Here is a 72,089-nt window from a genome sequence, read left to right as displayed (position 1 = left end):
TTTGGTTTATGGAAAGGAGGCGCTTTTGCCCATTGAAGTGAAGTTAACAAGTCTTCGAATATTGGGTAGCCAGGTAGGCTCTCAAAAGGAGAAAGTACATCAAAGGATCATGGATCTAGAGAGGCTGCAATTGGATCGTGAAGAAGCCATCAACCACTATTCTCAAGAAGCAGAGAAGCGTAGAGAAAAGTTCAACAAAAAGCTAGCATCCAAAGACATCAAAAAGGGATCTCTGGTGCTTCGATATGACAATCGCTTCGACACTCGTAAGGATGGAAAGTTTCTTTTCCGATGGGAAGGCCCGTTCTTGGTCACCAAAAAGTTCAAAAATGGCTCTTACAGACTTCAAGACATTGATGGTAAAGTGCACAAGACCAGGACAAATGGATGGCGTCTAAAGCCTTATCACATCAGGATAAGGTCAGCTCAAGATCAAAGAAAGTAGGCTAGAGGCATAAATACCCCTAGCCAGGTTTGGGGGGGCTATGATCCGAGCCTATCACAAATTTTTGTTTATCATATTTTGTTGGTTTTCCTTGCTTCTAGAGGTTTACAATAAAAGAAAGAGTGAGAACAACCTCTTGGAAAAATTTAAAAAAAATGATTTTTTCTTGACTAGTTCACCGGAGGTGAAAGGTAGAGGGAGAACCTAGTGGTAAAGGGAAGGGAAAATATGTAAATGTGAAAAGAAAAGATATGATGTGGTTGTGGAGCCATGCACCCATGATTCAAGAGTCATGAGTGGCTCATATCATCATGGCTTTGGAGCCATATGATGATTCAAACAAATGGGACCCAAGTGGAAGACTTGGTAAAGGAAGAAACCAGGCACATGATTTTGTTGAATTTTTAAAAAATACTTCCACTCCGATCCAAGGAAAGTTGTCTTCATCAAAGTTGTAACTGACGAGCTGAAGATTCTGGCCATATTTTTTTTATAATTTTTGCAACTACGGTTTAGGAGATATGGCCAAAATGGTGGACGCCAGTTTTTCAAGTGTGGTGGAGACCACCCCCCTACCTTTTACACACACACACCCTTCCTTTTCCACATTGAGACCTTCTTGAAAATCAGCCATTAGTCTTCTCACCCTCCTCTCCTTCCTCCTCTCTCTCAAGCTCAAAAACCCATCAAAGTTCCTCTTCTTATCACCTCTCAAGTCATACTTAATCTTGTTGTAATTCATAAGTTCTCATTCAACCCCTTTCTATTATTACTAGATATGTATTGATTTTATGTAGATTCTTTACATTTTAAAATAAGGAAGCTCTTGGACTCAAGCTATGGAGGAAGGAGTGAAGACAACACAAGTGATGATGGAGCTAATTGGTCAACAAATCACTTGGAAGGAGCTTCTTCATTGGTTGAATGTCCCTAATCAAGCTTCATTTGTACAAATTACACTTGGATCTTAACCTCACTCCTAATCACTCTCTTTCCTATATAAAGAGGCCTTCCCCTTTGTAATTTCAAGCCTCCCTCAGCCCATTGAGCCTTTGTAATTTCAAGCCTCCCTCAGCCCATTGAGCCTTTGTATCACTCACCATGAGTCCATAAGCTCATTCATTCACTCTATTCTTGCACATCCTAGAAGTGCAAATTGTTTCATGCTAGTAACCTCTCCTCCTCTTACTTATGTTAATTAAGAGAAATGTTTTATATGCGTGTGAGAGTGCTTGATGTGATCTTGGCTAATCCTTGGGTGATTGTTTGGTAATCTATATGCTATTTGTGTTGGGAGTGTTTGAAGTCATCCATTCCTTGTACACACACCACGGTTAATGCTTCATTCATAGTGATCTCTCTCTCTCTCTCTCTCTCTCTCTCTCTCTCTCTTTGTGTAGCGGTCCTAGTCCACGCTTCCAAGACTAGGTGGTGCCCTCATCTCATTTCCCTTGTGGCGCAATGGAGTTTGTTTTGGTGTAGAGGCCGCCATTCCAAATTTCCTTCGTCAATGTCTTCTCCTAGATAATGCACGACTACTCTCTTAAAGTTGTTGAAAATCAAATCACATCTATGGGGAGAAGTGGGCAAAAACTTTAAGAAGATGGATTGAAAATTACCCTTCAAGACATCCCCTTAGATGAAAAACATAGGTAAACTCACACAATACAAACGTAAGGTGAAACCAGTACCTGTAAACAAGGTAGGTGATTACTGTGATGAAAAGGAAGAGGGAAATACCACCTTTTCCACTAGAAGGCAAAGGGATAAAAAAGATTGCCATACTTGATAGCAGGGTTGGAGTATCCATAGCCTCCAAAGAAATTTAGGAAAAATGGAAAAAGTCAGCTCTTCAAAAAACCAGAATGAAGTTGCAACCTGTAGATGGTTATGTTGAGAGACCGATGTGTAGTTGGAGCATATTATAGTAACATCTTGTGGGATAGAGTATGAACATACCTTTGTAGTAGTGGATTTTGATAAGAGAAACTTTTTTAATGTCATTCTAGGGAGACCAGTTATGCATCAACTTAAAATGGTACAAGATTGGGGTTATGACCCTTAAAATGGTACAAGATTGGGGTTATGACCATGTCTACTTGAGGCACAAAGAAGTTATGGCAAGGATTAGCGTGAAAGACCATAGCTCCTAAGACATTAGCCGAAAACCTATAGAGGAATTTGACTCAACAATAGTCCACAAAAATCAAGTACCTACATGGTTGCATAACACACCATATGTTTGGATGTGTGGAGCATTCAAATGTGAGAGCTTGATTAGAGAAGATTACATTCTAGAAAGATCAGTGAAGAATAAAGATTACTTCTGAGAACCATTTCCTACGGATTCATTTGAGCCTTTTGGATGGGACCAAATCTTGACTACTCTAGATGTGTGCGTAAATGAAACAATGCCTACAAAGTTTTGTGATGAGGAAGGCTATTACATAGCAAGATGTTGAAGGAAGCTAATAAAAATTATGAGTATGAAAACAAAAAAGATGAAAACAAATAGTATGAAAACAAATTATGAGTATGAAAACAAAAAAGATGCGACAAATAGTGTCATGAAGCATGGTGAAAAAGCACAAACAAAGGAAGGAGATCAACCACAAGAATATTTCGTCATTGACATACCTGAAGAGTCAACAATAGTTGTTTCAAAGAAGTCGATTCCATAAAACGCAAAACTGAGAGCAAATGAAGAAGCAATGTTTCCAAGTTCTACATCTGAGATGTTACACAAGTTCTAAAACACCAATTCCTAAATTTAGTGTGGCAAAAGCTATACTCAAGCTGAGTACCGGTGAATTCAAAGACACCTTCTACTCAACTCCCATCACATCAAACAGGGTTTGGTTTTGACAAAAAGCTAGATGAATATCTTCTTTTGACAACAAGACAAATCTTCAAAAACAACAATCATAGTCCAAAAAACATCTCAAATCCATTCTAAAAAGAAACAACCAACCATCACAGAAAAAGTTAAAGCTAAAGAAAACACTAAAGCAGATCAACCTCACAAGTCAATTTTACCTTCATTGAGTCTCCATCAAACCTCCTACACAACCTCTACATCAAAAGCTAAACAATCAACAATGCAATGGAAACCTAAGCAAAAAGTTTATCAACCAAATTTTCCATCACAAAAATGCCTCTAGAAGAAGCCAAAGAGAATCAACCAAATGTTAGTATCCAAAGAGTACATTAAAGTCAAAGATCTAGTTTGAATACACCAATGAAAATTTCAGCCTCAACAACCAAAGGTAATAGGGTGGGTGGCATTAAATGACTCAATCACTATTCAAGGCTACTTTCAAGGGAACACTAATATTTGGGACAAAAAGCCTAGGGTAATATATTGGACCTACTCACCTCAAGAAAAAAGTCCTACAAAGAGAAATCCAAGCTATCAATGGAAGACAAACACCTCAATCAGGAGAATGGACAACCATAGAAGGAAAATGAACAAACCTTGCAACGCCACAAGTATGGTGCCAAAGTCAGACTTCTACCAATCTACCCAAAGACATGTGAAGCTGTGGATGATTCTAGTCAAGCTACTTGAAGCACAAGATTTTATGAAGGTAACTCTCAAATATGGTTACTAAAATTAGTAGCTTAACCTAGAACAACTAAGATTAGTCCTGTAGCACAAGGCTCTATCCAAAGGCAAGCAATCACAACTAAGAGCCAACAAGAGCCAATCACAGCCAAGGGTGATACAACTTCTAGATGGATACCACATGTTCTACTACAAAAGCAAGGCTTTTACAACGATAATAGTCATATATGGATACCAAAGCCAAGTGTCCATCAAGTCATAGAGCAAAAGGGGTAGATGCAAAAGACGGTCACACGGAGACCACAAACGAGGTGGATTCCAAAGTTGCTGTTGGAAACTCAAACACAAGGCACCCACAAACAACAACAACCGCTTCTCAGGGGAGATAAAGAAAAGGCTCCATCAGTCCCTACCCCCCAACGTTTAGACCTTAATCTAGAAACAATCATCACTATCCTCTTCTATATAGGTGGATGCATGGTAGGGTGGACTAAAAAGCACTGTCTCGGACATAGGTTTCTAGAACTAAAAAACTACATTTTTTGGGAGAACATTTTCTTTAAAAATAATGGGTTAAAATTTTTTAGGAGTGTGTAATGACCTAGGATCATGGGTAGTCAACTGCAAAATGATTAGAGCCCATAGAGAAGCAACTTGTCTCCCTCTCCCTATGTGTGTGTGTGTAAGCACTCTCTTCTATGTGTAAGCACTCTCCCTATGTGTGTGTGTGTGTGTGTGTGTGTGTGTGTGTAAGCACTCTCTTGTTTGTGTAAGCACTCTCCCTATGTGTGAGTGTGTGTGTGTGTGTGTGTGTGTGTAAGCACTCTCCCTATGTGTGTCTGTTTGTGTAAGCACTCTCTTGTTTGTGTAAGCACTCTTTGTCTTCGTTTTGCTAGAGACAGTGAGCAAAAAGGGCGCAAGATGTGAAATGAAGTGGCGCATTGTTTTGATACGTTCACGAGGGGTCTAAAATCAACAATCAGAAAAGAAGTGTTTGATCAACTCCTCCTACATCCATCTTTCAAGGAAATTATAGGTTCAAGGGAGGTGCAAGCTATTCAAGCAGTGCTTGTCTCAAATATTCAAAACACCCCGACATTTGTGAAGCAACCAAGATCCTCAGATGATCTTTTCTTGAAAAGATCAGCTATGTTGATGCTAGTGAACAAAAATGGGTCTTTTGAATCAAAGGAGCTAAACAGTGCAAGAGCTTCTAGAGTTTAGGGAGTCCATGAGAGGAATTTCTAATCAACTGAACATCGTATGAGGAGGTTGGAAGAAGAGGATGGCTCATTGCCATTGGCAACATGCCGAAGATAGCAGCATAGGAGCACCCTTACCCATGAAGTGAAAGACATTGTTTTTTACTATTGGACTACTAAAACAAGGGTCTCTCTTTGCAAAAAAGATGTTTTCCGTAAGCGGGTAGGAAGAAACACTTACGTCAAACGATCTACTCATCTATTGGACATACCACATGTTTAGAAGATTACCCACTCTCTTTAATACAATTTATAACATTACTGTCTTAGTGTTGGCTGTCTTGCACACCACTATGGTGTTGATCTACTGATGTGGTTCTTTCATACCTTGCTTAATTGTATATAGTATGGCTCAACTTTGTTCTAACATTGTTCGCGGATTTGTATAAGTGCAAGATTAGTTCTTAGTATTATAACTATAAACCACTTTTCTTGCAATTTGATTGGTTTGTATTCTAGCACTGAATAGATGTTTCTTAGTAATGTCTCTAGTAATGATTCCAATCACCAAATCTTTGGAGGTTTCTAGCTTTTCTTGTCAGGTTTCTAGCAATCCTCTAGTGCTTTGTAGCACTGTTGTGCTTTGGTGATTGGACTACCGGGATTCTAGCCCTAGGTAGGTGTTTCTCAGTAATCCTTGACAGGCTTGTATGAGTGTCTTTTGGTAGTGCTTGACTTGTTTCTGGTTTCTAGCACTAAGTAGGGGCTTTCTAGCAGTTATTGGGAGGTTTGTACTACTTGTTGATAGGTTTCTAGCTACGACTATGTGGTTTGTTGCACTGCATAGATGATTGGCAGTTCTATGACAAGGTGTTTTCTAGCAATGTGACATATGGATTCTAGCTTTGATTAGATGGTTTCAAGTAGCAATTAAATGGTTATCAATAGTGCTTGGGTGGTCTCTAGCAGTAGATTCTTATTTTCTAGCACTGCTTGGAAGGTTATTAGCAGTTCTTGAGAGGTTTCTAGCTTTTCTCGTCATGTTTTTAGCAGTTCTCTAGTGCTTTGTACTACTATTGTGATTGGGTGATTGGACTACCAGGTTTCTAGCTCTGAGTAGGTGTTAATCCTTGACATGCTTGTACGAGTGTTATTTGGTAGTGCTCGACTTGTTTCTTGTTTCTAGCACTAAGTAGGTGCTTTCTAGTAGTTATTGGGAGGTTTGTACTGCTTGATAGGTTTCTAGCTGTGAATATGTGGTCTTTTGTAATGAGTAGATTATTGGTAGTTCTATGACAAGGTGGTTTCTAGCAATGTGACATATGGTTTCTAGCTTTGACTAGGTGGTTTGAAGTAGCACTTCAATGGTTATCAATAGTGCTTGGGAGGTTTCTAGCAATAGATTCTAGTTTTCCAGCACTACTTGGAAGGTTATTAGTAGTTCTTGAGAGGTTTCTAGCTTTTCTTGTCAGGTTTCTAGCAGTTTTGTAGTGCTTTGGTGATTGGACTACCATGTTTCTAGCATTGAGTAAGTGTTTCTCCATAATCCTTGATAGGTTTGGTGAGTGTTTGTTGGTAGTGCTTGACTTGTTTCTGGTTTCTAGCACTAAGTAGGGACTTTCTAGTAGTTATTGGGAGGTTTGTATTGCTTGTTGACAAATTTCTAGTTGCAACTATGTGGTTTGTTGCATTGAGTAGATGATTGGTAGGTCTATGACAAGGTGGTTTCTAGCAATGTGGCATATGGTTTATAGCTTTGATTACGTGGTTTCAAGTAGTAATTAAATGGTTATCAATAGTGCTTGGGAGGTTTCTAGCAGTAGATTCTTGTTTTCCAGCACCGCTTGGAAGGTTATTAGCAATTCTTGAGAGGTTTCTAGCTTTTCTTGTCAGGTTTCTAGCAGTTCTGTAGTGCCTTGTAGCACTGTTGTGCTTTGGTGATTGGACTGCTAGGTTTCTAGCACTGAGTAGGTGTTAATCCTTAACAGGCTTGTATGAGTGTTATTTGGTAGTGCTTGAGTTGTTTCTGGTTTCTAGCATAAGTAGGTGCTTTCTAGTAGTTATTGGGAGGTTTGTACTGCTTGTTGATAGGTTTCTAGCTGTGACTATGTGGTTTTTTGCACTGAGTAGATGATTGGTAGTTCTATGATGAGGCAGTTTCTAGAAATATGACATATGGTTTCTAGCTTCGACTAGGTGGTTTCAAGTAGCACTTTAATGGTTATCAATAGTGCTTGGATGGTCTCTAGCGGTAGATTCTTATTTTCTAGCACTATTTGGAAGGTTATTAGCAGTTCTTGAGAGGTTTGTAGCTTTCCTTGTCAGGTTTCTAGCAGTCCTCAGGAGGTTTCTAGCTCTAATTGGGAGGTCTTTTTTAGCACTAATTGGGAGGTTTCTAGAAGTTCTTGAGAGATTTCTAGCTATTTTTGGGAGGTTTCTAGCAGTTTTCTTGTGGTTTGTAGCAGTGTTGTGCTTTGGTGATCGGACTACCTAGTTTCTAGCTTTGATCATTGTGCTGTTTTTTAGGTGGAGCTATTTGAAAGGTTCAAGGATGCTTATTTAGACGTTCAAATTCAACAACAATGTTTTGGGTATTTGAAGCCATATTTTGTGCACAAGCTCAAGGAAAGAATTACATGTTGCTACATTCTGCATGTGCAAATGACATATTTAAGGGAAGCAATAAATCACATGCGACATAAGTGTTTTGGCCTACATGGAGTTGCATGTGATTGCACATGCTCAATGTGTGCCCATGACTTATACATTACTTCTTGCAATACTTCTAACCATGCATACAAGAGTACTACAACTTTTTGTGAGTTTGTTTTGTCCCCCAAGCCCACAGATTCAACTTTTCATAAGTACAATTGTTTAATGGGAAACTGTGATGGCACCAAAAAAATCGCCTTGTGTCCAATAGAGATTGCCGAGAAGGATTTGCAAGTTTTCGTTAAAGTTTTTGAGGATGTTAATGGCGTTACTGATAGCAATACAAAAGGGAGAAAAAATAAAAGGAAGGATCTTTTGCACAAGAAACTACCCTGCATTGTGCTTCTCCATATGTTTCATACGGACCTTTAGAAATTCATTAAACACAATTTCTTTTGCAGGTGGCAAGCTGAACAATTTAAGGAGTCTCTTCAAAGATTTTCGACCAATACTATTGTTTCCATCATTGACTTTGCCAAGAATTACACTTTTAAAGAGCAAAATGAAATCCGGTCTATGTATTAGCGCTCCTTCCAGGTCACAATTTTGGTGCATATAAACCACTTCCAGGTGAGCGGTGTGGTCATAAAGGTTGTTCATTTCTATATATCTGATGACAAAAATCATGGTACATTGTTTGTTCAACATTTCTTACTATTACATCACAAATGGCTGAAAGAACAAGGACTGGTACCAAAGTATCATTGGGTGTGGTTAGATGGAGCAGCATCCCAATTCAAGGCAAAGCGACCGTTTTACTTTGTTGCATGATACGAACAGCTCATAGGTAGTGAAATGATATGGAACTTCTTTTGCTCAGGTCATGACAAGGGTGAAGATTTGCGGCAACTAAGTCTCCCAAGCACCAAATGGATTAGTCATCCGTCTTGGAATGATGTCGTGGGGTAAAAGGGGGTTCTCTACCCACTAAGACAAATTGACTAATGACTATGGCTTTATCTCTTTTACCTCATAGTCGAGGACGATTATAATTTGAAGAGAGAGGTAATGTCATAAAATCTAATGTCTAACCAACCCAACGATTTTCTCATATTAAACTGATCATTTAATTTAAATCTCGCTCCATATCCTAACTATGTATCAACAAGTGTGAAAAAACTACCATTTGCAGCAGTAAGCACAATCTTTCTAGCTCCCTTGACCGGATAAGAGGCAATGTTGGTGCAGCTGACTGAATTCCCATAAGGGACATCCTCGAGAGAGGTAAACAAGTCACGATGAGAGGTAATGTTCTTTGTAGCACCACTATCAAATTACCACACTTGAGTATCTGCAGCAACTGACAAACATGCATCATGGACATTAGGATCATAATTGCACTCTACACTAGAAGCCCGTTCTGCACCAACATCAACATCACAGTCTCCTTTCACAAAAAAAGACTCAACAATAGCTGCATTTGTTGTGGAACCAGCATTTGCAGTGGAACCAGCCTCTTTCTTCTTAGCCTCTTTGGCCTTCAACTTAGGACATTGCTTGATCAAGTGATTATTATCTTTACAATAATGGCAACACATCATCTTTTTACCCTTATCACCACCAGCATTCCTAGACAAATTGCTGCTAGCAAAATCATCAGAAACATGTGAGTTACCACTCACAGAAGAACCATAGAAGTGGCTACATTGATGTACCACCTTTTCTTTGATCAATAATAAAGGCCTATTCAACTACGCATTATGTAGTCCTGTTTTTTTGGAAAGTAACCCTTGCAACAGCAATGTGCATAATGCATCAAACTTGACAACTTTAGGATTTCCTTGGGTCATAAGTCACTTTCTATTCCTATTTTTTCTGGAAAGTGACTCTTGCAACAACAATGTGCATAATGCTTCAAGCTTGACAACTTTAGGATTTCCTTGGGTCATAAGTCTCCAAGTACTAGAAAAAGTCTGGTAAGAATTTGGCAAAGCATCAAGACTCCACTCTGTACAAGGAAATGACTTCACCTGCATAAATAAGTTGCTCATTGATATCCTTGACACTAGTAAGGAAAGTGTCCATGTCATCTTCCTCATGCATAATCTTTGACTTCAACTCTTTATGCAGCAATGCAATTTTATCCTCATTGCGACTTGCATAAAGACCAACTAGAATATCCCAAGCCTGTTCTGCAGATTTCACTGAACAACTGTGAGGAGTAATAGTGCGCTTCACAAACAATGCAATCAATGCACGAGCCTGCACATCTTTTATATCCCAACAAGCTTGCTCAAGTGCATGCAAAATAGCTCTTGTAGCCACAACCCTGTCACCAAAACCTGCAACATCCTCAACATCGCCTACATCCTCAGAACCAAGACGTACATCAATGCCCTACATAAGGACATGTTGCATCATGTAAGCCCACATAGGGTAACCAAAACCTGCAACATCCTCAACATCGCCTACATCCTCAGAACCAAGACGTACATCAATGCCCTACACAAGGACATGTTGCATCATGTAAGCCCACATAGGGTAATTGTCCCCATCCAACCTATCCTCGACAACAAACATCTTGAACACATTTGTGTTGTTGTCAGCCATGGAAAATGCTGCACTTGATGTGAAAAATTCCCGAACAGAGGAGAAACAAAGTGGGCACAACACTTGCTATATAGCACAAACCATATTAGACTGTACGGGACCTGTTATGCAATAAATGACATTGACAAAAATTATGCACAAATTGCCGATAGCGTGTCCAGTACTGCATGTAGTGGAAATGGAGGCCAAAATGAGTCCAAATCAAAAATCTGAGAAGGCAAGTGTTGGAGCTGCTGGCGAACTAAGCCAGAGAGGACGCAACCCGCTCTGATACCAATTGTTGGAATTAGGGTTGTAGGAAAACACACACAATTTGGAGGAGACGAAGGAAGCTAAAGGCACACAACATACAAGGTGTGCAATGGAAAGATGAGATATCACGTAGAGTGATGGGCGTACATACAATGCACGGGGGGAAAAACCTGCTAGAGAGGGAAAAAATCATCCGGCGGTCCTAAGTGTGTTCACACACATCACTACTACATGTAAATGGTAAGAAAGCATACCTAGGTTCACCAATAGTGCTAGCATTTGCCCTTGAAATCTCGTTGGATCTATCTTCCCGACAATGGTTTGAGCACAACCCTTTTTTACAGCATTGGATTTAGTATGGCAACAACATTGCATAGAGCCATCCGTGTTTCTTGTTGTGGAGGTAATGTCCAATTGGAGCCCTTTGGCCCCAAGGTTTTAAGCCCTATTCCCAACTGAAAAGCATTGTGTGCTCCCTTTGCTTCAGAAGAGCTCTGAAAGTGGTTGAATTTCCTTGAGATCCAAAACCCCTTAATACATAATCCATGCAAATAAATGGAATTGGCTAAGTTCAATAACAGCTTTGCTATAACATCAATCAAGCCATGCTTGATACACTTCAACATATCCCTTGGGCGGAAATCATTGCACAAGTTGGAACTCACAACCCTAGACAACCTACATATGATTTCATGATCAATGTGAAACTGAAGCTAAATCTTAAACATAAGTACCTGGATGCTCGTTTCATGTACACCAATTTTCCTTGCAATATGCCAAAGGTTCTTCAATGATCGATACCAAATTTTGTTAAGAATCTTTGACTAAGACCTGCATATCGAGACTGGTCCATGTCAAAAGATATGGCTTGTCCATTCCATTGTCAAATTTTCTAAAAATTTATGTCACATTTGGAACATCTTTGGCTTGCGTAGGTGGACAGGCTTGCCAAAATACCTCCTTGCTTTGGCATGTTTAGAACCAAGCCTAAACAGCCGTGCCAAGAGTTTTTGACCAAATTCAATGGCCTTGTGTCGTCCTTGCTTAAGCCATGCTTACAACTCTTTCTCGAGTTTGCCAAGCTATGAATCATTACCATGGGTACGGCCCTTATGATGGTAGGGTGCCCAACTAAGGGCATCCATTTAAGTTGAAAAGAAGAAAAAAAAAAACGGGCAATGATGGTGGTAGCCCTTGCGTTGGTGACTTTCTAGACTATGGTGCACTGACAAGAAGTCACTGGCTCACCCTACGACCCCAAAGAGCCCACCCTTGTGCAATTTTTTTGTGGTCAACTTTTGATGACCCCTCGACACAAGAGGCCGTGTACATGGTTCTTTCCTCTTTGTCTTCCTCATGCTTATCAGCCTAGCTCTGTGGTTTGCATGCCCATGAAATGAATGCACAAAGCAGAAGGACTAGGCCCCTATTTTCCCAAAAAGACTCTGAGCTCTGATACCAGTTTAAGAACTTAGGGGACTAGCTTAGGAGATCCACCTCCCTAACACCCTACGTATAGACTATGTAGCACTTAGCCCTATCCTTATTGGATCCTGAATCCAAATCTAAGTTGTCCAAGGCCTTGGCCTAGGTATGTGACCCCTTGGGTTTCCCTTGGCCTTACACTAGAAAAGCATCTCGATTTTCCAATTTGATGTCCCTTTGCAACTACTTGTATCCAAGACTGGATGAATACAATAGTGTGTAGTCTCAATTTATAACTCACTTGAGTATGTTAAATTGGTTACTACAACTAAGAGGTGTCTAAATTCTCAATTAGGTTTTAGACTTTATGAAAGTATTGAAACAAGCAAGAATACCTCGTTGCAAATTTCCATGAAAGTAACATGCTTGCTTAGGTCATCATCATTGACCAAGTCCTTGGCTGTCATTTCTCAGTAATAGGCAACCTCATCAGAATTGGTGATTAAGGTTGAAAACCTGACAATAACATGCAAGGACTAAACCCGGTAGCCACATGCTTTGCATCATGATGAACAAACTTCAAATTGGAAAGGTAATCTTTGCCAGTTGGGTTGCTTCTCACTAACATATGCTCATAGCATATCCTTTAGCACTAGGTTGATACTTACCAATTGCCCATCTGTCTTTAGATGAGTGGTAGTATGTAGTTGTTTTCTTCCCACCCGTTTACAAACAATCCTCCAAAAATGACTGGTAAACATGGGTTCTCAATTACTCACAAAATTGTGATGAAATCCTTATAGCTATACACATTCAATAAACTAACTTGGCTAAAGAGTGGACTTGATTGAATAAACATATACAATTTAATCAACCTATTAGAAAACACCCATACCAATTGTGCACCTTGTATGGTAGTTGGTACATTCACACTAAATCTCATAGAAACATTGCCCCTGTGGTGAAATATGCTTCATAAGTTATCTTGTCCATGATTTTTCTTGCCATTCCAAACAAGCATGCGTTAAACACTAGGGCCCATAACACCTAGTGTGCATGCATTTAACACAAACCTATCCCAACCCGTATTATCATGCCTAGGATTTCCACGATAATTACATGAAAATATCACATCAAAATTTGGACCATAATAGAGTGTGAAAACTCAATCACATTTACGTACCAACAATGAAAAATTTTCATTAACTAACCATAATTTTTCTATATATGTAAACAACCATCTTTCAATGTTGTTTACATTACTTGTAACCTCAATAAGTCTCTACTTAGTACTTGGCAATTTTTGGCCATTGAAATTTCTCTTGATACTATGTGCTTAAAATAGTCTAATAAACGGATGTGACCATCACCTAGAGACTCTATTGCAACACATCATTAGAAAACAAGCGCCAATATCAATCCTAGAGACTCATATTCTCCACATGCAGAATATGTCTCATAAAATGATGTAAAAACCATTTGACATCCAGCAAGTACACGATGTACTTATGTGTGGAGGTAACTACAAACACTCACCAACATGAGCGAGAGGGTCCCTCATGAACCTCACTACACACTGGGTAATCCAAACTCCATGAGTTCTTGGACCGTGTTGCACACCTTGTGACCAACAACAAGTGCCAAACAAAATTGCCTATCACTACAAAGTACAAAAATTGCATGGTATAATACTTTTGCAAAGTGTTATGCTCCAATATGACCTTGTTATGTGTCTGTCAAGCAAAATGGAAGCAACATATACATCCCATTCTGGGAACACTTAATCAAAGCATATACAAACAGACAACCAAAGTACAAATTGAGATTAAGATAGAAACATACCATGGAGTACCAAATCCTTTCTTCAAGGGGCTTAGTATTGACAAAACCTGTCAATTAGAAACTAAAGAGAAATTAGTGAATAGACATAGATAGTTACCTGATGATTTTATTTCCCTCGTCCTGGCAATCTAAAACCCTTGGTAGATATTAAACGATACAACAATTACCCCTTGGTAGATATCTTTCCTTGAAGTACAAGTGTGAAGGTTCCAAGAACTGAGCATCAACACTTAGTGAGTGATTTAGTGCGTTCACCAGAAGCTGGTCATTGTTAGGTAGGGCCAGTCCTTGAATTTTCCCTTTCACAACGATTTCTTCAAGTAATGTACCCAGGGGATGGGATCTAATGGTGAACATTAGGGGGCAAGTGAGAAACCCTATTTAATAGATCTTTTGACCTCAAAGGTACCCACAATTCTCTCATTAAAGAGGAGCTCCGAATGGTGACCCTGCACCAAGGGTGCTGTCTAGGCGGCACATCCTCGTCTCAAAGCCTAATGACTTCATGAAATCTTCAATAACTGATCCTGTAATCCTGTGAGACGCTTTATCAAGATCCAACTGCAACAATATACAGTCTTGCTTATTGAAAGCAACATATTCAATGCCAACCATTGCTGTCAAAATGTTTTCGTAAATTTACCTCCCCTTGATAAATCCATGTTTGTGGGGAGTGAGTACTTTGTCGAGGAGGGGGAAGAGACCGAGGAATAAAATTTTGGTGATAATTTTATAGGCTAATGATATCATCAATATGGGGTGCCCATGCTTTAGTTGGGAGCATCATACTTGTTTGGGGATAGGCTTAATGAGGTCTCTTTTATTTCTTCCATCCATGACTCCATCAACCACGGCTTGGTTAGCCATTCTCATGATAGGAGACTTAAGATCCTCTCAAAATTCCTTGAAGAAAAAAGTTGTCAACCCATCCAAACTAGGGAACCTCTCTTTTCTCAGAGCTTGCAGTGCAAGAGAGCATTCATCCTCAGTGTGAACACCTTCTCTGATAGGGATAACGCTCCAAGAGAGTAGATCTAGAGTTTTCTAACACACAAGAACGGACCTCAGATTGGCCTATAAACTGTTGCAAGTGGTTAAGCATTGAATGAGCCATTTCATCTGGATTCTCTATGTCATTTCCATCCATATCAGTGAGAGAGTGAACTAGGCATGGATTTCTTTTGACTTTGAGGGCCCTAAAGAAGTGTGCATAGTTGGTCTCCTCTGATTGAAGAACGGTTTCTCTGAATAAGATTCCGGCCTTCCTCACCTCCTCTAGTTGGTGATCGATTAAATCCGCTTTAGCTTCTAGCCATCTTCTGTGCTTCGCCCAGAGGTGGATCCTTCCATTTTTTGGTGGTTAAGAACTCAACTTCTTAGCAAGCTAGTTCATTCGTTCCTCTTGGTTCTTCTTCCTCCTAGGGCGTGCATTTTTAATAGCTTTTTGTATATTCTTGGTGAAGGTATCCCAAGCCCTTTGCCTTTCCGAGTCCACATCTTTTTGAAGTTTACTCAAAGCTTTGAGGGCCAGGCTTTTGAAGAACGGATCTTTGAGGAGGTGGGCCCTTGGTGAGAGTAGCTTCTTAGATCCTTCACAAAAGTGATCACCTCCTTTTTTTTTTCTCAATTTTATGCTCAATGGCAGATGATTTGGCAGACATTGTGAGGTTACCACCTTCAAATCAAGCCATGAGGATAGCCAATTGTCTTGATGCGAGCAGTAGCAGTGGTTCAGACAAGACGTCAAACCGGCATATTGTAGGCTAGTGTATGTGAACCTTGGGGTGCCACCAATACCCATTTCTCGTAGAGGCTTAGGCATTTGGATCTTCCAGATCCAGGGAACCGCCGTCCTAGAAAGATTATGGAGCAAAACTGATGGTCTATATTATATCTTTGGGCCATGAACGATTAAATAGATATTTTTCAAGGTTTCAACCTCATGTATAATTTGCAGTATAAACTCCCTTTAGAAATTTCATTTCACAAAATCACCTGCGAAACCTCCATTGTTACCAAAAACCTATGAAAGTGTGCTTGTAGATTCCTTAGCTGCATTCGTATGAAGCATTTGTACCCAAATGACTACTGTGGATCAAAAAATCCAAACCAAGCATCAAGTATAAGGCAAATGTTGCAGAAATTAAAATTAAGAATTTTAAGATGCGATGTTTTGGGGAGTTGACAATTTTTACCAAATGTATGTTGCATAAACATCAAATGAAACCACCAAAATAATGTACATAAGATCATAAAATAATGTGAATGTCACATGAGCTATATGTTTGTCCTTGCTCTCTAATGGCATATTGAAACTACACAACATGATGTGTTTATTGCTAGTAAAAAAAGGGTTTTATTTCACATGAAACTTTCAAAAATGTAAAATGAAGCTTGGATTACCTCATCCTTCAGTTCATTTTTATATGAGACTAGGGAGTGACGTTTAGATCAGTTTGTGTACAAATATGAGTAAATATAATATATTTTAATTAGATACGTTGGCTAACATACTATAGGCATAGGCATGCAAGAAGAAATTTTGAGATTCTTTTAAGAATTTAAATAGCAATTTATGTGGATTAGAGAAAAAAGGACACTTAAATGTCTTGTTTTGGTACCAAACTAGTGTTGGCAGTTAATGTTACGACCTGGGCCTCCAAAGAAGAAGGCAACACCCCAATTTTTGGCCGAAGTATGTGATAGGGAATAGCAAGTGGGATTAGTAGTGCGATATTTCATTGAACCAGGGTCAGAGATGACAGAATAAGATGAATCCACAATTCCTAGGGAGCGCACATAAGATGCCTTTCCATATCCCTCACTTGCAAAGTGACCGCTTCCCATTTGAGTCGTTGTATGTAGGCCGTCAATGTCAAAATTTGTTATCTCTCCTCCCCATTGAGCATTTGATGCCTTTTCTTGTAGACCATCTCTGAACAAGATCGCTGGCCAATAACCGATGTTAGTGTTACCAACCCGTAGCCACCAATTTCCTGAGACTTTGTCCTACAAAAAGAAAGCATTTTCCATGTTACTCGGAGTATGACAAAATATGGAATGTAATTTCTAAGAAAAATATAGCTAATGATAATTCTAGTAGAGAAGCAGAGTCCTAGTTTTGATCAAAAGGGATGCTACAAAAATGGATCTAAAATCAGTATTTTCTTTTGGATATGTGCATGTGTATGCATATAATGTGTGTGTGTGTGAGTGATGACATGTCTCTATGTGTATATGCATGCTTGTCCATATGTGAGTGATTGAGTACTAAGTGTTCGTGCACGTGTGTGTGCACATTCCTCTAATGGAGATTGTTGTAAAAACTAGCAACCTCTTTTAGAACTAGGTATTACATGGATTTCTATGCAACCTTTTAAACACATCTTGTAATTAATTTTGTGATTGCACGGTGCTATTATAGGCATACTATTATATGCATGTAGATACCTTCCATACTAAGATTGGTTGCACTTCAAATTGTGGCCCTCCATAACTAGAAACTGGTGCAATGGTTCCTCCCAAAAGCATGTCATTGGAGACGTGATAGCCGTTTTTTCGGCTCTTTGTAATTACCACAGTGAGTTACCTCACCCTACCAAAATCACCCAAACACTGTGGCTATCCCTACCATTTCACTGTACATAGGCGTGCGTGAGTCACGGGACTTTTCCCATATCTTCTTAAAAAACCCTCAATTAGCTAGTCATTGGGCTAGTTGAGCCAAAAATAAAAAAATAAAAAAAATAAAAAAAATATAAGTATATTATGATCCATGCGTATGTAAATATTTCTTTATATATAGGGCCTAAATAAAAGATTTTTTCATAATTATTTTGGTATTTATTTAAATATTTCTACCTAGGTGTGTGTTATTTATGCTCTGTACATTGCCTCACCATTACCACAATTTTCTCTTACCATTTTTCATACTCTTTATTCCATATAGAAATATTTTCATGTAAGCTTCTCTTATATTTGGTGTAACTCCACCCCAACAAAATCCAAAAAAACTAGTTTTATTTATGTGTATATTTTTTCACTATTTTGATTTTTCCCTTCCTATATCTATTTTGTTTTTTCCTAAAAAATTAGAACACCAAAAATATTTATCTTTTTATGGTAGCCTCATAATGAGAGAGATTTCTTTTGACCCCTTTATATTTTTTCCACTTATATTATTTATATTTGACATGTACATATTTTTTAGACCCCTCAATATTTGATTTTCTTAGTTGTACTATTCACTTATATCCTAATCTCAACAATATCTTCAATTATAGACCTACCAAATAAGGTCAAGGGTAGGTGGCATGCATACATGCACTATGGAGGGCTCACTCTTGGAGGTATTCAAAAGAATCATCCAAAGAAGGACCCCACAAGGACCTTTGCAGTGGAAAAAAACGGTCGGTTTTGCTAAATTTTTAAAGTTCACTTGCTCTCCGAATTTGAAAAGGTGATACAAACAAAAGTTGTAGCTTGTGGGCTGAACTTTTGCCTCAAATGTTTTCATATTTTTTTGAGCTACGAGCTGTGAGCTATGATTTTTTTAGTGGACCCCAGTTTTCCCATGCTATGCAGTCACACTCTCTCTTCCACTTTATCATTTTCCTCTTTCACACACACTTCTCCACTCATCATCCCCATCTCTCTCACCACTCCTCTCTGCACACTACTCACCTTCTCCTCAACCTTGAAGAATAAGAGAAACCATGGTGAACTCATACCTCCCACACACAATTCCATTCCAAAATTGACCACCTAGTCTCATTTTTCCTCCTCCAATTTACCCCTATCTATCAAAAAAACCACAAAATTCAGCCTCTTCTCTTAAAAGACAGCATCATGGTGGTTGATTACTCAGCTTCAATTACCTTGTCTCTCAAGGAAGGTCAAGAATGGAGAAAAAATGTACCGTCAAAGCTAGTGGACCGTCAACAAGCGTCAAAATCGGCTCTACTCAAGACACTTGGAGCATCAACCTTGTAAGAAAGCCACCTTTTCTTACCTCTTAAGAGTTTTTTTCTTCCTTATTTGTATCCTACATGGATACTCCCATTGTAAATATCCAATTCCATTTGTAAATTAATACTAACTCTACTAACACTAACCCACTATGAAAAGTCCTATCACCTCCATTTCTCTCCTCTCTCTTTCCTCACCAACTTCTTGATAATTCCAAGCAAAAGAAATTAGATAAATTGCTGAAAATCTAACCCAACCATGGTTAGAGGAGTAACCCTAGCCTTCAAAATTGCTATAAAAGGAGGGTGTAGCTAGCACAAAAGGGGGGGAGCCATAAGCAAGAGCACTATGCTATAGCTTGAGAAGCCAAGCTCAACCTCTCTAGAAGGAGCTCTTGAGTGGAAGCTCATTGTCTTATGCATGTGCATGTGTTGTAATAGGAGATTAGCAAGGGAAATCTATGCCATCGTAAGAGAGAGAGTGATCATTCAATTGAGAGTAGGAAATCTATCATTTCTCCTACTAGTGTAAGCCCAACATTCGCTGAATCAAGGAGGGTGGATTTGGACTAAGCTTGGATACTTTGTCTCCCTTCCAACGTGAAGTAATGGACAACAATGATGTGTAAGTGTCTTGGTGTTTTTTTTTGTTAAGTTCTTGATAGCTTGTCTCTGGTGTTGTCATCAATCTAGCCATAAATCCCACATACTGTAAGAGGGCGACAGGGTGGAGAGGACTCCCCTGGCCTTAAGACAGTGATTGGGGTGGCTTTTCTTGTGATGTGTTGTGGTGAAATTTACGCAAGCTATGTTGAACAAGTACTAATCTCACTTTGATTTGTCATGACAGATTTGTAAGAAGGTATTAATGCAACAAGCACCCCCTCCCCCTTTCTCTCTCTTTCTTAAATATATAGTTGTGTTTGCTTGATCATTGCCGATACGTTTCAAAGCAGCCCGAGCACTATCTCTCTCTCTCTCTCGTGTTTTAGTGTGTGAGAGTATTCCATTGGTGTTAAGGTTAGTGTAAATTCCTTGCTTGTTTGTGGGTTGCTCTAACGATTCTCCTCTTTTGCGTCCTAGTTCGCTCTTAAACTAGGTGGTGCCCCTTGTGTAGTTGGGATTTGGCGGTGGGTTGGTTGTTTTGGTTTGTGTTGTGTTGTGCCCCAGCCCCATTGAGCAGCACGGGAGCCTTGAAGGGTGTCTAGAGGCCACTCTTCTTGTTGCCCGCCCCGGACCGCCTCAAATTGGTGCCCCCACGGAGGACAGGCTTGTGTATGTTTTGTGAAGGCTCAACCTTTAGCATAATCAAGTAGCTTGCATGAATCACGAGAATTTGTATGATCCCTTCATTCCCATTGCAAGGCAAAAGGTACACATAATTGTTAGTACTAAGTTGCAATTTCAGCGAGTAATTCGTAGAATTTTAGGTCCTCTTAGGTTAGCCGAGATAAACAGTTCGGTAAATCCTTTTATTTTGCCTCTCATTAGGTACGATATTAGCTTGGACGTCTATATTTTTGTGTTATTTTAAGCATTAGGACATGCATAGGCCATGGATAATGGCCCAGGAATAGAGGTTTTTCCCTTTCATTTTACTCCACACATTAGAATAAACGTTGCAATTAGTAGAAAGATCCATTTTCAACAACGAATGGTGTTCATGTTTGGTGCCCAAAGAGCAGGAGAAATTCTTGCATCACCAAACCCTGTCATTCTACCTCTTATCAACTACCACACTTCTTTTGATGTACATGTGTTCATTTTATTTTAAAATGAAGTGCAGCCCGGCAAAATAGTGTGTATGTTTGTTTTTTCTTTGTCCAAGTTGTTACAAGAAACAAAAAAACGATCATTTGTTCTAACTGGGAATGTGTGTGCAGTGAAAGTTCAATCCTTAGAGATCTAGCTCTATTACCAATTGAGTTGCAGGAGCAAGTAGTAAGGCGTCTCCCTCATAACAAGAGGGTGGTGAAGTTAAGACGGAAGGTCCTACGCGTGGATTCCATTTTCCTCTTGTTGTTGGGCACTAAGGAAGACCGCGCATTCATCCAACTAGTGTGTGCCCTAAGATTGGTAAATAGAGTGAAATTTGGCGTTTGGCGAGTGCATTTCACCATTGAGGAAGACTCTTCAGGAAACTTGCGGCCAGAGTTCACGCTTCATAAACTCACATTTGGTGAATTTTTCCCTCATTTGCGTCTTATTAATAGTCTTCCTTTCGCTTTCAACAAAGGAGATAGGGAGCTATTTAGAGCTTGTCTTAATAAAGAGAGCATAGAGAAGATTGCAAATTTGTATAAATTCTCATCCTTCTCTACTTTCTATGACGCTTTGTTCATAGAGACATTGTAAATCTCTTTATGCTTTTGAATGATTTAACCATAATCCTAAGGAGTTTTTGTCCAGGAATTTTGTAGCACAAGTGGAGTCTTTAAATCTTGCAAACTTGATTGGACTTGATGAGGATGTTCTTTATGAAATTGTGAGAAGGTTGCCTCACTCCGACTGTGTGGAACTCGAAGGAAAGGAGCTCCTAGTCAATTGCTACTTTCTCACGGCCTTCGACGAGCATGAAGATCTAGTTTTTATACAAACCGCTTGTGCGTTGGGAATTGTAGAGCAAGTGCAATTTATCACTTGGGACGTGGTTGCTCTTTTGGATCTAGAAAATGAAGTTCTAGAGATTTCTGTTTATCGCCTTAGCTTTGAAGAATTTCAACCCTTCTTAGAGCTCATCAATAGTCTACCTTTTTGTTTTGATCAAACAAATCGAGACCTTATTGAAGCTTGGATAGCTGAAGAAGAAAACCTAGAGTGGTATTTTCTCACTTCTTCATTTGCAGGCGAGTGGTTCTAAATCTCTATTGTATCCCTTATTGTAACTCGTGTTGTAATCTTTCATAATAATGGAGAGCCAACGCCAAATGTCTGGATATCCTCTTTACTTTGGAGAGCCTGGAGAGGATGCAGAATTATTTTTAGCAAATTTCAAGATGTCTTGCCGTATTAAGAGGATAGTAACCGATCAAGAACGTGTAGAAATGTTTGAGGTGGTCCTTAGGAAAGATGCTAGTACTTGGTTTGACTCTTTGCCTGAGGAAGTTAAGGGGAATTACACAGAAGTGTTGAATCGTTTTAAGAGATACTTCTTTGATCCCCAAAACACTCAAAAACTATGGCAAGACATTGTTTCTCATAAGCAAAAAGACTTAGATGACTACTACTTGTACAAGCAAGAGTTTCTACGTCTTTGGGCTCTATGGATACAAAATGTTGCTAACCCTGGTGATGGTGCAGAATTTTTAAAGAAGGAGAGGTTCATAGCCGGACTCTTTCCTGACCTTAAGGTAAAAGTTGAGGCGGGTGCACCTGCTACTTTTGATGCAGCGGAAACTAGGGCTGCTGAGAAGTATAGGAAACTCAAGTGCTTAAGGGGAGAGGTTCCAATAGAAGTTCTTAGACCCAAAGGTAAGTCACAAGCATCAACATCTAGGGAGCTTCCTGATGTAACGGCTGAAGTGATTGAGAAGCTAAATGAATCTTTAAGCAGCCTGTCAATTCACCTTGCACAAGCTGTAGGTCCAAAGGGACAAGCAAAGAAGTCAGAAGAGAGAGAGCCACGAACTAGGAGAGTCTTGCAATGTTGGAATTGCGGAGAGTCTGGACATGGGATGTATAATTGTCCTTGGCCCCGTGGAGAGCCAGGGAGACCTAACTTGAATTACCCAGTGATGAATGCAGGAGAAGGAACTGGTCAACAACCAAGGCTTCTACAAAGGCCAAATGGACCAAGACCACCTCCACAAGGGGTAGAAGGAGTTCCACCTTTGCCAGATCCAAATGTGCATGTGGTAGAGGTGACAAATTCAAATGAGGTTGACATGGAAGCCAATGGAATTAAGCGTGGCCGAGGAAAAGGTAAAGAGAAAGAAGGAGTCACATCACAGAGTGACCATGGACAAGGCAAGAAGGCAAAGGGAACCAAGGAAACCAAGAGGACTTGACGTCGTATCAACCTCCAAGACTTCCCTCTTGGACATGGTATGGCTCCGTACAACTTGTTGGAAGACATGAGAGGTAAGGGTCCTGATATTTCATGGCCTCAATTTCTTGCATTATGTCCACAAGTTAGGAGGGATTTAACAAGGGCAGTTAGCACTAGGAGAAAGGTAAAAGAGAGTGTGCCTGTTGTAAAAATTGCACAAGCTGAAATGAATGAGGACATTACACCGGTGCTAGACTGTTACATCAAAGGGAGATTGGTTAGGAAAGGTCTAGTGGATGGGGGTGCACAAATTTGCATCATGACAGAGGGACTCATGCAAAAACTAGGCATGCACATCCATGAGACACCTGAAATTAGGGTCAAGATGGCAAACAATAGCAAGGCTAGGTGCGTAGGCATTTGTAAAAATGTTTTTGTGGAGGCCTTTGGCATTAAGAAGGCAGTGGATTTCTATGTCATGTCTACCAAGGGAAATGGTTACCCATTTATCCTAGGAAGACCATGGCTAATGAAAATGCGAGCTTTGCAGGATTGGGAGAGTGGGAAATTAATTTGCAGGAATGACAATCATAAGAAGGTTGTCTTTGACATGAAGGAGCAACGCCAAGAGGAGCTCCATGAAGAATCATCTCAAAGTGAGACGGAAGAAGGTTGGACCGATAGCACTTCAGAAGAAGAAAGTAGCGGCAGCATTACTGAAGAGGAGTCTTCCATCGAAGTCATGGGGGTAAGGTTTAAGCCAAGCATCCAAGAGACCTCTTGTCAAGGCTTGGAGGAGGTAGGTCCTCAAGAGAACCAAAAGGTGGAAGATGAAGGAATGTTAGAAGGTATGTTGTCTACAACACTTACAAAGGATGAAAGAGAGGAGTTCAAATGTGTGCTAAGGAAATTTCCGAAGCTTTTTGCTAAAGACTACACCGATGTGCGTGGAGTAGATGTTGTTCAACACAAGATTGAGTTGAAGCCAGAGGCCACACCTAAGGCTCAAAAGCTACGAAGGCTAGGAGTCATTAAGGAGCAGGCTCTACTCAAGGAGGTAAGGAAGCTTCTAGCAGCAGGTTTCATTTATCCAGTGGAGAATTCAGAGTGGGTCTCTCCCATTGTTGTCACTCCTAAGAAAAACGGCAAGTGGAGGGTGTGTGTGGATTATCGTCCACTTAATGAGGCAACAAAAAGAGATCACTTTCCCCTCCCATTTCAGGATGAGATACTAAATGAAGTAGCTGGTCATGAGAAGTACACTGTGTGTGATGGCTACTCGGGTTACTTTCAAATAGGTATCGCATTGGAGGATCAATTGAAAACAACCTTTATCACTCCTTGGGGCTGTTATGCTTTTAGAGTCATGCCATTTGGCCTGACAAATGCTCCTGCAACTTTCCAACGCTTCATGAACATGGTGTTTCAAGCATTCTTTGGAAAGTCCATTAGGGTTTTTATTGATGATTTTTGCATTTATAGCTCAAAATCATTGCATCTACAAAGGGTAGAAGAAGGTTTAAAGAAGCTCTATGACATGGGAGGTCAACTCAACCCCGACAAGTGTCACATAGCTGAGGATGAAGTGATCTTGCTTGGTCACAAGGTTTCCTATAAAGGCATTGAGGTGGATCCTTCAAAGGCAAAGGCTCTTATTGAGCTACCATCACCCAAGAGTCTTAAGGAGGTCATCTCTTTCATTCAGAAGGTGAAGTATATGTCACGCTTCATTCACTTAGCCTCGGAGTTGCTTCATCCTTTGCAAAAGTTAACACAACAAGTAGAATTTGCATGGTCTGATGAGATTGAAGAGTATTTTTGTAACATTAAAGTCATTTTGTCAGAGCTACCAACACTCATGCCTCCTTGTTGGGAGTACACATTCTTTGTTAGCTCTAGTGTTGGAAGGGAAACAATTGGTGCTGTGTTGCTACAACAAGATCCCCACAGTACAAGGATGCGACCCATCTACTTTGCTAGTAGGGTCATGAATGCTTTGGAGAGAGACTACACAGAAGCAGAACTCATGATGCTTTCTCTCATGTTTGCGGTGAGAAAGTTTAGATCCTACCTGCTACCAAAACCTTTTGTAATTCTCACTGCAAAAAATTTGTTCCCTTGGGTGTCATCTCAAATGAATCTTAGTACTAGGATCTCAAAGTGGATTATGGAGTTGCAAGAGTTTCAATACTCTTTCAAGGTAGAAGATAGTGTGCGTGCACAATTGGCAGGGATTTTCACTCATAGGGTGCACGAAAAGGAGATTAAGGTGCCTGAAGTAAAGACCCTACCATTGCCACCACCAAAAAGTATTCCTAATGCTTTTACTTTGTTCTTTGATGGAGCTTTTCGTCGAGCCACAGGAAAAGCAGGGGGAGGGCTAGTGTTGCTCAACCCAAGTGGAGAGGTGGTCATGAAAGAGAAGTTCAATCTACCAAGTTCAGCTAGCAACAATGAAGCAGAATATGACACTCTACTTCATGGTTTGAAGATGTGCATTGGCCAAGGGATACAACGCCTCATGGTAAAGGGAGATGCACTTCTCATTGTTAAACAGATTTTAGGCATTTGGGCATGCAAGAATGAAGCTTACGGACAAAAGTTCATGCCATTCGTAGATTGTTTAATCAATTTGAAGAAGTGCAACTATATCATATTCCTAGGAAACAGAATGAAGATGCCGATTTACTTGCACAGCAAGTAGTTACATGTGTTGAGAAAGAAGTGCAGGTCATCATGGTGGCAGCAACTGTCAAGCAACCGAGATACCAGGGATTGGAGTCATTGACTCCCATTATTAGCTACATTTTGGAGGGCGAGTTTCCACAAGACTTCACGAAGGCTCAAAAGAGGAGACTCATGAAGAAGGCAAGCGCATATCTCTTCCTAGAAGGCTCCCTCTATCAAAGAGGGAAGGATAAAGTGTGCAGAAGAGTACCAACTATCGCGGAAATTCCAGCCATTCTAAAAGGTTTGCATGAAGAGGCATGTGGTGGTCATTTTTCCCAAGAATTAACTGTGAAGAAGATTTTGCTTGCGGGGTATGTTTGGCCAAGTCTGCATGTGGATGTCCAACATTGGTGTAAAAGTTGTCACAATTGTCAGGTAAATGGGAATAGAAGATTGATTTATGGTCCAAGGCAAATCGTTCTTGCAAATGGACCCTTTGAAAAGTGGGGCATTGATGCTATGGGTCCTCTGCCTAGGACAAAAAATGGTAAACTCTACATTCTAGTGGCTGTAGACTATATGACTAGGTGGGTGGAAGCACAAAGTGTGGCAAAGGTAAATGAGAGGACAATGAGCAAATTCGTCTACACTCACATTTGTTGTAGATTTGGCACACCTTTGGAGATTGTTTCTGATAATGGTCCAGGGTTTAGAAAGGGATTGCTCACAGAAGTCTGTGAAGAACTTCACATTCTACATCGTCACAATACACCCTACTATCCCCAATCAAATGGTTTGGTAGAAAAAGCTAATGGTGTCATTGCAGGCATCATTAGAAAGATGGTGAAAAACAAGACAAAGTTGTGGGATGACTTCTTGGATGGTGCCTTGTGGGCGTATCGAACCACATATAGGGAAGCCACGGAGTTCACACCATTTCACTTGGTCTATGGTCAAGAGGCTTTACAGCCAATTGAACTAAACATTCCAACAATGCGACTTCATGGCAAATCAGCACAAGATGATCAAGAAGCATGGATGGATCGACTTCTTACCTTAGCTGAGCTTGAGTGGAAAAGAGAAGCAGCATATGAGTGCTACAAGAGGAAAGCCACACAAGCAAAAGAAACGCACGACAAGAAACTGAAGGACAAAGGCATCAAGGAAGGAGAGCTTGTGCTAAGGTATGACAATCGACTTGACAATCGTTTTGATGCCAAGTTTGAAACTAGATGGCAAGGGCCATACATAGTCAAGAAGGCTTTCAATTCTAGTTACTATCAGCTTATGGACTTGAATGATAAAGAGCACTCCAGGAAGGTAAACGGGTATCGCTTGAAGCCCTATTTGAGTCGCCTTCTACCAAAGGATCTACCAAAGATCTGTCCAAAGGCCGCTCCCTCATGTAAGTATTCTTACATGAAGCATGAGTGTAACTCCAGCCAAAATTCTAAGGGGCCAAACAATGAAGATCTTGTCAAGGACTCTGAAGCACTCTCTTTGGAAAAGATGCTCTATGATGGTACATGAATATACCATCATCCAGGGGGAGGGCTAATGATAGCCGTTTTTTCGGCTCTTTGTAATTACCACAGTGAGTTACCTCACCCTACCAAAATCACCCAAACATTGTGGCTATCCCTACCATTTCACTGTACATAGGCGTGCGTGAGTCACGGGACTTTTCCCATATCTTCTTAAAAAACCCTCAATTAGCTAGTCATTGGGCTAGTTGAGCCAAAAATAAAAAAATAAAAAAAATAAAAAAAATATAAGTATATTATGATCCATGCATATGTAAATATTTCTTTATATATAGGGCCTAAATAAAAGATTTTTTCATAATTATTTTGGTATTTATTTAAATATTTCTACCTAGGTGTGTGTTATTTATGCTCTGTACATTGCCTCACCATTACCACAATTTTCTCTTACCATTTTTCATACTCTTTATTCCATATAGAAATATTTTCATGTAAGCTTCTCTTATATTTGGTGTAACTCCACCCTAACAAAATCCAAAAAAACTAGTTTTATTTATGTGTATATTTTTTCACTATTTTGATTTTTCCCTTCCTATATCTATTTTTTTTTTTCCTAAAAAATTAGAACACCAAAAATATTTATCTTTTTATGGTAGCCTCATAATGAGAGAGATTTCTTTTGACCCCTTTATATTTTTTCCACTTATATTATTTATATTTGACATGTACATATTTTTTAGACCCCTCAATATTTGATTTTCTTAGTTGTACTATTCACTTATATCCTAATCTCAACAATATCTTTAATTATAGACCTACCAAATAAGGTCAAGGGTAGGTGGCATGCATACATGCACTATGGAGGGCTCACTCTTGGAGGTATTCAAAAGAATCATCCAAAGAAGGACCCCACAAGGACCTTTGCAGTGGAAAAAAACGGTCGGTTTTGCTAAATTTTTAAAGTTCACTTGCTCTCCGAATTTGAAAAGGTGATACAAACAAAAGTTGTAGCTTGTGGGCTGAACTTTTGCCTCAAATTTTTTCATATTTTTTTGAGCTACGAGCTGTGAGCTATGATTTTTTTAGTGGACCCCAGTTTTCCCATGCTATGCAGTCACACTCTCTCTTCCACTTTATCATTTTCCTCTTTCACACACACTTCTCCACTCATCATCCCCATCTCTCTCACCACTCCTCTCTGCACACTACTCACCTTCTCCTCAACCTTGAAGAATAAGAGAAACCATGGTGAACTCATACCTCCCACACACAATTCCATTCCAAAATTGACCACCTAGTCTCATTTTTCCTCCTCCAATTTACCCCTATCTATCAAAAAAACCACAAAATTCAGCCTCTTCTCTTAAAAGACAGCATCATGGTGGTTGATTACTCAGCTTCAATTACCTTGTCTCTCAAGGAAGGTCAAGAATGGAGAAAAAATGTACCGTCAAAGCTAGTGGACCGTCAACAAGCGTCAAAATCGGCTCTACTCAAGACACTTGGAGCATCAACCTTGTAAGAAAGCCACCTTTTCTTACCTCTTAAGAGTTTTTTTCTTCCTTATTTGTATCCTACATGGATACTCCCATTGTAAATATCCAATTCCATTTGTAAATTAATACTAACTCTACTAACACTAACCCACTATGAAAAGTCCTATCACCTCCATTTCTCTCCTCTCTCTTTCCTCACCAACTTCTTGATAATTCCAAGCAAAAGAAATTAGATAAATTGCTGAAAATCTAACCCAACCATGGTTAGAGGAGTAACCCTAGCCTTCAAAATTGCTATAAAAGGAGGGTGTAGCTAGCACAAAAGGGGGGGAGCCATAAGCAAGAGCACTATGCTATAGCTTGAGAAGCCAAGCTCAACCTCTCTAGAAGGAGCTCTTGAGTGGAAGCTCATTGTCTTATGCATGTGCATGTGTTGTAATAGGAGATTAGCAAGGGAAATCTATGCCATCGTAAGAGAGAGAGTGATCATTCAATTGAGAGTAGGAAATCTATCATTTCTCCTACTAGTGTAAGCCCAACATTCGCTGAATCAAGGAGGGTGGATTTGGACTAAGCTTGGATACTTTGTCTCCCTTCCAACGTGAAGTAATGGACAACAATGATGTGTAAGTGTCTTGGTGTTTTTTTTTGTTAAGTTCTTGATAGCTTGTCTCTGGTGTTGTCATCAATCTAGCCATAAATCCCACATACTGTAAGAGGGCGACAGGGTGGAGAGGACTCCCCTGGCCTTAAGACAGTGATTGGGGTGGCTTTTCTTGTGATGTGTTGTGGTGAAATTTACGCAAGCTATGTTGAACAAGTACTAATCTCACTTTGATTTGTCATGACAGATTTGTAAGAAGGTATTAATGCAACAAGCACCCCCTCCCCCTTTCTCTCTCTTTCTTAAATATATAGTTGTGTTTGCTTGATCATTGCCGATACGTTTCAAAGCAGCCCGAGCACTATCTCTCTCTCTCTCTCGTGTTTTAGTGTGTGAGAGTATTCCATTGGTGTTAGGGTTAGTGTAAATTCCTTGCTTGTTTGTGGGTTGCTCTAACGATTCTCCTCTTTTGCGTCCTAGTTCGCTCTTAAACTAGGTGGTGCCCCTTGTGTAGTTGGGATTTGGCGGTGGGTTGGTTGTTTTGGTTTGTGTTGTGTTGTGCCCCAGCCCCATTGAGCAGCACGGGAGCCTTGAAGGGTGTCTAGAGGCCACTCTTCTTGTTGCCCGCCCCGGACCGCCTCACTAGCTAGGTATGCAGTGCCTCCCGAGCAGAAGCTCATGATGTTGTGCATTGTATGAAAAACATTGTAACAGACTTTGTTTTCCTATATGAGAAAATTTCTAAATCTTGTTGTGATATTGTCTGCCTCACTAGAGACTATAAGAAGACATGCAAGCTTAGAAGGGTTAGGTAGTGAAATTAGTATAATCTATAATTGCTCACAAGGGGACCACCAAGAGATTTTGTCTCATGTTCAGATATAGACTTTCTGCAGTGTTGTCTCATGTAGTTAGCATAAACTTGACTCAACTCCTATAGGTCCTAGCATCCTTATTTGAAGATTTAAACTATAGATGTGATAAGATCCAATAACTTCCTTGAAGAAATTGTAGTACTTGAAGAAAGAATTCACCTCATGGCCCTTAGGAATTATAACATCAAGCATACTTTTTGTGGAAGGAGTATCTGTGTTGATGGTGGAGTTTGGATCGCGCCGATATTGTCTTGCAAGGTGTGGTGCAAGGAGGTCAGAGGTAGAAGGCCTTCGTATGGGGACGGTATTTTGAGGACATCGTCCATTCTGATGCCAAAGTTGAGTCATGGAAAGGCTACTAGACAAATTAGCAGAGGGCGCTGAGTGTGGTGGACTAGGTTTGGTAGCAAGCACATGCTCTTCAATCTCCTTAGGTACATAGCTTGGGGATTCCTAAACAATAACAGGTAACAAGGTTGAGCCTCAGAAACTTACAATTCTTGAGAGCTACAACTAGCCTCTCTCTCTCTATACACACACACACATACACACATACATATACAACCATCCTCTCTCTCTCTCTCTATCTCTCTATACACACACACACACACACACATATACATATATATATACCCTCACAAGGAGTTAGGGGCTATAGCCAATATACATACATATTGAGCATGCATATTGGGCTATAGCCCCTAACTCGTTGTCAAGATAAGCAACACAATCTTCCGAATCTCTCTCTCTCTCTCTCTCTCTCTCTCTCTCTCACATCTAGCTGCTCACGGCGGTATGTTTATGTGACAAGGAGTTAGGGGCTATAGCCAATATACATGCATATTGGGCTATAGCCCAATATGCATATTGGGCTATAGCCCCTAACTCGTTGTCAGGATAAGCAACACAATCTTCCGAAACTCTCTCTCTCTCTCTCTCTCTCTCTCTCATCTAGCTGCTCACGGTGGTATGTTTATGTACCTGGAGAGTATGGTTTTGCAGGAGGGGGTGATCGAATGCGGGCTGCTTCTCGCGAGGGACGCAGAGTATCACGTCCCCATCCGGGCTCTATTATATTATACAGCAATACAACAACACATAACAACGCTACATTGAGAGAGAGAGAGGGGGGGGGGCGGCGCAAATGAGAGTTGTAACGCAAGCGAGTGTGTGACAGTAACTAGTTGTGACGCTATTGCTGGGGAGAGAGAGAGAGAGAGAGAGAGAGAGAGAGAGAGAGAGAGAGAGAGAGAGAGAGAGTATGGTGACCTGTATGGTAAGCACGGCGGCTGTGGTGAGCTTGCGGATGTGGAGCTTAGCATTGAGGAGGAGCTGGGCGCCACGAACTCCTGAAGCAGGTGCAGTGGCGGAGAAGCTGGCGCTGCAGCAGCCGCCACTGAAGGCCAAGAGTAGCAGTAGCAGCGAAAGCACGTTCTCTCTTTTGATCATCATCTTGCCAAAAAACGTAAGCCTTTACACAAGCCCTTGTCTCTCTTTTGCACACCCCCTTCTCGCTTCTCCGACCATATTTTCACTAGCCTCGCAAATCAAGATTTAATGGATTCTAGTGCATCTTTTGTGCTCAAATGGAAGCTCGAGGCATGTTGAACTAGCAGTCTAATCCATTCTAATTTATCTTTTGTGCTCAAATTGTAGCTCGATGCAAGTTGAACTAGCAGTCTAATCCATTCTAATATATCTTTCGTGCTCAAATGGAAGCTCAAGGCATGTTAAGCTGCTAGCACAAGCCAATTTCATAAGCTAGGATGTGTGTAGAGAAAAAGACTTGATTTACATTTTGTCATACAAAAAATTCAAACCTAAAAGCTATATACAGACATCTGCCAAAATAGAGACATCATCGCTCATGATTTGAAGCCAAGATCCCATATGAAAAGTCTCCATGTCCGTTGAACTCAATCACCACTCCATCCATGATGTCCTTAAAGTGAAGCTTGGGCATCTAATCAGTATATGACATCCAATGTCTGCTAATTGACTAAGATCAAACTCTGTTTCGGTTGAGGAACATAACGCACATGTCGTAGCATATACGATGCAGCATTGAGCAATGTCATACAAGCATCTCTTGCACCATCGATGTAATATGCTGACTTGTTTGCAAGGTGCACACAACCAAGTCTCCCACTAGAAAAGCTGATGAACCATTCATGACATGGCGTGAGACACAAAAAATAGCAACATCATCTAGCAACCAGTGTGAAGAAAGTGTGCCATCGCGAGAGATATATGCAAGAGGTGCACTAGAGGCAAGCGTGACATCACTGTCATTTGCATGGCTAGGCACTAGAAACACCTTTATAGCCTTTGCCATAGCTGCCTCTGCATATTGCATACATCTTCTCTACTACCTCGTACGCCTGAAGCAGCACAATATAATATGCCATCTGTGACCACAATGCCAACATCTCAAAAATCAGCATGAGCTAAGACCTCATGTCGTCTCTATATACTCTAACACACATATTTGCAAGATGGATGTTAAGAGACAAAGAAATCTTCATATGCATCCAAAGGCTTCGAATAGAAACTTGACTACTGCATCATGTACACATAATCACTACATGTTTATAAAGTAGCTCTATATATGACACACAATATAAGATTCATAACTGAATGTAAATCCGTGTATAAGCAAGCAGTGAGCACCAATGTGGATGAGTTTTCTAACCTCACTCTTATCTTATTGCAGACATACCAAGAACCACGAATATAATTGTCAATCCATGGGACAAAGATGACTCGACTAGTGCATGGAGGCTACAAGAGGGTGTCAATCTCTTGAAAAACAACAGATAACTCGCATCTAACACAAGCTACACTCAAATGACCTAAGTCATCAAAAGCTAGTGAATCGACAAGCAAACCATGATCGTTACAGCATCAAACGACATACGAATGCTATGAAACTTCTAGGATAAGTATATAAGACTTAAGCACACATGCTTGTGGTCTCAAATCTCACTTTCAAAGAGTGGAAAAAAATGCGATTATTAACATTACTGAGATCTTGACCTAGGTCGTTTTTGACCCAAAATGCATCTAAATGCTTAGCAATCATGCCCCAATATCCCGCTATACTTACTTTGTGATTTCTTAGCTTAAATTCCTACTTATAATGAGATTTAGGCCTCGAGTCCATGATGTCTAATGCTACGAGTTACCATGATATGTTTATGTCAATGTATAGAGCTCTTACTTGTGGTTGCAACACAACAGACGGCACTGCAATGTGACAACCAACAAGAGAGATACAAGAATGAGAAGGAGAGAAGAGAGCGTTGTAAGCTCACGCTGTGTGTTTCATTATCCAAAAACGTCATGATAACTGTACAAAATTGGCTTTTGTATCTTAGCCAAGGTTTCTTAGGTAAAAAACTAATCATCTGGGAGCTCTAACCAAGGATTAACTGATACAATTTGGAAGCTTATAGCTCCGGCTCATAGATTACAATATCCACTTGTCAAATAGGAGTTACCAAATTCTCGATTTATCAAAAGAATAAGTGTCTTTACAATGAAGCTCCCGAAAAATGTTACATGGGTTAGCTTGTTGTTAACATTTCCCCCCTCCTTGAGTGTGTTGTCCCTTGACACAGTTTCATGGACATAAGTAGTCTTCGGGTTGACGGCTGACGAGGCGGTCTTTAAGTGCTTGAAGAGATTTTTGATATCGGATGCGCCGTTCTTTCTCAAGGACTTGCAAAAATTAAATAGTAACTTTATTCTTTAGTTCTATGGCTGAATATGAACCTTGAAGTTAAATTGTTGATCACTGGTCCAAAAATCTTTGTACGCCATGTGAAGAACCCGGTGTAAAAATATTCTTCAAATGCCAACATATTGTTCGATGGCAAGAATATGCATCTAGCATAGAAGCATTAAAGGAATTCTTCTGAAGGTTGCCCACTTAAATCATAGCATAAGCCTTGATTACCTTCTAAAAAGGACATCCATGAGGCTCCCGCTTGTTCAAGCTCATGAGAAACTTGAATACATGTAAGCAGCATTTTGTAGCTTTTGAAAAGCATTGCACATGAGAGGTCAGGGAGGCTCTTGAAGAAGTTCATGGCACCCATTAGGGTTTGCACCATGTATTCTTCATTTGTCGGTCCTTGCTATGGTGTTGGCAGATCCGGGTAGTTAACCAAGTTGGCCTTCTTTTTTAGTGCTTCATGTGCTTGTCATGTCCTTACACTTGGTACATGATAGAATGTTGGGTCCTTTTGAATTGACTTCGGTGCCCTTTTAAACAATATGAGATATCTTGAGTTTTTGTGAGACAATTTTTCCTCCATGTGGGGTGGAGAGCATCTAACCCTTGTTCTTGCATATCCTTATAGAGTCTTTCTTTTACTTGCAACAGCTTCACTTTTATCAAAGGATATGGAAGCGATTTTTGATGCCACTGAGAATTGATTTGATTGGGAGTGAGTTGAGTTACATTGACAGAGTGAAGGACCTTCAACTCCCAATCCATAGCCGCTTTCCATTAAACATCCACTTCTTGAACAATCTGCTCTTTGTGCATGTATGTCGCACGTGTCAATGCAAGGAACTTGCCGATACACTGTGTGCGAGCCACAAATGGCTCCAAGCACACAACAAGCCTAAACTAGTAAGCTCAAAGATGGAAATGGTGTGTCACTCACCACTCTACGCTTGCTGCCGTGGAGGATTCCTCGCCGCGAAGAAGAGGGAGACGCCACTATGCCGCACTCAACCGCCTCGCCGTCGTGTGCCTGTTACCATATACATGTGGTAGTGATGTGTGTGAACACACTAGGACCGCCGGGGCATTTTTTCCCTCTTTAGGAGGTTTTTTCCCCCGTGCATTGTATATACGCCCATCACTCTAGGGCTATCTATCTTTCCATTGCACACTAAGGAATACACTCTCTATTGTGTGCCTTGAGCTTCCTTCGTCTTCTCCAAGCTGTGTGTGTTTCTCTGCAACCCTAATTCCAACAATTGGTATCAGAGCAGGTCACGTCCTCCCGGGCTTAGTCGCCAGCTGCTCCAGCACACGCCTGCTCACTTTCTCCGATTTCAGTGAGCTTTGGCAAGCGTTCGCAGGTCGACAAATATTTTGGGTGAGCTCGAAGAGCTCGGTCTGCTCAGAATTTTGATTTGGGCTCATTTCGGCCTCCGTTTCCACTACGGGCAGTACTGCACAGGTTATTTCGTCATTTTGTGCAGATTTTCTGTCAGTGCCGTTTTTTGCATAACAGGTGCCTTATAGTCTTCTACGGTTTGTGCTATATAGCACAAGTTGTTCCCGCTCCATTTCTCCTATTTTCGGGCAGTTTTCACATCAGGTGCAGCATTTACCATGGCTGACAACAACAACACAGATGTGTTCAAGATGTTTGCTGCTGAGGACAGGTTGGATGGGGACAACTACCCTATGTGGGCTTATATGATGCAACACGTTCTTGTGTCAAAAGGTGTCTGGAACATTGTGCAGGGCATTGATGTACGTCCTGGTTCTGAAGATGTAGGCGATATTGAGGATGTTGCAGGTCTTGCTGCAAGGATTGCAGCTGTTAGAGTTGTTTTGCCTACAGCAGAACAAGCTCGTTGGGATGTTAAGGATGCGCAGGCTCATGCATTGATTGCGTTGTCTGTGAAGCGCACCATTATTCCTCACATCCGTTCAGCAAAATCTGCAAAACAGGCTTGGGATATTCTAGCAGGTCTTTATGCAAGCCGCAATGAGGCTAAAATTGCTTTGCTGCGTAAAGAGCTAGAGTCGAAGATTATGCATGAGGAAGATGATATGGACACTTTCCTTGCTAGTGTCAAGGATATCAATGAGCAACTCATTTCTGCAGGTGAAGTCATTTCTGACAGTTCCCTTGTGCAGACTGTTCTTGATGCCTTACCAGATTCCTACCAGACTTTTGCTAGTACTTGGAGACTGATGACCCAAGGAAATCCTGAAGTTGTCAAGTTTGATGCATTATGCACATTGCTGTTGCAAGAGTCACTTTCTAGAAAAAACAGGACTAGGCAGCGTGCAGTTGAACAGGCTTTTATTGCTTCTCAAAGAAAGGGTGGTAACAGTAATGCAGCCACTTCTTATGGTTCTGCTGCGAGTGGCAAAAATTCTGTTCCTAATGCTTCTGCTGGCAGCACTTCGTCTGGCAATTCTGGTGATAAGGGCAAAAAGAAGATGCGTTGCCATTATTGTAAAGCCAATGATCACTTGATCAAGTCATGTCCTAAGTTGAAGGCCAAAGAGGCTAAGAAGAAAGAGGGTGGTTCCACTGCAAATGCTGGTTCCACTACAAATGCAGCCATTGTTGAGTCTTCTGTGAAAGGAGATTGTGATGCTGATGTTGATGCAGAATGGGCTTTTAGCGCAGAGTGCACTTACAATCCTGCTGTCCATGATGCATGCTTGTCAGTTGCTGCAGATTCACATGTGTGGTATTTCGACAGTGGTGCTACAAAGCACATTACCTCACATCGTGAATTGTTTACCTCTCTCGAGTCTGTCCCTCATGGGAATTCAGTCACTTGTGCCAACAACGCCTCTTATCCAGTTCAGGGAGTTGGAAAGATTGTGCTCACTGCTGCTAATGGCAGTTCCTTCACACTTGTTGATGCACTTTATGTACCTGGGATCAAGAAGAATCTCTTGTCTGTATCCGCACTTGCTAGACTTGGACTTGTAGTCAAATTTGTGGATGACAGATGTACAGTTCATGATCTCAGTTTTGGTGATGAAATTGTTGCATCTGGGCTTTTGTGCCGTGGGCTGTATAAGCTCACTTTGTATGACAAGTGTGGACAAAATTTTGCAAATGCTGTTGTAGATTCAAGGGCTATTTCAGATGCAAAACTTTGGCATGCACGTTTTGGTCATCTGAATTTTGCCAGTTTGCTGCGTTTGCAGAAATCTGATATGGTTGCTTCTTTGCCGCCTCTTGAAGCACCTATCAAACATGTTTGTGAAGGCTGTATTCTGGGTAAAATGCAGCGTTCTAAGTTTCCAAAGGATGGTTCAGTTAGGGCCACATGCAGGTTGCAGCTTGTGCATAGTGACGTTTGTGGGCCCATGCAAACTCCGTCCTTGGGCAATTACCTGTACTTCGTGACTTTCATTGATGATTACTCCAGGCATGCGTGGGTATTTCCGCTTAAAGCGAAGTCCGAAGTTTTTATGTGCTTCAAACAATTTTTGGCTATGGCTGAAAATGTCTCAAAATGTACTATGGGCACCCTCCGTTCCGATCGAGGGGGGGAGTATATGTCTCATGAATTTAATGCATTTCTAGCTAGTCGTGGGATAAAACACCAATGTACAGTGCCTTATACACCTCAGCAAAATGGTGTTGCTGAGAGGAAAAACAGGTCACTAACGGAAATGGCACGATGTATGGTCAAAAGTCAAGCTTTGCCGCATTCTTTTTGGCTTGAGGCCATCATGTGTGCCACTTATGTACTTAACAGGTGTCCTACGAAAGCTTTGCAGTCTATTACTCCATATGAAGCATGGCATGATAGAAAACCTTCTATTGAGCACATGCGTGTTTTTGGCTGTTTGGCATATGCTTTGGTGCCACAAGTGCAGCGCTAAAAATTGGATGATAAGGCTGTCAAATGTATTTTTGTTGGTTATAGTGCTGAAAGCAAAGGTTACAGGTTGTATCATCCGCAAACAAAAAGTATTTTGGTTTCACGGGATGTAGTGTTTGTGGAAGATTCTGTTCAACCCTTGCTGTCATGTACTAGAGACAGTAATGTAAGCTCACAGGACATTTATGACACTTTGTTGCCTCTTTTCAGTGGTGGAAATACGAATGTAAGTTCCAATGAGGCAAATGTACAGCCTATGGGGGTTTCTGAAAATGTTTTAGAACAGCCTATTACTGATGCAGATGTACATGATGTACTTGATGAGGAAAGGGCTGAAAATGAGCAGGCTAGTAGTATGCCAAAATGGCTGGTGCACACTTTGCGTGACAGTAAATTGGATGCACCTTTATCTAGTCGTACTCGTTCAGGCTCTCGCCATGCATCTTATGCATCAGATTGTTATGCTTTGGCTGTGTCTAGTTTACATGATGTTGAGGAGCCTCTGTCTTTTGATGAAGCACAGAATTCAGAAAATTGGATTGCTGCCATGAAATCAGAATATGATGCACTTATAGAGAATGATACATGGACTTTATGTGATTTGCCTCCTGGCAAAAAGGCCATTGGTACCAAGTGGGTTTACAAGTTGAAACGCAAGCCGGATGGTGAGATCGATCGCCATAAGGCTCGACTTGTTGCAAAGGGTTATGCACAACAAAAAGGCATAGATTATGAAGAGACTTTTGCTCCCACTTGTCGTATGACTACTGTGCGTTTTCTATGTGCATTGGCAGCTCATTTTGGTTGGGATGTACATCAATCAGACATTGTTACTGCTTTCTTGAATGGTGACATATTTGAGGAAGTTTATGTAACGCAGCCTCGCGGTTTTGTCATAAAAGGACAAGAGGACAAAGTGTGCAAATGTAAGAAGGCTTTGTATGGGTTGAAGCAATCTCCTCGTGCTTGGTATGAGAAAGCTGACACTCATTTGGTTAAACGAGGCTTTCGTAACAGTCCAACAGAAAGCACATTGTATGTAAAGCGTGAGGATGATGTATTTCTCATTGTGGTTCTTTATGTTGATGATTTGCTGATTACTGGACCAAATGAGAGACATATTGCTGAATTTAAGGCTGATTTGAATGCTACTTTCAAGATGAAAGATTTGGGGCTGTTGCATCATTACTTGGGTATACAGTTTAAGCAGTGTGATGGTGGTATTGCCTTGTGTCAGAAAAGTTACATAGAGACATTGCTATGTAAGTTTGGACTTGAGGATTGCAAACCTATTGCCACTCCCATGGAAACAGGTTTGAAGTTGAGTCTACATGATGCTGGCGATCCTGCTGATGTCACTCTTTACCAAACTGCTGTTGGCTGCCTCATTTATGTATGCAACACGAGGCCAGATATTCAGTTTGCAGTCTCGCAGGTCAGCAGATTTATGCATAGCCCAGGGTCTAAGCATTGGCAGGCTGTCAAGAGGATTTTCCGCTACCTTAGTGGCACTTTACATCTTGGCTTGTTTTATCCCAAGGGGGGATCATTGCCGCCAGACTTACATGCTTTTTCGGACTCAGATTGGGCTGGTTGTTTTGACACGCGAGTGTCCACAAGTGGTTTTTGTTTCATGCATGGCAGTTCATGTATATCATGGTTGAGCAAGAAGCAACCTACTGTGGCCACTTCGAGTTGTGAGGCTGAGTACAGGGCAGTCTTCACAGCTACGGTTGAGTGTGTATGGCTCAGACGCCTTATGGCTGACTTGGGTGTTGGACAGGACACTGCCAACACTATCTACACTGACAGTCAGAGCGCATTGGTAGTTGCGAGGAACCCAGTTTTTCATGCTCGCACAAAGCACATTGAGGTGCATTACCACTATGTCAGGGAGAGGCTCTCAGCAGGAGAGATCAGCTTGGCTTATGTGCCAACACAGGACAACCTTGCAGATCTTTTCACAAAGGCATTGTCTCGTGAGAAGCTTGAAGCTTTCCGCAGAGCTTTGGGCTTACTCCCCTTTGTGGACTGATCCTGTCCTCAGGGCATGGCACTTCCCTTTACTCATGTGCCCGCTCTCGTTCACCACATCACTCCAGGGGGGATTTGTTACCATATACATGTGGTAGTGATGTGTGTGAACACACTAGGACCGCCGGGGCATTTTTTCCCTCTTTAGGAGGTTTTTTCCCCCGTGCATTGTATATACGCCCATCACTCTAGGGCTATCTATCTTTCCATTGCACACTAAGGAATACACTCTCTATTGTGTGCCTTGAGCTTCCTTCGTCTTCTCCAAGCTGTGTGTGTTTCTCTACAACCCTAATTCCAACAGTGCCGTTGCAATGCTCGATTTCACACACACACACACTCTCTCTCTCTCTCTCTCTCTCTCTCTCTCACACACACACACACACACACACACACACACATACACACACACAAGGAGAAGAAGAAGAAGAAGATGGAGATGGAGCAAGAGCACGCTTTAATTGCACAAATGAGAGAATGAGTGAATTTTAGGTTTAGTTGACTTTTATATGAGCTCGCCCCATTCACATTTGGGCACCCATGCTTAGCCAACTAATCCCTTGAATGTTTCAGTTAGAGTGCGCCTCTCATCGGCGATCACTCTTACCCTTTTCCTATTGGATCAACAAGCCCGGTACCTGACTCTACCAAGTAAATAATACAGTGTCCGTCTTAGGTGATAGGAATGTGCATGAGGGTTAACATGCCCCCCTTCCTGATGTAGAGTCCATCCTCGAAAGCTATTGAGTTGAAGCTCGTTCATCGAGGTGGAAGAGCATTTGAGATGAATGTCCTTAGCCTTCTTCAGTCACTGCAAAATCAAACAACATTGGCACAGTAATTGCATTCTCATATACAATTAAAAATCATATGCAGTTGTAGGTAGACAATTTGATTGGTAACAGAATTTTAAACCATTTGTCAGCAATAAACATTAAATTGCAATATAATCAAACGCATAAACAGTTGTAAAGATAAAAAATTAAACAAGTTTGGGGTCGCTAATTTAACGATCGAAAGGCACTAAAGATCGACTATTAATACCATGGGCAAGCTTCTCAATTTTCTCTGGTCAATTAAGTTATTTAATTGCGAGAGCCAAGTATTACATGTCCGAGGGCTAACTAGAGGCTATATCTAAAAGACCTTGTAGTTAAGCTACGATAAAAGGAATTTCTCATGAAATCATTGCCTGACAGATTACCTTTTCTTTGACCCCCCAAAGTTATTTCACAGTGGTTCAATTTTGATGTGTGTGCTTATTTTGTATGCCTGGGTTTTTTTCTTTTTAAGGAAAAGCACCCACACTGGGAACCTCTAGGGCTTTAGTACCATAAGCGATACATGTGCGTGAAGTACCAAATCTAGCTAAGATTTCTCTTTCAGCTTAAGATTTTTACATTGTGGCACTTTGATTTGTTTTTGTTTGTTCGTTTTCAGCATTTTAATTTTGTAAATTTTGGGGGGTCATATAACACTGTTACCCTCCCCAGGCTCATCCCACTAGTAAACTCCCTTTATAATACCTAAGCTAAAAGTCAATAGGGACTAAGCCCACTAGAAAGCCCTAGTACATTTCACACAATGCTGCCTAAATCAGATTAAGAACCTAAGTAACCATTGATTATTAGGAAGGCATTCCCCATGGTATTAAGAGAAGATCTCTAACACCTAGCTTGGTCAAACTGGCTTAGTCGGATTGCTTGATTTTTAAACCTAGACAAGTGATTATGAGAAAAAATTACATTGAATTTAATGTTTGGTACTAAGCAGATGCATTGAATATGTTAGGAAATAAGACGTAGCTAAATAGATAATTGAGTAGATTACTTAATGGAGAGAGACAGATTTATATACATGAGATTATAGAGTAGAGAGAGAGAGAGAGAGAGTGCACACGATATACGTGGTTCACCCAATGTGGGCTACGTCCACAGGAAAGCAGCCACTCAATGGCTTTAGTACTTCAAAACAAGAAGTAGTTTACAAAGGGATTATACCCTTAATGGAGCTCCCGCCTTGCTTCACTCTCACCACCTCACACTCACCTTGTTGCATCAACTTCACACTATGAAATGTGTGTAGAAATGGCCTCCTTTTATAGGCCAAAAGGGCTGCCCTCTCTTATGAGAGACAGCCATGTGTAGCCGCCCTTGTGCGAATAAGTCCAAATCGGACCCTCCAATCCGCCCATGTGTGGCCGCCCTTGAGAAGACAAGTTCGCTTTTGAATTCGGCCACCGGCCACCGGCCATTGACTTCTGACCACCGGCCACCGGCCATTGACTTCCGACCACCGGCCAACCGACCGGTTGTTTTCCGACCACTTTCCGGCCGCCGTCCGGCCATAATATTTCGGTGAAAAGGAATATTCTGGCCCCTGATTCTTGTGCATGAAAATTTTGGTTTCCGGTGAGTGAATTTCCTTCACGCACGATGGCTTCTCCTCATAATGGGGGCCTTACAAATGTGCGCTTTTACCACAGAAAATTACAAGGGTAAATCAGGCTCCATACTTAACAATCTCCCACTTGGAGACTGATCTCCAAACCAAACCTGTGACTGCTTTCCATTCTGGCTTCTTATCCTTGAATGCCGATTGAAGATGAGCAAAAGCTCAACTTCTCTTTGTTGACCACCTTTGTAAACATGTCTGCAGGATTTTCACTTGTATGCACCTTTCCTAGCTTTAGTTGTAGGCTCTTCCAAAAGAGTGCGTATGAAGTGATATCTCACCTCAATGTGCTTTGTCCTTGAATGAAAGGCTGAGTTCTTCACAAGATGGATAGCACTTTGGCTATCACTGTACAAGACACAATTGTCTTGTTGGAATCCAAGCTCTTCTAAGAATCTGTGAAGCCACAGAATTTCTTTGCTTGCCTCCGTCATTGCTACATACTCTGCTTCCGTGGTAGAAAGTGAAACCACTTTCTGCAGCTTTGAAGCCCAGCTTACTGCTGTGCCTCCAACTGTGAACACATAGCCAGTAGTGCTCCTTCGAGTATCTTTGTCACCTGCCATATCTGCATCAGCATACCCTTCTAGAAAAATATCAGTTCCTCCAAAATACAAAGCATTTGTTGTTGTCCCTTTTAGATACCTAAGTATCCACTTCACAGCTTGCCAATGCTCTTTACCTGGGTTGTCCATGAACCTACTCACAACTCCCATTGCATGTGCAATGTCTGGCCTTGTCCAGACCATAGCATACATTAGAGAACCTACCGCTGCAGCATACGGAACTTTAGACATATAGGCTATCTCCTCTTGTGTCTTTGGACACATATCCTTCGTTAGTTTAAAATGACCAGCCAAAGGTGTAGAAACTGGTTTTGCATTTTGCATTGCAAACCTTTCTAGTACCTTCTTGATGTAATCTTCTTGAGATAGCTTTATTGTCTTCTTCGTCCTGTCCCTTGATATTTTCATACCAAGTATCGTCTTTGCAGCACCTAAATCTTTCATTGAAAAAGATTTGGACAGCTCCTCTTTTAGGTCTTTGATGTCCTGCATGTTAGCACTTGCAATCAACATGTCATCAACATACAACATTAGGATGATGAATTTCCCATCTCCCAAATTCTCCGTGTAGACGCAGTGATCCGAGTTGCATCTTGTGAATCCATGATCCAACATCCATCGATCAAACTTCAAGTACCATTGTCTTGATGCTTGCTTTAAACCATACAAGCTCTTCTTTAATCTGCAAACCATTTTCTCCTTACCTTTTACTTCATACCCCTTTGATTGAAGCATGTAGATTTCCTCCTCTAAGTCACCGTGAGGGAATGCCGTATTTACATCCATTTGCTCGAGATTTAGATCATGAGCAGCCACAAGGCTTAAGACAAGCTTAATTGAGTTCATTTTTACAACAGGAGAAAATATTTCATTGAAGTCAATACCTTTCTTTTGAGAAAAACCTTTTACTACAAGCCTAGACTTGTACCTTTTCTTCCCACCTTCTTCTTCCTTTAGCTTGTACACCCATTTGTTTTGAAGTGACTGCTTACCTTTAGGAAACTTAACCAACTCCCATGTTTGGTTGCGATGTAGTGAGTCCATCTCCACTTGCATGCTCTTCGTCCATTCTTCTTTGGATTCATGTTGCATAGCTTCTTCATATGATTTCGGCTCTCCAAAATCTGAGATCAAGAGATGGTTGAAGGAAGGAACAAACCTTTCTGGAGGTCTACTTGCTCTTGTAGATCTTCGGGGAATAGGTTGAGGCTCCTCAATTGGTTGACGCTGTTGCACATTGTCACCGTTTGCAGTCCTTGAGTCTTCACCGTCCTCAAGCTCCATGTACTCATCAGCTGTTTCTTTTATTTGTTTTCTTTCCAAGTAATCTTTGTACATATTTTGTTCGTTAAAAATTACATCCCTACTCCTTAAGATTTTACCATCTTCAGGATTCCATAGGCGATACCCAAAGTCTCCTTCTCCATAGCCAATGAAGAAACACTTTTTGGACTTTGCATCTAACTTTGATCTTAGGCTTCTATCTATGTGCATGAAAGCCTCACACCCAAACACTTTGAGAAATGCATAATTCACCGGTTTACCTGTCCATGCCTCTTCTGGAAATCCCCCATCCAATGCCGTTGAGGGTGACCGATTGATTAAGTATACAGACGTACTTACAGCTTCCGCCCAAAGCCCAAAGCTCAAGCGGTAGACCTGCATGTAGCCGCATGCTTCGTGCTCGTTCCATGATTGTCCTGTTCATCCTTTCCGAAATCCCATTTTGTTGAGGTGTCCTTGGGGGTTGTCCTTTGCCTCCGAATGCCATTGCTAGCACAAAAGCTTTCAAAAGCTTGGCTGCAATATTCACCTCCATTGTCGGATCTGAGGCATTTAACCTTGGTACCTGTTTCATTCTCCACAAAGGATTTCCACCTTTGAAATATAGAAAATACATCGGATTTATTCTTCATGACATAAACCCATGTTTTTCTAGTCGCATCGTCTATGAATGTTACATAGTACAATGAGCCACCAAGTGATGGTGTACTTGTAGGACCCCAAACATCAGAATGAACCAACTCAAGTTTTTTATTTTTTCTTTCATTTCCTGATTTCTGAAATTTTACCCTCTTTTGTTTACCATAAACACAATCTTCACAGAACTCTAAGTCCACTTCTTTCAAACCTGGTAGAAGCTTCTTTGTTTGAAGGATTTGCATTCCTTTGGCACTCATATGCCCAAGTCGGTAGTGCCACACCGCACTGTCAACTTCTGTAGTTGCTGCACAAGCTGAAGGTTGCGTGCTAACAATACACAAGTAAAGTGTAACGACTTTTTCACCCTTGGCAACCACCAAAGATCCCTTTGAGATCTTCCACCGTTTGTTTCCGAATGCAATGTTGTGACCTTCATTGTCCAATTGTCCTGTAGAGATCAAATTTTTGCGAAGAGAAGGAACATGCCTAACATCTTTAAGCTTCCATTCATTTCCGTTAGCAGTTTTGACAGAAACTGTACCTTTGCCGACAATCTCACAAGCTTCATCATCTCCCAAGTATACATACCCAAAATTACCTTTGGTGTAGTCTTGGAAATGTTTCTTGTATGGTGTCGCATGGAATGAAGCCCCGAAATCTACTATCCAGGAATTAGACACATTGTCTAATGAGAGAATTAGAGCATCTTGCTCTACTTTACCTGCCACATTGGCCTCCGATGTTGGCTTGTTGTCTTGAGACTCTGTCTCCTTCTTCTTCTTGGACCAGCAATCCTTCTTGACGTGGCCATTCTTGCCGCAGTTCCAACATTCAAGAACTGACTTTGTGCGTGACTTGCTCCGCCTTGAGCGATCACGACCCTTTTGGTTTTTGAACCTCTCCTTAAGCCTTCCTCTTGTTTCCACTGATAGTGCAGCACTTGATGATTCTCCTGTGCTTCTCCTTCGCATTTCCTCGCTTAGGAGAACACCCACAACATCATCAAACTTAAGAGTATTTGTGCCAGAGATAGAATTACTTACAGCCATCACAAGAATGTCCCAACTATCCGGTAGAGATGATAGTATAAGGAGATCTCGCACTTCGTCATCGAAATTGATTTTCACTGATCGAATTTGACTTATGTTTATGTTAAAGTCATTTAGGTGTTCTGCAACTGAACCATTCTCTGCCATCTTTAGATTGAACAAGCGCTTCATAAGAAATACCTTATTGGATGCCGATGGTTTCTCGTAGAAGTCGTGAAGTGACTTCATCATGTCCTCCGTGGTCTTCATCTCCGAAACATTGAAGGCCACCGTTGACGCCAAGCTTAACCGGATTGTTCCCAGTGCCTTTTGATCAAGGACATCGATCAAGGACAATCCATGCTTCATCTGCCATTGTTGCGGGCTTCTTCGCAAGACCGCCTAGTGGCAAATAGAGGTCCTTCTGGTAGAGATAGTCTTCAATCTGCATCTTCCAATGTTGGTAGTTTTTGCCATTGAACTTCTCAATCTTGAGCTTCCCTTCCTCCGCCATAACTCCCACTCAATTCAAGGAATCCTTTCCTTGAGATAATTTAGCTACGAGCAAACCTTGCTGTGATACCAGTTGTTAGGAAATAAGACGTAGCTAAATAGATAATTGAGTAGATTACTTAATGGAGAGAGACAGATTTATATACACGAGATTATAGAGTAGAGAGAGAGAGAGAGAGAGAGAGAGAGAGAGAGAGAGAGAGAGAGAGAGAGAGTACACACAATATACGTGGTTCAACCAATGTGGGCTATGTCCACGGGAAAGCAGCCACTCAATGGCTTTAGTACTTCAAAACAAGAAGTAGTTTACAAAGGGATTATACCCTTAATGGAGCTCCCGCCTTGCTTCACTCTCACCACCTCACACTCACCTTGTTGCATCAACTTCACACTATGAAATGTGTGTAGAAATGGCCTCCTTTTATAGGCCAAAAGGGCTGCCCTCTCTTATGAGAGACAGCCATGTGTAGCCGCCCTTGTGCGAATAAGTCCAAATCGGACCCTCCAATCCGCCCATGTGTGGCCGCCCTTGAGAACACAAGTCCGCTTTTGAATTCGGCCACCGGCCATTGACTTCCGACCACCGGCCATCGGCCATTGACTACCGGCCACCGGCCAACCGACCGGTTGTTTTCCGACCACTTTCCGGCCGTCGTCCGGCCATAATATTCCGGTGAAAAAGAATATTCCGGCGAAAAAAAAGTCTCGGGGTCCTCTACCCCCGAGGCCTTTAAAGTTGCCCTTGATTCTTGTGTATGAAAATTTTTCCGGTGAGTGATTTTCCTTCATGCACGATGGCTTCTCCTCATAATGGGGGCCTTACAAATGTGCGCTTTTACCACAAAAAATTACAAGGGTAAATCAGGCTCCATACTTAACAGAATATTATGCTACAAATCACAATTAAAGCAGACAAACATAGATTCAAAAAAGATAAGGGACAATGCTAATGGACAAGAAACACCTGTTTGTGTGAATGAGAAAAAGATTCTATGAAGGTCCAAATCCTAACCATATCAACACGTTTCTATACACACGAGAAAACACAAAGAATACCTCTAGGAGGCACATCAGTGGGAAAAGGTACCAACACTTATTGAACATAATTTTAAAAAAACATAAGGAACCCTAATCTAATTATTTGCACTCCCCCTAGAGAGTCAAGGGAATAGGATATTGTCGAGATTGGGGGGAAACCCTAAGGCTAAACCCCTATCCTCATCGTCGAGAAAAAAAAAGTCATCATCCGTGAGACCATATGTGCCATCCGTATAATCATGTAAATCCTGTTTATCATCAGAGGCACCAATGTTTACTAAGAAGGTCACTAGACACCTATAGTCATCTTGGTCAAAAGGATAGGCTTGTGCAATAAGAGATACACTCTCTACTAAGTATGGATCAGTCGTGGTCAAGAGATGTATCAGCCATTCTAACTCCTCGAAATTCCTCTCACATGCTAGTGTACCTACCAAATCCCATTCACAAGCAAGCACCGGAAAGACCATGTGAAAGATTTGTGAAAAGTAACGAGGGTACCTCTCACCCAAGGCAGGAGTGGATGACTCTAGTATACTAGCCATATCTGTACATGCAAATAGATGATGGTTAGAGTGAAAATATTACAAGGGTCGTGTTCTTGTGCATAATGTGTTTTTATGATTTTGTGTTATGGCTCTTGCTCTTTTACTTTTTTATCTTGTTTTTGTGAGTATAAGGCTTTATATATACATTCCCTAAGATTGGAGATTAAGAGGTCACGGAGGAAGGTTGAGAGGGAAGCAAGTGAATGATGGATGTCAGCAAACACTCCCCCCTTCCTTGGGTAGATCATACCTTGTGGAATGATGTCGTCACCCTTTGAAACCAGTCATTTCAAGTTGTTATAGGTGAAGGCTTTAACCAATAGTTTTCGACCGCCCTATGCGTTTCATCTAGTTGCAAGGGTGGTAAGGTACTCTCCCATGATTTTATTTGCAACATTGTTGTAGGTGGTGAACTTACAACAGGAGGTGCAAACTCTTTCTTGCTTGAATGGATATGTACAATGGTAGGTGGAGGTTGTGTCGAAGCTTCTATTTCTGTATAGGAACCACATGAAGAGCAAGAAGCTTCATTTGATTTCCCTGTTCCTGAGCTAGGTGGAACAAATCGTTCTTTCTTCGGTACCCAAACTAGCTTTGGAGCGGGTGTGTAGCATTCTGTGATTTTTTTCTTTCCATGATCGTCAATTTGTTTTGGAGCTACAGGATTAGGCGCACATGGGCCTGGTGACAAGTAAGAGCACAATTTTCGTTTTGGCACCGAGATTTGATCATTTCCTTTATAGTAGCCTTGGGCTTCCAATAGTTTTTTAGGAATCCAACACAACATTTCTTTACATTTCTTGGGGCGAATGGGACATCTCTTACCAAGCTCCTATCTTTTAGCACTAGCTATGGTCGCTAAAGAAGATTTAGGGACCCACTTGTATGTCTTCTTTGTTATATAAGGATGAGTCTTTTCAGAAGCTATATGCATTGCTCCTAGCATATTTAAGGGTATGAGTGGTGGCATTTCATCCCCCTCAGGTGTTACCCAGGTTGTCCCCCTGTTTTTTCAAGTGTCTATGGTTGCTACTAGGTGGACCCAATCCACATTGTCCGACTCAGTCATCCTAGGTAGTACATCCATATAAGGAGAATCTTCCCCAACATCAGTGTCCGCTTTACACGTGTAACAATACTGCAATGGGGCCGAGTGAACTGTGGTGTCAGATCTATGATCAATTATAAACCTGTTTCCTAGAGGATGTACTCGACCAGTCACAAGAGCCACTCGAATGACAGAATCTTGGAACTGCAAGTAGACATGGTTTTTAGACCAGTCATGCACCATTTTTTCTTCCCTCATGAAAGGACATCCTAAGATCATCTCCGATGCCATAATGTGCTTGGAGAAATCCATAACAATGAAGGTAACTCTTATTTTATGTCCAAAGACCTTGATATTGAGATCTTCTAGCATCCCAATAGTTTTAACAATAGACGCATTGGCCATCTTCACTACTATGGTTGTGGTCGCAAGGTGAGGTCTTCCCATAGTTTCCCAACAATTTTTAGTCACAATGCTAACCCCAGTGCCACCATCAAGGATTCCCTTCACAGTTAATCCCTTAGTAGTGATTGGTATGGTTGCATTGGATTCATCTTCCTCAAAGTATTGTCCCAACTTGTTAACAAGTATTTCTATAACAAGGTTCTCATCTAGGTTGGGTTGTGGATCTAAGTATTCCTCCTCTATTGGACAATAGACCCATTGGCCATCTTCAATACTATGGTTTTGGTCGCAAGGTGAGGTCTTCCCATAGTTTCCCAGCAATTTTTAGTCACAATGCTAACCCCAACGCCACCATCAAGGATTCCCTTCATAGTTAATCCCTTAGTAGTGATTGGTATGGTTGCATTGGATTCATCTCCCTCAAAGTATTGTCCCAACTTGTTAACAAGTATTTCTATAACAAAGTTCTCATCTAGGTTGGGTTGTGGATCTAAGTGGTCCTCCTCTATGGGACGTGATCTTCGGTGCATTTGGATTATTTGGACATTGGGAAATCAAATGATCTATGCCACATCGATTACACATGAGTATTAGCCTTGTATACGTGCTGGCTTGATTGGTTTGCATTAGTGTGGCGTTCTTTTGTAACCTAATAGGACACTCGGCTACACGATGTGGACCTCCACACTCATAGCATTGAAGAGGTGGTCTCTTTTAACATTGTGATATTTTGGCCTCTTGCCACAAGAGCAACTACTTGATATATATGTTTGACTTGTCCCCAATAGTACTCCATGTAGTATTGTGGACTTTCTTCAAGCACATCCATCCCATAGGCAATATTAGCATCTATATCTTCCTCACAGCCTTCCAAACAAGCAATAGATGACTCACAACCCACTTGATTCACAGAAGTGATTCTTGAATGTGGTGGTTGCGGTCCTAGCATTGGAGGTGGTAAAGGTGTTGTTTGAACAACATTTTGGGCCCTAGGAACCATGTGTTGTGCTATTTGTTCAAGAGGTGAGGCCAGCATTAATGCAGGCACTCGAGGTGTGTATGTCCATGCTAAGGTTGGTCTATTGGCCATCACGCACTTAAATACTATGTAATCCTTAGCTTGATGACCCACAGGCATTGCAGTTCCCATTGAATTTTACTCTAAAAGTAGGGCATTCACTGGTACTATGCGGTCCATAGCATACTGAGCACCATTGTTGCTCCCCTTCTTGGATACATATGACTGTTTTGCGGAGCATGATTGTCTCTAAGACTCTCTTGAATAGCCTTGGTGAGATCTGCTAAAGTCATCTCGGATATCTTTGGCTCCTTAGCAATAGGCTTTAGGGTCATTGGCTGATTCCCTGATGCTTGCGAGCTAATAGATTTAGGATCAACAGAAACTTTTTCTCCTTGAATCATTAAATTATCCTCCAATTGGATCGCATTGGTGGTGACTGCTTCCCAAGTGGTGATACCTCTAATGACTAGGCCATTGTAGATATCCTCATGTCGTAATCCCCTAATGAATCTATCAAGCAATTGATTATTATTGAAGCACTCATTTGGATTACAACGAGAATTCAAATGCTTCAAGTGACTAATAAAGTCTCTCACCGACTCTCCTTCCTCTCGTTGGGCTTTCTGGAGCTGAGAGGCTGCATCCCAAAGCACTCCCTCTTGTATGTATTCTTTCAAGAACAGTCTCCTAAGAGTACGGTAAATCGTTTTTTCTTCCACCCTTAGGGTTCTATACCAATCCCCTGCCTTCCCACTTAGGGTTAGGCTGAAAGCATTAATCTTATGCAGGTCATTGTGTTCTCCTAGAGAATTGCATATTTGTTCAAACACTTCGATATGCTTTCTCACATCCCCGTCTCCACTAAATTTTTGTGTGAGCTTGGCTATTTGTACTGCCTTACTTCTAGGCTCTCTATCAGGCATGCTACGTATATTCTCAGCAATAGATCGACAAATAGGTTGAGCAAATGTTGCCAAGTCACCTAAGTGAGCAGGCACCGTGGGTGAAGGTGCTCTAGAGACTACATGTGGAGTAGATATTGGCATCGGGCTTGGCGCATAGGAAGCACTTGGGTTCCACGTTTGATACGGTGTTGTGCCATGTGGTGGTCCAAAGTTCATATGTGTGGCCCTAGGCATAGAAAACGTTGGATGTGACATGCTAATGCTAGCCGGTATAGTCCCATGGAAATAAGAACTTGGGTGTTGTGGTTGTAGAGCATAGGTAGTTGAAACAATGGGAGAGGTAGGGACTACATGAGTGCGATGACCCATAGGTGCATACGATTGGTACACACTTGTAGGTACTATTGCAGGCATTGAGCTACCATGTAGTAGTGCTTTACTAACAAATGAGGTCCATGGCGTATTTCTTGGCATGCCCATCATTGGGGTAGGCATGGTAGCCATGGTGTCATCAAGGGAAAGATGAGCTAGACTTGGAAAGGTAAAGCTATCACTTCTAGGCTCAGATTGCACTGAGACCCCTGGAGAAACAACATATAGAGGATCCATCGGACTTATCGAGGGAGTCTCCATTTGCGAGAAGGTCGGTTTTTTAGCCTTTCCTATATCCAAGAATCTCATGAGACCCGTTGAAGGCATGTTGATCCCCTTGTTCTGTCTCTCTAACTCAATGACCCTATGGATGACTTCACAAACTCTTTGTTGTTGATCCTCCACAATAGTAGCACCCATTGTGGATTGTAGGACATCTAACCAACCCACGTGATAGGTGCGACCTGTGTATAAGTCGGTTAGAGTTTCCGTTTGTAGTTCATACTCCCAGTTCTCATTTAAGAACGCTCCATCTAGGATTGAGGTGCTAGGGGTGTCCTTTGAGCTAGATGCAATGTTGCTTTCTAGGGGTTGGCCCTTAGCGGTTGCTAAGTCAGGAGCACTCGATTGCTCTCTTAGCAAGGATATTGACATAGGGGCTTTCGCTTCTAACTCTCTTTGTTGCTCCGCCTTACGTAAGCTCTCGAATTCCTTTTCCCTAGTCGCAATGATATATCGCTCAACCTCTTGCACTTCGGCAAGGCTTCTACCATCGGGTAATATGACCTCGGAGGGGAATAGCTCTGAAGAGTCAGGAGGTGCAGTGAATGAAGTATTCACATGCACATTCTCTAAGGACATAGGGTCTACGTTGGTCATGAATTGAGATTTTACTTCCCCACCCCCCTCATTTACATCATTAGCTCCATGTTCGGAGCGAGTGGCTCTACTAAAGGTTTCTTTCAAGCGGCTAAGCACGCTCCGGCCCGGACCGCGGGCCAATGGCATGCATGTCTTGGCTTGAACTATCGAAATTAGGCATTGGGAAACTCTCCATGACATCGTAGTGAGAGGAAGAGTCACTAGCCGCTATGTTCGGGTCTTGGTTTATACTACCTTGGGTCCCCACTGAGGGCCCGGAACCTAAGGTAGGTGGATATTGAGAACTCACATAAGTCAAAATTCTCTCTAGTTGCTCCGTCTCTAGCACACGACCAGAGCGCAGATGCATGTGCCTTTGGCACCCTACAAGCGTCGACGAATAATCTCGAAGGTTAACCGTTTACTTTTTTAGGCGTCCATTTTCACTCGTTTTTTTTTACGTTTTTAATGTTTTTTTAATGTTTTTCAATGTTTTTTAATGATTGGTTTTTTCTATTAAAGTGTGTAAAAGCTCAAAACGAGCGTATCACTTAGAGGGTCACGTTGTGCTTTACAGCACAACGTTCGGTCACCTAAAGCTACGTTGGTCTTCAAAAAAGTTGATTTTTAGCTACGTGTGAAGCTAAAATTCGTAATTTTAAAGGGCGACTGAGGCCTAAGCTCAAGTGTGAGCTTGGGCTTGGGTATGGGCTTGGGTCTGGGAGATATTCCCAATCCCGTTCCTACCTTTATTTTATTTATTTTTTGTTTTTTTGTTTTTTTTGGGGGATAAGGTCACTGCAGCCTGCGCGCGAGCACACACACACTCTACCTACCTACTTACAACTAATACACCTATTGTTACACACTAACATATTTTATTAGCTCTCATAGATCTACTTTCTACTTACTGTACTTTGCATTACACAGAACTAACAACCTTAATACTAAGACCTTATCACAGAGAGAATACAGTAACCTTTCAAAACTTCATTAACAAACAAATACACAGTAGCAACACAAAATCATTCTTCTCAACACACACGCCTTCCTTCCCTACACTTCCTACAGTTGAAATTGCACCACAAAAGAAGCTCAGAGTGCCATTCGAGCTTAGTGTATGGCATTCCCCGCCAACGGCGCCAAAAATGTGCGCGTATGTTGTACGTGTCAATGCAAGGAACTTGCCAATACACTGTGTGCGAGCCACAAATGGATCCAAGCACACAACAAGCCTAAACTAGTAAGCTCAAAGATGGCGATGGTGTGTCACTCACCGCTCTACGCTTGCTGTCGTGGAGGATTCCTCGCCGCGAAGAAGAGGGAGACGCCACTACGCTGCGCTCAACCGCCTCGCCGCCGTCATGCCGCCGCAATGCTTGATCGCACACTCTCTCTCTCTCTCTCACGCATACGCACACACACACACACACACACACACAAGGAGATGAAGAAGAAGAAGTTGGAGATGGAGCAAGAGCACTCTTCAATTGCACAAATGAGAGAATGAGTGAATTTTAGGTTTAGTTTACTTTTATATGAGCTCGACCCATTCACACTTGGGCGTCCATGCTTAGCCAACTAATCCCTTGAATGTTCCAGTTAGAGTGCGCTTCTCATTGGCGATCACTCTTACCCTTTTCCTATTGGACCGACAAGCCCGGTACCTGAGTCTACCAAGTAAATAATATAGTGTCCGTCTTAGGTGATAGGAATGTGCGTGAGGGTTAACACTCTTTAAGAGCATCTTCCTCAGCTTTAGAGAGCTAGACCATTGACACTTGTTCTTCGTCTGTGATTGTTACCTGGAAATTGAAAACCTTTTGGTTCCCTTCAGTTGGTTGTGTTTCTATTTTTGCAAAGGAGATTGATGGTATCGCTAGATTGATGTTTTTATTTTTGCAAAGGAGATTGATGGTATCTCTAGATTCGATTGTTCGGATGTACCTGCCTCCTCGTGAGTTTCCACAATCCCTTCTCTTAACAATTGATTGACTTTTTTTAATTCTTCTATCTCTTTAAGTAACTGCTCTTTCCTTTGCATGCACATTAGGGCGAGGTCCCTTCTTTGTTCTTGTTCTTGCTTCAACTCAAGTTCCAATTTCTTTGTTTTTCTTTTCTAAAGTTTTGTAAACTTCATCAATCCCATTGAGTGAATCTACTGCTGGGTTTTTCCTTATTTGCTTTAAAAATGCGGTCATTGATCCTCTTCTCTGAGTACTGTAAAGAAGCATTTGCTACGTTCAACTGTACCTAGAGATTTTGTACTGACTAAGTAGTGCTTATAAGTTCATTTGTCACTTCAGTCAGTTGATGCTCCTTACTTTTACAGGCATCTGATAATTGCGTGAGGAGTTTGCCTAGCTTCTTCCATCTCTTTTTCTTGCTTTTCCTTGACTTTTTTGGTGTTGTTCTGCTTCATTCTTGAGCTCTTTGATTTGGCCTTGAAGATTTTCAATGATATTCATTCTGTCTTCAAGCTCGCCTTGGAGCGCATCAATCACTTGTTCGAGTTCTGGAGCTTTAGCACTACGGCTAAGAGCTGCTGTCTGCATTTTCTTAGTCATTAGCTGCATCTACTTTGCATATTCATTGACTTGAGTGATAACTTCATCCGTTGTTTCCCACTCTTTGTATTCTGATTGAGTCTCTTTGCAAGGGCCAGCCTCATGTTTGGTTGTTTCTTTTGGTTGTTCTTGATTGGATTCCTTCTTTTTCTTTAACCCATCTCCTTTTATTTTCTTGCCTTTATCTGATTGGTTAGTTGATGAAGAGCTTGGACTAGGAAGAGGCTGATCTCCTTGTTCGGTATTGGGCGAGGATGGTCTTGGAGACATCTCCTCCCGTTCTTGCTGTGTTTCAATTGGTTTCCCAACTTCTACTCATTGTGGTTGGTGCATAGTTGAATCTTCTCTGGCTTTTCTTTTAGCTTTAGCTAATGCCTCTTGTATCTTTAGGGCTTCAGCTTTCGCATACATCCTTTCTAACATGTCTTTCGAATCTTCTTGGATCTTCTTCTCAGGGTTTTTGGTTCTAGGTCCCTTGAATTCCCTTGGAATCCATAGATCTAAAGTCCCCATTGCAGCTTGTCGACTTCGTTCATAAGCTTCCTTTTCTCTTTTAAACCTCACCTTCTTTTTTGGAAGTTCTTCCTGATGGACGGCCACTGCCTTTCTTTTCATCTCTTCCCTTCTTTATCTTTTTTCTTCATTATCTGAACTTTCTTCACTGCTATGGACTTTAGGTGAGCTTTCCACTGACTCTTCATCTGACTTATAAATCCCTTTCTTCTTTGATCTTGTGGCTCATGGAGAGGGTTGAGCTTTCTCTGTGATTATCCATGTGTTCTAATCTGGGGATGGTGGCAAGTTATCGGCCATCCCAATGACATGACATGCAATTTGGGTCAAGACTTATGGAGCTCCTAAGTATGTGACTTTTCCTTCCTTCTTTGTGCTCTTGAGTGTTGTAAGCACATACTGAGCATGATCTATTAATTGTATACTTGATGACTTCAATACCTGTGTGAAGGTGGTTGAAACAACATGATTTGGGGTAGTGTACCTTGGTGGTTTCTTGGCGAGGAACTGGAAGTCCTGGTGGTATAGGCTGGCGGGATCCTCTACTTGCTCTAGCATAACTTCGGAGAAGATGGCCGCAACTGTACTCTTTGTGAATGTTCTAGCTGTTTTCTTATCTCTGGCTCTCATTGTCATACCTTCAGTGGGCAGATTTAGTGCTTCAACCACTATTTCTTTGTTGATGACTATCTCGACTTTTTGTCCTTACTGATCTGTGATCTTGGCAGATTCATCCTCTTTAATCATTGATAGTAGTTCGTAAGCCCTTTGGAGGTCTACTCCACATGGTTCTTGATCATAAAATGCTCGAAGTCCCAACCTCCTATTGGCTTCTTTCGTAGCTCTGGCTTATCATAGACTTCCTTTGGTAGCATTTGCAACTCTACATGACTTCCATATTCACTTTTGAATATTCCGGTGAAGACTTTGGTGTTGTGCTCCTCAAGTTGTTCTTTTGACAGGTAGGTTACTTTGGCCGTTTTCATAGAACTGGGCTCCGGCTGATATGGTGGAAACTCTTGAAGATTTTCCTTTTGGGTCTTTCTCTTTTTTGCTTTCTCAGCAACTTGCATTGCGTCTTTAGTAAAATACAGTTTCAAAGTTAGAAAATCCCACTTTGACATGCATAGAGGCATAAAACATGTATAGATCAAAATCATTCACTTCATGCAAAAACTGCAAAAAAAGTAAATAATCGTGATTATTTACAACACGGGATTTTTTCCATATTTTTGCACTTTTGAGTTCTTAGGCTTGAAGAACATGTGATTTACATACTCTGAGTGAAGTGTGAGCTCATTTGAGTGTAGAGGGTGGAAATGGTGCCAGATTTAGTTTTTCAGACTGTAAAACAATAGATATAAAGGGATTTTGGTTTTTGAGATCCAAATGGGATCAGACTTGATTGGGGGGCTTGTCACATCATCTACTTTGGTCCTGTGAGGTCAAAGATGAGATTTGGACTCATTTGGACAAAAATGTAAATAATTGCGATTATTCATATTTTTATCAATTTGAACATCTCAAATTGATTGTAGACATGCTATAGACCCTCTGTGTGAGATATTGGAGGTTTTGGATCAAAAAATGTGACAAACAACTCAAAATTTGGACTGAAGAGCTTTTATTGCGTTTTTTGACAAGATATGAGAATTAATGGACATTTTGGGCTCCTATTTGAAATGTGACATGAGGTAGATGTGTACTAGTGATAGGTGAAGCATGATGATGATTTTCAAGCCAAGTTTGCAAAAAAATAAATAATCACGATTATTTATTGCATTTGAACTTTATGCTTGAAATGACAATTTTATGACCTACACATGTTTATTACATCTAAAACAAGTCCTAGAATGAGTTTGGTAAGATTTGTTCATGTCGGCATCACTTTGTGCTCTTGTCGACTTTGAAATCACCAGTTTTTGTTACCACTTGGTGTGTAGAGATGTTTGGTCACTGTTGAAGCCATGGACTTGTTTGCTACATAGTTCTGATGTTGCTCATCCAATTTGGGCTCATTCGGAGTCAGTTTGACTCCACATGTGGAGTCAGTTTGACTCCACATGTCAAAATTGACGCTTTGTAGTTTGCAAGTTGTTTATGCTTTTAGAGGGCTTTCCTTGAGTGTTTTCTTGAAACCATCTAGGCACATTGTTTATAGACCTTTTCTATATGTTGCCTGTGGAGTCAAAATTCAATTATGCCATGTGGCAAAAACCTAGATTATTTACTTGGAACCCTCTCAACCTTGCCAAATGGTCATCTAATGATATGGAAGTGTTCTACTATCTAGGGGCATGCTACAATTCAAATCTTGTCCAATTTGGTTGAGTTGACAAGCCGGTATGGTCGATTTTGTGTTCTAGGAATCTATACACAGCTCTTCTGGGGTTTTTCATGGGACCTATACCTGCTATCCGATTGCATATAAATTTTCTTTGATAAGTTTAGAACTTATCCCTCATGTCTTGTATGAAACGGGGCTGAAAATGGGTGACTGTGGACTCCGGAAATCGCACGCGAAGAAGGTCGAGAGCTTTCTTCTCCAAGAGTCACTAGTAGAAATGAGGTGATTTTGGGCTACCTAAGATATCTATACTCAGACTTCCCAAACTACTTTTCCCCAGATTCCCTTGTAAGTCCTAATAGGCCATGAAATCTATGTTAGACTAAATTTTTTTCTCAATCGGACTCCAAATACTCATTTTGCAAGAATATGCAAAAACAGGCCTTGGCCGCTTAATTTAGACCTCCCGCTTCCGTTTTTGGTTTTGATCGAGAATTTTTGTGCCTGTCCGTCTTGTCCTCCTGATCATTAGCATATTTTTAGTTCCTCCATCTGAGCTCATTTGCTATTTATTATTAATTTTTGACCTATTTATTAAAAATGTACCGTCCGGATGCTTTCGCACATTGATTTCTTGAGTCATAGGTAACAATGATGGTGGTTACTGAGATTTAACTCTCCATTGGTATTTTGGTTTTTGATTGATGAGCTGTTATGGTGAATTTTTAAAGATTTAATTCTCCACTTATTCATCAGCTTTACAGTTTGTGGAGAAGATAAATGCTCCTTTGGTTTCCAAACCCATTAGTTTCTCTTTTGCAAGATGTTTTTGTCTGAGTTGTTAGATGTGAAACTTCTTTCAGTATGGTAGATGAGTTTTTGGGTACCCAAATTTGAGACGGATTGTCCTTGAGTTGTGCTTTTGGTACCCAAATCTGCCTGACTCCTTGCATGCTGCTTGTAGCATTTTCTTGTTTAGAGGCTGACGTGGATTGATTATTCCCTGGTTTCTTTTGTGGGCGACCTCTTTGCCATTCCTCTTTTCTCGATGAAATTGGAATTAAGAGTTGTCCTCCTTTAAGTGATATCTTGAGTTGATTAGTGTCCCAATATGGTACTTCCTTGTATGTCCACATCCATGAGATTCCAAGAATCATCATTTCATTCATATGTTCATCTGGTATGCATAAAAATTTATGAGGGCATGAAAATCCATTTACTATCACATTCATGTTAATCACTCCCAATGCCGGTGTTGGGTTTTTGTTGCACCCTTCGATAGAAGATATTCTCTTTGTTAAAGACTGATTCGTATCTTTCTTGTAAGTAGAATAACTGATTGTATTCATTCGAGCACCAATATCTACTAATGCATTTGTGCTATGATTGTTCAATTGTACTGTGATGCGAAGGTCAATTCCGTCTTACCATTCATCATCCGTTGATACTGCCTTGTGATTCCCATTATCTTTTATTTGGTTCCAAAGTGTTGATGGGAATAGGTGTTTGTTGATTTTTGAAATCAACTTTCCTCTTGAGTTCTCAAAGGCAAGCTTCCTCTTGAGCTTTGTCAGCAACCTACTGCTTGTCGTTTAGTCTTTCCCTAGCTGCTTTGTTCCATGCATTTTTTCTAGCAAATCCTTGGTTAGTGGCAAATGGTACTTCTTTAAGCAACATTCATTAATCCAGTTAGTCATTGGTTCACCATCTATAGTGGAAAACTTAATTGCTCCACTTGGAGATACATCTTCAATGACAAATAATCCATTTTCCCTTTTTGTTGAATTTGGGAATGTGTTGCTTAAGGGAATAAACTAAAACTAGGTCCCCTTTTTTGAAGATTTTTCTGACTAGATGTGAATCAAAAAATTGTTTTTGTTTTTGTTTTTGTGCTTAGATGTGAGCCACAGCTCTTAGCCTTTGTTCATGAAGCTTTTCTAAATCTTCAAGCCTCTCTGACAATTCATGTCCGGTCCACTTGAGATCTTTAGCAACCCTTAGTGTTGGCAATACAAATGCCGGTAGTATGGCATCAAGACCATAAACAAGATTAAAGGGTATAGTATTTCAAGCTATTGATAGCCATTTTTTGGCTCTCTCTAATTGCCATAGTGAGCTACCTCACCCTACCAAAATCACCTAAACACTATGACTATTCTTACCTTTTCATTGAACATAGGTGTATGCGAGTTAGGGGACTTCCCCCATATCACTTCCCTCTTGGACATGGTATGGCTCCATACAACTTATTGGAAGATATGAGAGGTAAGGTTCCTGATATCTCATGGCCTCAATTTCTTGCATTATGTCCACAAGTTAGGAGGGATCTAACAAAGGTAGTTAGCACTAGGAGAAAGGTAAAAGAGAGTGTGTCTGTTGTAAAAATTGCACAAGCTGGTATGAATGAGGATATTACACCTGTGCTAGATTGTTACATCAAAGGAAGATTGGTTAGGAAAGGTCTAGTGGATGGGGGTGCACAAATTTGCATCATGTGACAGTGGGACTCATGCAAAGACTAGGCATGCACATCCATGAGACGCCTGAAATCAAAGTGAAGATGGCAAACGATAGCAAGGCTAGCTGCATAGGCATTTGTAAAAATGTTTTTGTGGAGGCCTTTGGCATTAAGAAGGTAGTGGATTTCTATGTCATGTCTACCAAAGTAAATGGCTATCCATTTATCCTAGGAAGACCATGGCTAATGAAAATTCAAGCTTTGTAGGATTGGGAGAGTGGATATCTAATTTGCAAGAATGACAATCATAAGAAGGTTGTCTTTGACATGAAGGAGCAACACCAAGAGGAGCTCCATGACAAATGATCTCAAAGTGAGATAGAAGAAGACTGGACCGATAACACTTCAGAAGAAGGAAGTAGCGGCAGCATTACTGAAGAGGAGTCTTTCATCAAAGTCATGGGGGTAAGGTTTAAGCCAACCAACCAAGAGACCTCTTACCCAGGTTTGGAAGACTTAGGTTTCCAAGAGAGCCAAAATGTGGAAGAAGGATTGTTAGAAGGTATGTTTTCTACAACACTTACAAAGGATGAAACAAGAGAGGAGTTCAAAGGTGTGTTAAAAATTTTCCTAGGCTTTTTGCTAAAGACTACACCAACGTGCGTGGAGTAGATTTTGTTCAACACAAGATTGAGTTGAATCCAGAGGCCAGACCTAAGGCTCAAAAGCTACAAAGGCTAGGAGTTATCAAGGAGCAAGCTCTACTCAAGGAGGTAAGAAATCTTCTAGCAGCAGGTTTCATTTATCCTATGGAGAATTCAAAGTGGGTCTCTCCCATTGTTGTCAATCCCAAGAAGAACGGCAAGTGGAGGGTCTGTGTGGATTACCGTCCACAGAATGAGGCAACAAAAAGAGATCACTTTCCCCTCCCATTTCAGGATGAGTTACTAAATGAGATAGCTGGTCATGAGATGTACACTATGTGTGATGGCTACTCAGGTTACTTTCAAATAGGGATTGCATTGGAGGACCAATTGAAAACAACCTTCATCACTCCTTGGGGCTGTTATGCTTTTAGAGTCATACCATTTGGCCTTACAAACGCTCCTGCAACTTTCCAATGTTTCATGAACATGGTGTTTCAAGCATTCTTTGGAAAGTGAATTAGGGTGTTCATTGATGATTTCTGCATTTTTATAGCTCAAAATCATTGCATCTACAAAAGGTAGAAGAAGGTTTAAAAAAACTTTACGACATGGGAGGTCAGCTCAATCCCAACAAATGTCACATAGGTGAGGATGAAGTGATCTTGATTGGTCACAAGTTTTCCTATAAAGCATTGAGATGGATCCTTAAAAGGCAAAGTCTCTTATTGAGCTCCCATCACCCAATAATCTCAAAGAGGTCATCTCATTCATTCAAAAGGTGAAGTATATGTCATGCTTCATTCACTTAACTTTAGAGTTACTTCATCCTTTGCAAAAGTTGACACAACAAGTAGAATTTGTATGGTTTGATGAGCTTGAAGGGTACTTTTGTAACATTAAAGTCATTTTGTCAGAGCTACCATCACTCATGCCTCCTTGTTGGGAGTACACATTCTTTGTTAGCTCTAGTGTTGGGAAAGAAACAATTGGTGCAGTTTTATTACAACAAGATCCCCATAGTACCAGGATGCAACCCATCTACTTTGCTAGTAGGGTCATGAATGCTTTGGAGAGAGGCGATAAGGAGGAGGCAGAACTCATGATGCTTTCTCTCATGTTTGCGGTAAGAAAGTTTAGATCCTACTTGCTACCAAAACGTTTTGTAATCCTCACTGCAAAAAATTTGTTTCCTTGGGTGTCATCTCAAATGATCTTAGTACTAGGATCTCAAAGTGGATTATGGAGTTGCAAGAGTTTCAATACTCTTTCAAGGTAGAAGATAGTGTGCGTGCACAATTGGCAGGGATTCTCACTTATAGGATACATGAGAAGGAGATTAAGGTGCCTAAAGTAAAGACTCTACCATTGCCACCACTAAAAAATATTCCTAATGCTTTTACCTTATTCTTTGATGGAGTTTTTTGATGAGCCATAGGAAAACCATGGGGAGGGAGTGTTGCTCAACCTAGGTGGAGAGGTGGTCATGAAAGAGAAGATCAATCTACCAGGTTCAACTAGCTACAATGAAGCAGAATATGACACACTACTTCATGGTTTAAAGATGTGCATTGGCCAAGGTATACAACGTCTCATGGTAAAGGGGGATGCATTTCTCATTGTGAAGCAGATTTTAGGCATTTGGGCATGCAAGAATGAAAGCCTAAGGACAAAAGTTCATGCCATTCGTAGGTTGTTTAATCATTTTGAAGAAATGCAACTATATCATATTCCTAGGAGACAAAATGAAGATGCCAATATACTTGCACAACAAGCAGTTACATGTGATGAGAAAGAAGTGCATGTCATCATGGTGGTAGTAGCTGTCAAGCAACCAAGATACCAGAGATTGGAGCCATTGGCTCCCATTATTGGATACATTTTGGAGGGCACAAGGCTTCACAAAAGCTCAGAAGAGGAGACTCATGAAGAAGGCAAGTTTCTATCTGCTCCTAGAAGGCTCCCTCTATCAAAGAGGGAAGGATCAAGTGTGCAAAAGAGTACAAACTATTGAGGAAATTTGAGCCATTCTAAAAGGTTTGCATGAAGAGGTGTGTGGTGGTCATTTTGCCCAAGAATTAACCGTGAAGAAGATTTTGCTTGTGGGGTATGTTTTGCCAAGCTTGCATGTGGATGTCCAACATTGGTGTAAAAGTTGTCACAACTGTCAGGTAAATGGAAACAGAAGGTTGGTGCATGGCCCAAGACAAATAGTGCTTGCAAATGAACCCTTTGAAAAATGGGGCATTGATGCTATGGGTCCTCTTCCTAGAACAAAAAATGGTAAACTCTACATTCTAATGGCTGTAGATTACATGACTAGGTGGGTAGAGGCTCAAAGTGTGGCAAGGGTAAATGGGAAAACAGTGAGCAAATTTGTCTACACTAATATTTGTTGTAGATTTAACACACCTTTGGATATTTTTTCTGATAATGGTCTAGGGTTCAAAAAGGGTTTACTCAAAGAAGTTTGTGAAGAGCTTCACATTCTACATCGTCATAGCACACCCTACTACCCACAATCAAATGGTTTGGTGGAGAAGGCTAATGGTTTCATTGCAAGCATCATTAGAAAGATGGTGAAAAACAAGACAAAGTTGTGGGATGACTTCTTCGATGGTGCCTTGTGGTCATATCAAACCACATATAGGGAAGCCACCGAATTCACACCATTTACTTGGTCTATGGTCAAGAGGCTTTGCAGCCTCTTGATCTTGATAGGCTTTGTAGCCTATCGAGATCAACATTTCAACAATACGGCTTCATGGCAGAGGTGCACAAGCTGATCAAGAGGTACGGATGGAAAGACTTCTTACACTAGTGGAGCTTGAGTGGAAAGGAGAAGAAGCCTATGAGTGCTACAAGAGGAAATCTACACAAGCGAAGGAGAAGCTTGACAAGAAACTCAAGGACAAAGGCATCAAGGAAGGAGATCTTGTGCTAAGGTATGACAATTATCTTGATAAGCGTTTTGATGCCAAGTTTGAAACTAGATGGCAAGGGCCATACATAGTCAAGAAGGCTTTCAATTCAAGTTACTATCAGCTTATGGACTTGAATGGTGAAGAGCACTCCAGGAAGGTAAATGGTATCGCCTAAAGCCCTAGTTGAGTCGCCTTCTAACAAAGGATCTACCAAAGAACTATCAAAGAGCAACTATCTCATGTAAGTTTTATTGCATGAAGCATGAGTGTGACAAGAAGCCACAAAATGAAAATCCTGTCAAGGGACCAGATATCATAGAGGACTCAAAAGCACTCTCTTTGAAAAATATGCTTTATGATGGTACATGAGTATACCATCATCCTAAGGAGGGCTAATGATAGCTGTTTTTTGGCTCTCCGTAATTGCCATAGTGAGCTACTTCACCCGACCAAAATCACCTAAACATTATGGCTATTCTTACCTTTTCGTTGTACATAGGCGTGTGTGAGTCAGAGGACTTTCCCCATATCTTCTTTAAACCCTCAGCTAACTAGTCACTGGGCTAGTTGAGCCAAAAAAATAAATAAAAACAAAAGCCAAAGTATATTATGGCCCATTGGTGTGTAAATATTTCATTGTATATAGGGCCAAAAAATAGAGAATTTTCATAATTATTTTGGTATTTATTTTAATATTTTTACATAGGTGTACGTTATTTTCCTAAGTATGCTATGTACATTTACTCACCATTATCATAATCTTTCTTACCTATGTATTCTATAAAAAATCATTTCATGCAAGCTTCTCTTATTTTTTGTGTGAATCTACTCCAAGGAAACCCCCCAAAAAAATACCTTCGACCATCAAGCATTGCCTTTCGCTAAATTTCTATTTTCTACATGTATTTCTACTTATCTCCTGTAAATAATTATATATTAATAAAAAAAATAAAGGCTCTCCTAATTTGATTCCCTATATTTTCATATATTTATTTTTTATATATATAGCCCACACTATTCTAAACTCCATGAATTATTTATATACTAGCCTCGTTTTTCCATTATATCTATATATTATATTTAAGCATAATCCACAACCATGCATATTTTCAAACCCCTAAGAATCAATTAGGTCATGCTCTAATGCAAGGAGGCGCTCACCTTTGGAGCCATATGAAAATTCAACAAAAGGGGGGGCACTAAAGACTTTTTTGTGAAGACAAATAGGCATTTTGGTGGGATTTTTTAAATTCATCTCCACTCCAAATTTGAAGTGGTGGTTAGAAGACAAATTGGACCAAGAGCTGAATAATCACGTCAACATATTTCAAAATTGTTGGAGCTACGTGATTTTTTGATTGGACCCCAGTCTTCCCACTTTTCTCACAAGTAGCCCAAAGTCTTCTCTCACATCTTTCCACACTTCTACACACACTCATTCCTCTCAATCCCTCACTCAAACTTGCACCTTCCATTGTTTCTCTCACCTTCTTCACCATTAACCTCCCCTCTTACTTCCATAGCTCTCATATGAGCTCTTTATGTATATACACCATCTCTATGCCTCTCTCTATTACTTCCAAAGTACAATTTCAAATACCCCTTCTCTATATACATAAAATTAAGCATGTAAACCATGATTAAGCTCTGCAAATTGAGAGATCTCATCAACCAAATTGCCATTTTCATTGCAATAATCAACCTTGGTGGCAATGACATAGTGAGAGTAGATTCCTAATGAGCATAGCAAGAGTGCTTGGATGGAGAGAGAAACAAAATCATAACACCTAGTTAGATAGGCATGAACAATACTTCAAAAAGAGAGGGAAATTAAGCTATTGACAACAGTTGAGGACCGGATTTACATGGACCAGTCCCCCCTCCAAAAGGCTTTGTATTATAGGTTTCCCCCATCAAGGGAGACATTTTACAATACAATACATTGTGTTCCTTCAATAACTCGTAGGTGCAATGAAGATGGAAGCTTCAAGCACCAAGCTCACACTTGTAAAACACAACATCAATTCCCTCACGGTCTCAGACCCAAGACCTCCCCCACCTTCAAAGATGGTGAGAGCTAGCGGGGTATGAGAGTAGATTGAGAGAAAGAAAGAGTATTCTTACGAGAAAGAAGTATGTTTCCTCTCATAATCACTCTTAATAGCTTAGCATAGCTTAGTAATTATCATGGTAGAGGACATGAGCATGCATTGGAGCTTGGCTCTTGGTTGGATTTGCATCACAAAGACAAGAGTGGTTGGTGTAGACCTCCCTTCTCACAAGCTTGGAGGACATGATGAGCTTTCCATTAAAGCTTAAGAAGGAGATAGTCTTCTTTACTTCACACATGCAATTGTGTGGGTATGTGTGTGATAATTCCTGACAAAAATCAGCCCCCCCTCTCTCTTGGTCAACCCCTCTTGCTTTTTACTCATGCTGTCATCCCATTGGACCCTGCAAAGCTTAGTCAATGATAATTAAGAAGCATAAGTGATATCCTTCTAACATGTGTCCCCCTTTCCCATTTTGTGAGAGATTTAGGTAATTAAATAATGTAATTAATCTCTCATTGGACCCCTTAGTCTTCTGGCCAATAGGAATCAGGCAAGCCATTAGGTTGTTGCATGCTCATTGGACTCCTTGGGACACTGTCCACCAATAGTCTTTTAGAGAGCTTAATTTCTATTGGTTCTTTTATCAAGAGTGATTAAATGAATTAAACTAAATGTACTCTAGCCTAAGTCTCATTAGTCCACCTCTATGACCATCCAATAGGATTTGAATGCACCTTGGGGGCAACTGGGCTAGGGAGTTTCCATATGTCCCCTATTCCCTCTGTGTAAGGGGATATTGCTAGAGTGTGTGTATGTTTATCTCTCATCCCCTATAAGAAATTTAATTCCCCTCCTATCTAGGGATATGTGAAGACTTTATGGTCTTCACATAAGCATCCAATTTTACCTAGAGTTTTTGACCATTGAACCTAACCTTTGAATTTTGGAACCTTAGCATTTTGTAAGTCTTAATGGGCTGAACCTTAGGGTCTTTGAAGTCCATTATTGCACATTTCTCTTTTGTAGATGGCTCCCCTTTGTCTCCCTATTTTCCCTCCTTTGAATCCCTATTATGAACGGTCGGCCCGCCTAACCAATATTCTAGCTTTTTTCTCCCCTGGTACTTTCCCATATTAAATGATCACTTTAACATGAGAAAATCATCTAGGACAATTAGATATTAGTTATATGACATACCACTATACTACAACGACTTCAAATCTTATGCACACCTATACCAGCATGATCGACACCATGTAATCATGCTCAACTTCTTCTAGCTTGAGCAGTACCTACAATAACTAAGACACTTAGACCATAGAGAATATTACATGAAGGTTTGGACTAATGCCTTGCTCATTTAGTGGCTTAGCTGTCTGACTCTGACTTTTATGCCATGTATTTTTAATGGCTACTTGGACTTATCTGTTCAAGGCCAAAAAGCCAATTCCATAAGTTCTAGAAATTTAGGTCTTTTCCATTGTGTTGGTCTCTAGATGCTACCATTTTGTCGATTAGGGTGGCATATTTTGGCTCCGCTTGACTTGATTGTCAAGTGACTGATGTAGCCTTTGCTTTATCTCGCATGAGAAGTGGTTGAATCTGTGTGCGAGTTCTCTATGATTGGGTTTCCACTAGCGATTTTGGAACCCATCTTGTTTTTGGTCCTTGTGTGATCGTATTTTTCATTTGCTTATTTATATTGATGGCTTGATGGACACTAGGCTTCAATAGCAAATTTGATGATTTTTGTTGTAGAAGCCTTGATTTTGTAGTTGAAGATGAGGTATCCATCTAGAGGTCTTAGCACCCTTAGTAATGACTGGCTGTTGGCTCTTCCTATTGATTGTGTGCCTTTGGGTGGACCCTTGTGTTTCCTAATTGATCTTCATTTTTCTAGATTGAGCTACAATTTTTCGTAACCATATTTGTGTGTTACCTTCATAAAGTCCTTGTGCTTTAAGTAGCTTGACTGGAATCATCCGCTGCTTCACACCTGTCTGTGCTAGGTAGCTTGACTTTGGTACCCAAACTTGTTTCATTTCTTGTTGCTTTGATCTTTTCTTTTGCCTTTTATGGTAGTTTTTTCTCATGTTTGAGTTGTTTGTCTTGCGTTTATTACTCAATGCCATAAGAGGATACAATGATTTGCTCTAATATTCCAACCGGTTTCTCCATGTATCCATCTGCTAATTGCAGGTTCAATTGAGTTTTTCTTAGAGCAGTATTTTCCCATTTTACCCATATTTCTTTGGTTGTAATGGAAATTCCTGCCCCACTATCTAATATAGCAACCGTCTTTACTCCTTTGTACTCAAGTGGTAAGGTTGTGCTTCCTTCTTGTCCTTCACACAGTAGTCACCCACGTTATTTACAGGTACAGGCTTTATCTGCGGCTAGGCATCATGTTATCCATGTTTTCATATGCAAGTTGGTCATGTGAAGGAATGTTCAACCCCATCTTTTCTAGGTGTTTTCCCATTTGGCCCCATAGATGCGGTCTAACTTTTAGCAACTTTGAGAGATAAAGTGTGCATTGTATAGCAGAAGGCATCAATTCATGCAAGCTCTTGGTATCCATCATTTTTGGTGTGGCTTCCCATTGAGAAGGTCGCATCTTAACATTTGATTTTGGTTCAAGTTCTCCTATGAAAGATGGAAAAGTCTGTAGAGAGTGTGGTTTGCTCTCTTCAGAATTGACAGACCCAACATCCCCACATAGAGAGCGTGTATCCCTTGGGAGAAATTTGTGATCCATGTTTATCTCAGGGATAGGTGCTAGCTGTAAAGTAGAACTACCATCTTTTTTGTTTATGATCGATTCCCATAAGGATTGTGGCCACGGTTCTTCAACCTCCGGAATAGGAATCACTACTTGTGAGCCCACCCCATCTATGGTATTGGCTACTTCCCTTGTATCTAAAGGTGCCTTAACTCTTGCTCTTCATGGTCTCTATTTACAATACCATGGATTTTCAATTCTTGTATTTTTTTGGTGGATCAGCACCTTTGTTTTTGGAGCATCTGGAACATGTGGTTTCATAAAAGATTGGGTCGTCTGGATGAGCTCCTTGCACATTTGCAACCTCTCTTTTTCATACCCTGGATCAGGATACGTCAGCCATCTATACTCTTGGGTTTGAAGCCTAGCTTCAAAGGCCTTAAGATTTGCATCTAAGGGCTCAAAGACTTTGTCGACCAAGACTGAACCTCTTGAGTTAGTCTTTGACTCTTTAGGCCCCTTTGCATTTTTTTTGCTTTGTTGCTCGTGTTTAAGCTATTCTTTGGTTTGATGCAGTTCAATTTTCAAAAGCATCTTTCTCATGCAGCCTCTTCGCTTCCATTTTTTCTCGTTTGGCTTTCCATGATTTTCTTCCTGTTCTCATCAATAAGTTTTTGATTTCTGTTTGAACAAGCAATGTAGGTTCCTCCTCAACGATTGCATTTTTGGCAGCTTTTTGAGCTTGAGCTCGAGTCATTGTCATGCCAAGGGTAGGACCAGGCACGGCCAAGGGCCAGGATGGACATGCACTCAAAGGGGTCACTATATTTAGCACGCCAAGGGTCTATATAGGGCATGGCTGGGTGGTGATGAGCATGTTCCAGTTCCCTATGCATTTTGCTGGTATCAGAGCTCAGGGGGCAGAGCCAGGGAGGAGGGGAGGAAGCATGGTCTCTCTCTCTCTCTCTCTCTCTCTCTATCTCATGGATATTTGTTCTCGTTGGGGCTGGCTTCTCAAGGTCCATGGCAGCAAAGGGGCGTGTTTCCTCAGCTCTTGCATGAATACATGCAAAGCCATGCAAAGGGTGGGGTCAAGAATTGATGATGGTCGTGAGAAACTTCTCTTGCAGACCCAAGGAGGGTCGACCATATCACAGGACCGGCCGCTTGCGAGGGAACAGACAGTCACTATTGGTCACCATGAGACTATCAACAAGTAGGCTTGGTGGATGCGGTCTGCCCTAACGAGAAGATTTCGTTTCACCCTCAACTCTGGTTGAGCAAGACATCAAGCATGGTGAGCGTTTCATCTTCCTTCTGTGCTGCAGGTTTTCGCCATCATTTTCATTTGGAGGTGGTTTCAAATAAGGTGTCCAAGGTCACCTAAAGTCCACCCAAAAATTGTTTAAGGGTGCATGCCCATTGTAGCAAGTTAATCAAGTTAATCGTCGAGCGATGGTAGCTCCCTTAGTCCTCGAGAAATCCAGGTTGCTTGATAAAGTGTCAAGGAGAATTATGAATCATCATGTGTTTTGGACGATTGGTGAAAGCCGTACCCGGCTTCGTAACACACATGGATTCACGAACACAAAGGTTAGACCAATTTCCAAGGACAAATTGACAAATATCATGGTATTGAGTAGCTCCAAGGGAGACTTAATCCAAGGGATGTAATCGAGGTTTCACTTGACCAAGGTTTCAACCAGAGCACAAGGATTCAGACTAATCAACAGGTTTGAGGTTTCATGCTTTTAAGGTTTCCTCGCTTTATGTATAATTTACATTGCAGGAGCTCTTCCAAAAATTTTCACAAGTTAATTCTTTATTCAAGCATTATTCTTGTCCAATCAAGGTGGCAGTGGAAACAAATGTTGATGCACTGCACGTTTCTTCTTTGCCGATTCTTGACACAATTTTTGACATGCATGGCATGTGCATTGTCCGTGAAGCATGGATTCTTTCTCTCTCATTCAATTTTCCAAAAGAGACACGGCTCCATACACTTAGTGGGTGATAAATTTTGCTTACCAAATATGTCTTTGATTTATCAGAAACATTTCAAGAGCAAGGCTTCCTATAGAAACACTCCAATAAACCAATTTGTGCCTTACGTCGGTTGTTAATTTTTGATCTCTCCTTGTTGTGCTATGTTGAGGCGAACGAAAACAAGATTTCTGGGAGCACGGCTCTATGCATTGGATGCATACTCGTTTCCAAGCCATTGCAGCTTTCTAGGGAGCAGCCAATATAGGTACATGAAGCATCATGGAAAAAACATTGACATCCACAGCTAGGAGCTGAATGCAATGTTGACCACTATATGAATTTTCACAATGACAACTTGTCAAGCAACGGTTTCTTTGAACACGCAGTATTGGACAATCGCTGACATTTGATAGCTCAGCTGTAGATGATATCTTTCTCACTATGGAGCAATATTATGATTCTCAATCAGTAGCAAAATTTGGCAAGGCCATTTCCATATGGCATTTTGACAAGGTCAATCTTGTTATGTCCGGACATATGTATGTCACCAAGAGCATCTGTTAGCTATGAGCACTCAGGTTACATTCTTGTCTCATCCATTTGATGAACTTATGTGAAGCAAGGCTTCTATTTATGCATCTTACATTGTGACTCCCCACGTTCGACCTATGCTACGAGCATACAACTTGGGACGGCGGACTTGACAATATGCTTGAAAGTTATTTCACTACATGACAGACGGGCGTATATGATACAAGGGACGTATCTGTACATACGACAACTCCCACTCGTGCAACAAATATGGCTATGGCTATATGCCATTTTTAAGCGAGTTTTCTTCCACGGAATATTGGGCCAACAGGTTACAGCAACGACTAGGTTAGCCAATTTTACAATCTTCTTATTTTTCCATGTTTACATCTTTGATTGAAAAATATTTCTTTTGTGCAAAGCAATGTGCTTTGACAATTTTACATGAAGCAAGGCTTCTTCCCTGTGCCAAGGTACTACCCAATGACTTGGCATCAAAGGCATTGACACACAAGTTCGGGAAACTGGAAAAATAAGGAATCTCATCTCACAGAATCCCTACCAATTTAAACTGTGCAAGGCACTTATGGTTTTTGCTCTCACATTTGAGGCCATCACTTTTGCCAAGGGCTTCAGTTTATGTATGCATGGAATGCTAGCTAGGTTGATTCAATTCTACCGCCTCCTGAAACATGCTTCCACTACAACACTAGAAACTTTGTCAAGGACACTAAAAGGCACGTAAATTACGGTCTTAATTCAAAGGCAAAGTGCTATCATTAGGTCACACTAGTGTCGTCACAACCACATACATGGTAGGTGGGCCAGTCTATGACTTGTTTGTGTTTTTCTGTTACCTCTCTTGATGAGAGTCATAGAAAAAAATTGTGGCACGCTTATATGATAAGCTGTACGCTACGCACAAGATACACATGAGCATGGGCACAACATATACAAAGTCGTCACTAAGGAAAGTTCTTCAACTCTTACATTCTCTCTCTCTTT

At 40.9% G+C, this 72,089-nt stretch overlaps 1 protein-coding gene across 1 annotated transcript; it reads right to left on the bottom strand.

The window, feature by feature from the left end:
* Nucleotides 1-14,416: 14,416 nt before the first annotated feature.
* On the bottom strand, nucleotides 14,417-31,529 carry LOC147450060 (protein neprosin-like). The gene is made up of 7 exons (XM_086520979.1): nucleotides 31,347-31,529; nucleotides 31,059-31,145; nucleotides 30,237-30,530; nucleotides 17,444-17,557; nucleotides 16,973-17,002; nucleotides 16,741-16,909; nucleotides 14,417-14,610 (listed from the first exon to the last, which is right to left on the bottom strand). Exons 1-7 carry the CDS (start codon nucleotides 31,527-31,529, stop codon nucleotides 14,417-14,419), a joined length of 1,071 nt encoding a protein of 356 aa, XP_086377105.1.
* Nucleotides 31,530-72,089: the final 40,560 nt, after the last annotated feature.

The sequence above is a fragment of the Adiantum capillus-veneris genome, chromosome 9 (assembly GCF_014529385.1).
Source record: "Adiantum capillus-veneris isolate H3 chromosome 9, ASM1452938v2, whole genome shotgun sequence".
Lineage (NCBI taxonomy): Eukaryota > Viridiplantae > Streptophyta > Polypodiopsida > Polypodiales > Pteridaceae > Adiantum > Adiantum capillus-veneris.
This window is presented reverse-complemented; position numbering and strand designations above follow the sequence as displayed.

Coding starts and splice junctions, on each gene's coding strand:
- LOC147450060 (XM_086520979.1), bottom strand. CDS start 31,529: ATGATGATCAAAAGAGAGAACGTGCTTTCGCTGCTACTGCTACTCTTG. Junction 30,531..31,058: donor TGCAAAACCATACTCTCCAG/GTACATAAACAT, acceptor GTTATTGTTTAG/GAATCCCCAAGCTATGTACC. Junction 14,611..16,740: donor TTCTGTCATCTCTGACCCTG/GTTCAATGAAAT, acceptor ACATTTTGACAG/CAATGGTTGGCATTGAATAT.